Source organism: Nicotiana tabacum, chromosome 4 (genome assembly GCF_000715075.1).
Source record: "Nicotiana tabacum cultivar K326 chromosome 4, ASM71507v2, whole genome shotgun sequence".
Classification (NCBI taxonomy): Eukaryota; Viridiplantae; Streptophyta; class Magnoliopsida; order Solanales; family Solanaceae; genus Nicotiana; species Nicotiana tabacum.
Window position 1 is genome coordinate 10,216,591 of NC_134083.1, and position 72,089 is coordinate 10,288,679.

Below are 72,089 nucleotides of genomic sequence, written 5' to 3' on the forward strand. Positions count from 1 at the left end.
CGCTCGGCCATAGTAGGCTCGGTATATAATTTACCATCTGATCAGAGGTTGCCCAATAGGGGCCTGCCCATCGATTATAGCTCAATGGTAATGAAAATACTGTAATACTGTATATATAGGCTCTCTGCTCTCTTGACTAGAAGAAGACAATACTCAATTAAATATGAAGTCCCGATAAGGAGAATACTGTAATTTATGAGACTGGGATAATGTATATAAATTCGGGAGTATGAACTTCTCTTTATGACTCGTTATCAAACACACGTAATTACAAGATTATGCCAAAATGAAGGAAAGGCTTAGCCTTAACATACCTGGAGTAGGGAAAATCCATATGATATTCTTGAGAAGGATTGCACCGTACTCCCTTTGAATTGCAAAATCTCGTTGTTATTACGCAATGCAATTTCGTATGAATTTCTTTACAAATCTAAGAACTGTCGTAGCTATTGTAACATGAAGTCTCATATGAATTCCACAATTTCCTCACTTTCGTTCCTTGTTTTGCCTTTCTATATAATTCCCTTGCCAAAAATGAATTTGATATCCCTTCAAGATAAGTTAGAGATGACTAATATAACTCCACTTCTTACGTGTAAATGGCTTAAGAATGTTGTCCATATGCCTACTAATTAAATTGTCTAAGGCAAGAGCCACTTAAATCTTACTCCACTTGCTGCCACGTGGGGGGGGGGGGGTTGTCCCCACCTACAATTATTCACAAATCCTTAATTACATGGTTAATCTTCCATTAAACTAATAATTAACTAATTACCCACATAATTAAGAATTGTCTCAAATTACTTAAAATATTACTCATTTTTAATACACTTTATACATAATACTATAATGGTCATATGGTACCTTGTATGGTACTAGTCCATAAATACAGGGTATTATAGCTCGGACCGTATTTTATCCCAAATTGCCAAACTTTGACGAAACTTATTTTCTTCGATTCGCTTACCCTCTTACCTTCACAAATTTACTTATCCCTTATTTGAAATAGCATAATACTTGTAATCTCAAAATAATTTTCTTCCCGAACTTATGTCGATTAACTTGCTTCGAAACTTTAACGTATGAAAACGCGAGATGTAACATTCTTCCCCCCTTACCATAGTCTTTTTCGTACATTGGGAAAATTTTACCGGAGTCTCTTCCGTACATTAAATTAAAACCAACCTGTATGCAACCAGAAAACATACTATACATGCCATACATGGCCAATGTCTATAAATAGAAACACTTGGCTTTACACAACTGTCCATTATAAATTCTGAAAATCAACAATAAGAGCTTACCTGATGACCTACTGGCCTGAATAGAGCTGTGCTGAGGTATCCCACCTCGAGCCATATCTTCAGTTTGAAATAGGTGGGGGTATTTAGACTTCATTTCTTCCTCCGCTTCCCACGTCATCTCTTACACATTCTTTCTTCTCCATAAAACCTTCACGGAGGCTACCTCCTTATTCCAAAGCTTGCGGATTTGTCGGTCTAGGATGGAAACCAGAATTTCCTTGTATTACAAGTCCTCTGTAATCAGTACATCATCCGTGGGCACCACCCGGGTAGGATTGCCAATGCACTTCCGTAACATAGATACGTGAAAAACCGGATGGACAGACTCCAATTCTGACGGCAATTCTAACTCATAAGCTACTTGGCCCACTCTCCGAATGATCCTATAAGGCCCAATATACCGTGGGCTAAGCTTGCCTTTCTTGCTAAACCTCATCACGCCCTTCATAGGCAAGACTTTTAAGAATACCCAGTCATTAACCCCGAACACTAAGTCTCGTTGCCGCACATCAGAATATGACTTCTGACAACTCTGAGCTATCAACAGTCGCTCCCGGATAAACTTTACCTTTTCCATGGCCTGATGAACCAGGTCTGGCCCATGTTACCCAGATTCTCTAACATCAAACCACCCTATAGGAGATCTGCACTTGCGCCCATACAAAGCCTCGTACGGAGCCATCTAGATATTGGAGTGGTAACTGTTATTATATGCAAACTAGATAAGAGGTATATGTTCATCCCAACTTCTTTTAAAATCCAACACACATGCTCGTAACATATCCTCGAGCATCTGAATGGTGCGCTCGGCTTGTCCATCAATCTGTGGATGAAAAGTTGTGCTGAGATTCACCTGACTCCCTAGACCTTTCTGAAATAACCTCCAAAATGTGATGTAAACTGGGCCCCACGGTCAGATATAATAGATACTGGTACCCCGTGTAGCCGCATTATCTCCTTAATATATAACTTTGCATAGTCTTCTGCTGTATATGTAGATCTGACCGGCAGGAAATGAGCTGATTTCGTGAGCCTATCGACTATCACCCATATGGAATCGTACTTATAATGAGAATGAGGTAAACCCGTGATAAAGTCCATGTTTATCGCCTCCCATTTCCACGTCGGGATCTCTATAGTCTGCATTAGCCCTCCGGGATTCTGGTGCTCGACCTTCGCCTGCTGGCAACTAGGACACTGAGTGACAAACTCAGCAATGTTCTTCTTCATATCGTTCCACCAGTACACATCCTTAATGTCATGGTACATCTTCGTCGATCCAGGATGAATGAAGTACCACGAATAATGTGCCTCTGACATAATCCCGTCTCGTAGTCTTGCTACATCTGGAACACACAGACGACCCCTATATCTGAGAACTCCATCTCCCTTGATCTCTAACAACGGCTTCTTCTGCTGCGGAACTCGCTCTCTCAACTCGACCAACTCTGGATCCTCGTAATGCCTCTCCTTTACTTCAGCTATGAGAGATGATTTTGCAGTATTTTGGAGTAAAACTCCACCATCGCCAGAGTCTACTAACCGAACCCCCAAACAAGCCAATTGATGAATCTTTCTAGTTAATTTTCTTTTTTCGGCCTCTACATGTGCTAAGCTACCCATAGATCGGCGACTTAAGGCATCTGCTACCATATTAGCTTTGCCTGGATGGTAGAGAATATTAACATCGTAATCTTTCAATAACTCAAGCCATCACCTCTGTCGCAAATTCAATTCTTTCTGCTTGAAGATATATTACAGGCTTTTATGATCTGTAAATTCATCAACATGAACGCCATATAAATAATGCCGCCATATCTTAAGTGCATGGATAACTGCAGCTAATTCGAGGTCGTGGGTCGGATAATTCCGCTCGTGCTTCCTTAACTACCTTGAAGCATATGCAATTACTTTCCCATGTTGTATCAGGACACATCCTAACCCGACACCTGAGGCATCACAATACATGGCATAACCATCTGGACCCTATGGAAGTGCTAGAACTGGCGCTGAGGTCAACCTGTTCTCAAGATCTTGGAAACTCTGCTCGCAAGCCTTTGTCCACTGAAACTTAGTTGCTTTCTGTGTCAACTTTGTCAATGGTGCCAAAGGGAAGAAAAACTCTCTACGAACCTCCGGTAGTATCCTGCTAAGCCTAGAAAGCTACGAACCTCTGTCGAAGTAGTAGATTTAGGCCAGGATTTCACAGCCTCAATCTTCTGATTGTCTATATTTATACCTCCATCGGATACAATGTGCCTCAAGAATGCTACAGATTTCAACCAGAACTCACATTTAGAAAACTTAACATATAATTTACTATCACGGAGGGTTTGGAGCACCACTTGCAGGTGGTCTGCATGCTCATCCTCTAAACGTGAATAAACTAGAATATCATCAATAAATACTATCATGAACAGATATAAAAATGGACTGAATAGGCTATTCATCAAGTCCATAAATACGGCAGGTGCATTCGTCAACCCGAAGGACATGACAAGGAACTCGAAGTGGCCATATCGGGTCCTGAAGGCTGTCTTGGGAATACCTTTCTCCCGAACTCTGACCTGGTGGTACCCCGACATCAAATCTATCTTTGAAAAGCATCTAGCTCCCTGCAACTGATCAAACAAGTCATCTATCCTTGGAAGTGGATACTTATTCTTAATAGTTACCTTGTTCAGCTGCCTATAATCGATTCACATCCTCAGCGAGCCATCTTTCTTTCGTACGAACAGTACCGGTGCACCCCAAGGTGAGGTACTGGGCCTGATAAAATCTTTCTCCAGCAAATCTTTTAACTACTCCTTCAACTCCTTCAATTTGGCAGGTGCCATTCTATACGGAGGGATGGATATTGGTTGAGTTCTCGGAAACAAATCGATGCCAAAATCAATCTCTCGCTCTAGAGGAATACCTGGAAGCTCATTTGGAAATACATCTGCGTACTCTTTGACTACTGGAAGAGACTGAAGTGTAGGTATCTCAGCATTTGCATCTCTAACTCGCGCAATATGATAAATGCACCCTTTTGTGATCATTTTCCTTGCCTTCAGATAGGAAATAAATCTACCTCTGTGTGTCGCTGTATTACCTACCCATTCAAGGACTGGCTCACCCAAAAAATGAAATCTGGATGTCTTTGCTCAACAATCAACTGTGGCATAGCAAGCTGCCAACCAGTCCATGCCCATGATATCATCAAAATCCAACATCTCTAGCTCAACTAGGTCGGCTGAGGTCTGACGACTACAAACTGTCACCGTACAACCTCGGTAAACCCGCCTAGCAATAATCGATTCTCCGACCGGTGTAGATACCATAAGAGGATCCCTTAGTATTTCAGGCACTATACCAAACTTCCCCGCGACGAAGGGGGTAATACACGAAAAAGTAGATCATGGGTCTATTAAGGCATAAGCATCGTGAGAGCAAATGGTCAACATACCTGTCACAATGTCAGGTGAAGACTCCTGGTCCTGTCGACCTGCTAAAGCATAGCTACGATTCTGGTTACCACCTGAACTGGAACTTCTACCTCTGCCTCAACCTCTACCAGCCAAAGACTGAGACCCGCGCCCTGAAGGATGCACAAACATAGATGATCATGTTGCTGAATTCGTTAATTGTGCTATACCCCCAGAATCTCTATTTGGGCAATCTCGCATCATATGCCACGGACGTCCACATGTATAACAAGCATCGAAACCGGCTCGGCATTGGCCCAAGTGTCCTCTACCATAGATGTTACACCACGGAGGAAATGACCATGTCTGCCCTGAACCTCATTGTCGCTGTAAACCCGACTCTCGTGAGCTCTCACCCGGTCCTGACTGAGTATAACGGTCATACTTGTAACCCTGTAACTGAGGTGGCGGAGGCCTAGGTGGTCATTTGAAGTACTGGGGCCTATAACTACCTTGAGACTGCTCCTGAGACCTGGCAAATCTCATCCTCTTATGCTGCCCTGACTCAAGCCTCTCCGCACCCAGCTGCTGACGCCTACCCCTTTCTATATTCTTGGTGAATGCCTGAATCCGGAATATATCCATACTATCCTGCAGTGCAGCGGTGCCACATGTCTCCGTCAACTCTGGGTCCAACCCTGCTGTAAACCTATGGATCTTGTCCTGCATAGTAGCAACTATGGATGGTGCATATCGGGCCAATGAGTCAAAACGGAGACTATACTCTCGAACACTCATATTGCCCTGCTTGAGGGCTAGAAACTGATCGACTCGAGCCTGTCGGATCTCCCACGGTAAGTACTAGTCAAGGAAGGCATCCGAAAAATTCTCCCAAATAGCTGGAGGTGCATCACGTCCCCTAGACCTCTCCCATCCCTCATACCAAAGGATGGCTATATCTCGGAGTCGAAAAACTGCTAGCTCAACTGCCTCTTTCTCCGTGGCATGCATAACCCAAAAGATCCTGTGAAGCTGATATATAAAATTCTGCGGGTCCTCCCTTTGATCTGTCCCCGTGAACTCTTGGGGACTCAAAGTAATAAACTCTCAGACCCTTGAACTCCCAGACCCCTCAGAAGATCCTGCACTAGCGGGTGCCCTAGCATGTTGCTGGGTAGCTACCAACTGTGTCAACAAATGCACCACACTCCTCAAGTCCTGATCTGATGGAAGCGGAGGGAGAACTGGATGTGCGGTCTCCCTAGGAATCTCCTCAGGTGGTGGAGGAGCCGGTAATGGCTGGGTAGGGGTCTCTCCCTGAGCCTCCGATTGGGCCTCACCTATTGGGGGTACCCTGCTAGTCCCCTCACCTACTGTTGTATCTCTTCTCTGGCTAGCCATAGTCTTCCTAGTCACCGTCATCTGTGAATGCAAACGCCAACACGTAAGTTTAACTCAAATTTTCTATAACTCAGTTCTACAACACGATTTAGATTTGAAAGAAGGGTAATCAACTCCTAAATGCCGTGTAGTCCCCTGCTTATATAATGTGGTGCACCACACATCTATAAACAAGACCCTACTAGACACGGCTTGTAGACTCCCTAGGACATAACTGCTCTGATACCACTTTTGTCACGCCCCGAGCTTGGGGGGCGAGACCAGCACCTGGTGCCTCATCTATCCTTGCGTACCAACTTGCGACTAAGGGTCTCTGAACATATAATGTCATACTTTGGCCATGGGCCACATTGCAAGAAAATTTGCCAAGTAAAATATAAAACTGAATGGAAACCAACGCGGACTAAACATCAATATAAAGCTGGGCGGGCAAGGCCATCATAACTACTACAGCTGACAAACCAACAAAATATACATACAAGGCCTACAAGCCTAACATACTGAACTAACTGACAGGTTATGTCTACAAGCCTCTATTGATGGATATACTGTGATCGGAACAGGGCCCCGACCTACCCATAGCCTATATACATATATACACAAGATGTATACTAAACTTCTAGATCCGGCAACTCCGAAGGACGTGGAGCTTACCGATAAAGCTGAACTCGGGAAACACCTACTGAGGAGGTTTACCCGTCTGTCTGTCTGAACCTGCACGCATGAAATGCAGCGTCCCCAGAAAAAGGGACGTTAGTACGAAATAATGTACCGAGTATGCAAGGTGATAAAATAACTAAAAGCTGTAACTGAACTGATAATATAATAACTGAAAGTAACTGGGAGTCAAAGAAGATCTGGAGGTATACTTACCTGCTGATACTGACTCAACTCTCTCAATATAGTAAGTAAAATAAATGTTCGGCCTTACAAGTCTCAGTATATATATAACTGCTCTGCCGTAGTAGGCTCTCTCATAGGCGCTCGGCCAGACTAGGCTCTGTATCTCGACCAACTGAGCTCGCTCATAAGCGCTCGGCCATAGTAGGCTCGGTATATAACTTACCATCTGATCAGAGGTTTCCCAATAGGGGCCTTCCCATCGATTATAGCTAGATGGTAATGAAAATACTGTAATACTGTATATATAGGCTCTATGATCTCTTGACTGGAAGAAGACAATACTCAATTAAATATGAAGTCCCGATAAGGAGAATACTGTAATTTATGAGACTAGGATAATGTATATAAATTCGAGAGTATGAACTTCTCTTTATGCCTCGTTATCAAGCACATGTAATTACGAGATCATGCCAAAATGAAGGAAGGGCTTAGCCTTAACATACCTAGAGTAGGAAAAAATCCGTATGATATTCTGAGAAGGATTGCACCGTACTCCCTTAGAATTACAAAATCCCGTTGTTATTATGCAGTGCAATTTCGTATGAATTTCTTTACAAATCTAAGAACTGTCGTTGCTATTGTAACATGAAGTCTCATATGAATTCCACAATTTCCTCACTTACGTTCCTTGTTTTGCCTTTCTATATAATTCCCTTGCCAAAAATGAATTTGATATCCCTTCAAGATAAATTAGAGATGACTAATATAACTCCACTTCTTACGTGTAAATGGCTTAAGAATATTGTCCATGTGCCTACTAATTAAATTGTCTAAGGCAAGAGTCACTTAAATCTTACTCCACTTGTTGCCACGTGGGGAGGGGGGGGGGGGAATTGTCCCCACCTACAATTATTCACAAATCCTTAATTATATGGTTAATCTCCCATTAAACCAATAATTAATCAATTACTCACATAATTAAGAATTGTCTCAAATTACTTAAAATACTACTCATTTTTAATACACTTTATAGATCATACTATCATGGTCATATGGTACTAGTCCATAAATATGGGGTATTATAGCTCGTACCGTATTTTATCCCAAATTGCCAAACTTTGACGAAACTTATTTTCTTCGATTTTCTTACCCTCTCACCTTCACGAATTTACTTATCCCTTGTTTGAAATAGCATAATACTTGTAATCTCAAAATAATTTCCTTCCCAAACTTATGTCGATTAACTTACGACGAAACTTTAACGTATGAAAACGCGAGATATAACATACAATTAAAAAAAATAAAAATAAAAGAAAGCAGTAAAGCTGGGTTGCCTCCCAACAAGCGCTTGATTTAACGTCGCGGCACGACGCGAATCACTTTCTGCCTCCACTTTGAACTTCTGAATTGGATCCTAAGTTTTGATTCCGCTCTATGATCATGCTCCTGGGGTGGTGGAACGAATCTGACTGGCCCAATAAAATAATGTAGTATTCTCCACTTCTTGGCCTTTAGACGAGGTGTGTAATTTCGACTTTCTGGCAAGAAGAATTCTAGAATGTAGGCACCTTGTTCCTCATTCCTTGACTCCTCAAGTGGCTCGGATGACTCTACTTCTATATCATCATCCAAACACAATGTGAAAAAATATTTGGAGTATGGACCAATGCGCTCAACTGCATGAACATTGGGACTGTCTACACCCTCAACACTAATGACACTAGAGTCAACTAAATATGTATCATCAATGTCCTTGGTTAACTCTAGTGTCTCTTTTACAACATCGACATCCTCAAATTCTAGTTTGATTGATTGTTGGTGTTCTACTATGGACCCCTCTATTGGTACCTCAATTTCTGCATCTAATGCATGCTCCTTTTGGCTACTATCCACAATATCAGCTTGCTGAGAATTAAATGCTTCAACTAATTGACTCACTTGTGCCTCCAGGTTATGAATAGTTGCCTCTTGCCTTTGGATAGTATCACATAGCCTTTGTATTTGCAGTTGTTTCTCATTACTTTGTTCCATGAAACACTTTAACATATCTTTGATCTCATTCAGGCCGGCTTCCCTAGGTTCTTTGTTCCTATTAACTTCACCAAAAAAGTAGAACCATCATAGTAAGTGATTGGGGAGGATAAAAAATATAAACACAACCATGAAAGTAACCATCTTGACCACCACACATATCACACACATTCCAAACATAAGATTGAGTTGGTGCACATAACTCACTCTCGGAAATATTTTGATAATTTTGCCATGGGTGGTTTCCTCAACAATATACATAAGGATGATCAAAAGTAGAATTACCAACATCAAAACTCTCATAATTCCAAGATGCCATGTTTCTAAAATAAACAAGTAAAACAAAAATATAAAAAATCAAATACAAGAAAATAAAAATAAAAGTTCAAACTTGCAACCTAGCAATATGTACACCTACAACTACACCGCTAGTTCTCCAGCAACGACGCCAAAATTTGATCACGCACAACTATGCCTTATAAAAAGGACTAAGCAGTCATTGCAAATATAATCCGGTTTACAAGTTCGGAGTCGAATCCCACAGAAAACTAAGGCTTAGCTACAACAGTTCAATATTTCTAAGAAACACAAGTCCAAATAATTTCCTAATTATAGAGATTATAATATTTATTTCTAACTAATTAACTAACAACTATTATAAAGCAGTAAAATTATCAACTAACAAGGATGAAATTTTAAACAAGACTAAGGAGGTCTAGAGTTATGATTTCCCCAATTATTGGAATCCTTCCTACTATGCCTTCTATAATTTCGCCTAAGTTTTCTCTACCGATCATGAGCGCTCTGAGTGTCGTAACTCTCTCTCGAGTAATTACCATAATTTACTAAACATATTCTCCCGAATTTTGCTAGCTGGCATTAAGTACGACTCACTCGAATCGCACCAAGGTTTTGTTATCTCTAATCCCACATTTAAGCCCTCCGTATTGATCCCTCATATACGTTAGGAGTGATATTGTTCAACAACTACCTAAATATGCACTCTCTCCCGAGTAATACACACTAAATAGGCATAGTCGATTGAGAGCTCTTCAACCAACCACAATATAAACGTAGTTGAACAAATAGAGAAATCCAACGGCTCAATTATATAAAACCATAACAAGAATTTATCCTACAAAAGGTTCTATCAAAATTCTAGATAACAAATTAATTATTCATAATACTATGCATAACTACAATACTATAATTCATAACCAATAATGGAAATAGGAAGAAGGAAGTGAAAAACTCGTAGAAGAATTTTCCGCCTTGCTCCTAGTGTGTTCTTGCCTCCTTAGGTCGAATCTCCGGTCTAATGTCGGTCTCCCTCTCAAAAATTATGTTTAATAACTATTTATATGTGTATGGAAAAGGCTTAGACGAAATAACCAAATCCAAAATTAAGTAGAAGACAAAATAGATTTTAAAAATCCGGAACACGCGTCGTCTCGCGCCAGACCACGCCTAGCCTGCTCAAACGCACGCTCCAGCTCGCCGCGAGCTCTAACGCGAGCATTGAGTCTCGCGTCGCCTGGAAGGCTGACTTTGATTTGCTGCCTAACATTCCATTTCATCGTTGTCCTTCTTTTTCAACTTCTCAATTCTTTCACCTTTTTGTCCTCCTTGTTTCTTTTTCAATTGTTCCCTTTTTTTTTCTTTTTATTTGTTACACTTTAATCCATACATATCCACTAATCAATAATCATAACTCGATTTTTGTAGTGTATAAAATACACATAAAATCTCTACTTTGCTCAATTTTATTTTCGACGTATCTACACATAAAATAAACTCAATTGAGCACAAATATAATATAGTTTAGTATTAAAGCACCTAAATATAAAGTAAATAATATATTAAAATAAGGAATTATAGTCAAACATCACGGATCATGAATATAGTGGAGTCTAAACTATAAAATTATTTAACTTGTATGAGTTACTACCCTATATTTAGAAATGAGCAAATTAAGCCGCTATATATTACTAGTATGATAATATTTGGATGATGCACAAAATACTAATTTGGTCAAAGAACATTCGGAGAAAGACTATTAAGCGAGAGATAGAAATGTGAATTGTTTAACAATATTTAATTTTAAGTGATTCCCATTTTATGAGTTAACTTTTGGGATTAATTTATTCTTTTTAAACTCAAGAGAGAAGCTCTAAATTCGTAAATGAAAGTATCTAAATGCAAGTAAAGCAAGGAGTCATAGATTCAAAGTACAACAATAACAAACCCACGAGTCATAGATTCAAATGAAAGAATAAAAAAAAAGAGTTGCAAACAGGACAGGCAAATAGAATGAAAAAGGGAAAGTTACACATTTGTCCATTTAATAAAAAAAAAATTATATTCTCTAGTTAATATATATAATTATATTTGCCGGCTATTATCTTTAGGGTCGTTCAAAATCGAACCGAACCGAACCGATGACTTATTGGCTTATTGGTATCGGATTATCGGGGTAATGGATGGTGGACGAATTGAGATTTTATAATTAACGGCTTAACGGTTTGGGGCAGATTACTCAATTTTCTTATCGGGTAAACCGTTAAGAATTTTTATATTTATACTTTTACGGATATGTATATAAAGTACTATTGAAACCCTAAATAGCTAAATCCCTAATCTCTATTTTCTAATTCTCAATTGTCTGCAGCCACCAGAGGTAGAGAAGTCGTCAGTCTCGTCTCTCATTCTTAACTGAGAACTGAGAATTCGAAAAATCAAAATTTGAATGATTAATACGTGTATGTTTGTATGAGTAGTCTTGATGGTATTAAAAATTTTAATATTGATTTGAAACTGTTTAGTAATGATTGAATGATTGTTCAAAAATTTTCTATTTGGTTTAGCCGATAAGCCGCCCGATAATTGTTAATCTGATATCAGTCTGCCCGTTGTCTTTGGATGGCTAGCGGATTATTACATTTATAATCCGATAACCGTTAACGCGAACCGTTAAGCATAATTATCCGCCCGATAAGCACCCCTAATTATCTTAGGAGCCGTAGTTTTTGGAAAAAATTCAAAAATAGCCAGATTTACAAGTGGTAATTGAAAAATAGCCACAGTTTCAAAAGTAATCGAAATTTAACCAACATAATATACCGGAGTTCCAGTATAATATACCGGTCCAGCATAATATGCTGGAAGTTACACAAGTGCTCCAATCTCCAGTATATTATGTTGGAACTTTTCGCGTGTTGGAGTTCCAACATAATATGCTGGAAGTTCATACACAGGTGTACCAATCTCCAGTATATTATACTGGACCGGTCCGTGTTGCAGCAAATAGTGGCTATTTTTCTATGACTTTGCAAATACGGGCTATTTTTGAATTACCAGTCCGAAAACTGGCTAGCCCGTACTATTTAAAAGGCCGGATCACAGTTTGTTGGGCCCCCAACTAAAAAATCTTTACTCGACAGTCGACAGAAAACGGCCCAATTTGAAACTAGCCTACACCGGTCTCAGAGATAACCGGAGAACACGACACGAAGCACATAGAAACAACAATACACGTCAACAAATTTTTGTGTTTTTGTATTAAGGATTGACGGATTGGGTTATATTATGGAAAAAGAAGAAAGAAGGAAAAATATAATGGAGAAAGGTTCGGATGGTATAGCACATTTATCATCTGGTAATTACCTCCCATTTCATTCTCATCATAATTTGTTTTCATGAAAATGGATCCTGGAAATTTGCTTATCTTTTGTTGAATTATAATAAGATCATTTTTTTGTGTGTTTTTATATTTGAATAGATGTAATTTGGTGCAATTGTATCTCATGACATTGTTTATGACGGGGGTCTGTAATTTGCATGGTAATTAGAATTTAACTTTTTAAGATGAAGTGTAATTGTAAGAGTTAGGATCCTTCATGTCCTTTTTTTTGGTCTCAATCAAGAGCTTGTGCTTGATCAAAATATAAAACTAGTTTATCATATCAAAGTCACCACACTTTCTGTTTTGTTTATCATTTTTTTTTTAAATAAAAAAAAAATCTGTTCTCATTCTCTCTATTATGAGGCTCACAAAAATTCAAAATCAAAGATTTTCTATACCTTATTCTGACTAAGAAGCTTGCTGATTGTCCAGCTTAGGCAAAATAAGAGGTTGTAAGAGTTATCCTATTGCTCATTTTCGTGAACCTTACGTTGTTAACAGACATGGAACAAATGATCTTTCTAATTCTATAGTTGTAACGGCGTAGAGTTTTTCATTCCATTTTAATTGGAAGCTCGGTCTTTTATTTCAATTTCCAAATTGAAAAATAGTGGTCATTAAGTTCTATATATGTCTGTTTATTGGTGTGCTTAGCTACTTCAGTTTGAGCATCTTTAGCAAACAGTAGGTGATACTGCTTTATTCATTCGATTAGTAATATTTGGTTTTGTGTTAATTTAATCAGATCAGCTTCTCTTTAATGAGCTCCGTTTCGCTTCTTAAACCACTACCTCGCGTAAGAGTCACCTCCTCGATCTCCTACTTAAGTTCTTTCCATTAAGCGTGGGAATTCATTTCTTCGTCCTGTTAATACTCATGAATGGATGGATATAGAGTCTTCATTGGCTTTTATGGAGTACCTTTTGCTATAAAGGTTGGAGATACTATTTTGGTTCTTATATAATTTTTGGTTAGTCTATTTTAGAGCACCTTAGTTACAACCAGTGGCGGAGCCGGGATTTTCATTAAGGGAGGTCAAAATATAAAGAAATAAACTCACCAAGAAGTCAATGAGTGTCGATACATAGTATATATACATTTTTTTAAAAATTACCTAGGTAAACAGTATAATTTTCGGACAAAGGGGTGTCGGTTGATACCCCTTGAGTGCATGTGGCTCCGCCACTGGTTACAACTACTGAGAATTGTAGATGGAGAGATACTGAGGTAGAAAGGGTTTATCAGCGCATCCTACCAAAGCTTGGCCGAGCATCCTGTGTGTAATGTAGCAGGATTCTAATTCATTATTCTGCTGTATTTGTTTCTTCATGTCAGACGTGGTTCAAATGCAATTTTGCACTGCCTTATATCAGGGTACAACTTGTCCTCATTAAGTTCCTTGTTTTATTCTTGAAAAAATAAAGGATTGCTGGAAAATAGTGAACTGTTTATTATCAACTTCAATTAAATATCTTAGTGTTGCCAAATTATTGCTAGGAGAAGATCTTATAGTTACAAGAAGAGTAGGATGTATGTTGAATAAATGATAGTCTTATCTAGTGGAATTTGTTGGTTTTGCAGCTAGCTTAGAAGGTGTGCAGGATTATGAGATAGAACAACTTTCTCAACCAAATAGTTCTGATTTAGTTGCAGGAGTGGAATCTCAAGTGCAAAATTCTGATGGAGAAGTCGAAGCTAAAGGGGCTACAGCTTCACAGGCTAAGAATGAAGTAGAATCATTGTTAGTCAAGCCATCAGTAGCTAAAGCATCAGAAGATGCCGAGGTGCTTCCAAGAAAACGCAACGGTTTCCTTCATTTATTTTCTCTTAGAGATATCAATTCTTGCATTTTGATATCTGAGAATAAAAGAGTCATTTGTTCTGTCATGATTTCGTTTTTAGTTGTCCTGTCTTATGCCCATCTCCCACATAGTATAGCAAGGTCAAATAGCTTCATTGCCTCAAGGCCCCTTTATATACTGTTGCTAACTGATTTGACGATAGTAATTGCGCGAATTATTCGCAAGGAAGTAGTTCCTGATGAAGAAAGACGCGAAGACAGACAAAGAGTGAATGATTTCGGACACAATTGGGATGGAGCTCTAACGATATTGGAATACGGTTTGGTTCTCTATCAAACAATTCGTGCCATCTTCATAGACTGCAGTTTCTATTTGGTCATTGTCATATGTGGTCTGTCTCTCATATAATTGTCTTTCATATACTTTCCACAGAGCTAATTTTGCTAATTCTTTTTAAGGTAGTGAAGGAGGAGTTCAAGAGAATTTGCGTTTTACCATTTATTCACTAACTTTTTGCTTGTAAAATATGACATCAGACCTCATGTTGTTTGTAGTGGGATCTGTTTTCTTTTGCAAACTTGAGCACTTTCCAAAACTGTTCTTTCGTCTTTTTAACTTTTCTTTTGTAAAGACAAAATCAGTGTTTCAGCGTTTCAGGACATCCCCTGTATCATGAATAATCATCTAGCATACCAAAATATGCTCAACACAGCCTTTTTCTCTTTTTTACTTTGTAGATTCATATTTGAATAATTTATAGAGGTGACTGAAGTCTTTGTTGTTCTATTACGCATTTAATATTCAATCAAATAAGCATCTCACATTCGTGACTGTATCTGTATATGACGTATTTGAGGCAACATGTAGTGGCAGATTAAACTATGGGTTCGTGGATTGGGTAGTAATCACTGTTTTGAGGTCAAGCCTTATATTATATGAAAAAAAGACAAGTATATACGTAGTTGGATATACATCTTCTTAACTCAGAATGTACGTCTAAATTCTGCATAGTGTATCTACCTTTATATCTTGAGCTTGAAGCTTTGTTGCTATGAGCTTGAAGCTTTGTTGCTAGGTAGTATTCAGTGGCGGAACCACCTTATACGAAGGGGTGTCAAATGACATCCCTTCGCGGGAAAAATAAACTGTATAGTTAGGTAAAAAAAAATAAATTATATGTGTATATATACTATGTATTAACTCCCCTTAATTTCATGCAACGTCTTAATTCTACATTTGTTATTTGTTGTTAGGTGGTACTGTACAATAAATTGAAAGATGAGAGTTAGAAATTTCCAGGTCGGGGTATGCATGCCAGGGTTAGTTGAAAGTGTCAGATATGTATAAGAGGACAAGATTGTTGGTAAAAATTCCAGGTTTGATTAAATGAAAATGGGGGACCATTAGAAACCATTTGGACGATTCAAAGATGGTGGAAACCCAAGCTGACAACTGTATGATAAAAGGGGAAATGTTGAGCTTTTAATTAATGCGTGTAAAGTTGCTGGTAAAAATTACAATAAGAAGATCAAAGATTTAAATGCCTCGACTACAAAATAAATCGATGTAGTTAAATTCAGCGACTGGGAAGGATGAGAGGAGATGCCTAATTGTGAGTTATGCAGATATTATGTACCAAATTGTTGAAAATTGCATGAAGAAAGAACAACTGCAAGAGTTACTGAATGCAAAATTATTGCTCGATATGCTAAAACGTGATCAATTATATTCTTTATATCCTATTTTATACGAATACTATTATTATTTTTAAGTCAAGCAATTTTTAAAATATCCTGTCTTTTAAAGATTTGTAATTGTTAAATTTATTTATAATTGTTTTACATTGTTTGTTTTGTATTGTAAAAGAAATTAAAAGTTAATGTCCAAATGCACATTGATGATTAGTTACGCCAAACGTTAGATTGTTTGACCCTTGTACTCTAAAATCCCTCATCCTTTATTTTCGTCCATTTTCTGAGACAAAAAGGTTCCAGCTTAATTATTCTTTGTTAAGAAAATTGCAAAATTGGACAATATTTTTGTCGTCCACTACTCTTCTACGCATGAGATGTGACGTTTTATTGTCTTAGGACATCAAAGAGAACACATTTCAAGTCTTAAGAAAAAGAAGAAAAAAACAATTAAAGCCTTATCTTCAAAGTTCACGGGAGAGAGGGAGGATAGTGGACAAATAGACGCGAATTACTTAAATTGTGATACATGTTCCCTATGAGTCTATGACCTACATCTCTATCACATTAGGCTGAGAAACTTACTTGCTCTTGGTCTTTATGATGTATGTATTCTTACCTAATTTTATTACTTAACTATGATAATTCACATATGGTTTGGTAGAAATATTAGGAGGTTCAGACAATTTTTTCGGCACCCGAGTATTTAAGGGGTCATTTCGTACGCGCGCACGGACTAAATTACTTCGAGATTATTTATTCCATCCGGGAGGTGTTTAGCAAAGCCATATTCTGCGATACAAAGGGTTAGAATTCAGTAGAAATTAACGACCTTTCTGGTTAAGCAAAGATTGATTAGTCTTTTCCGAGGTTCAAATTATAGGATGCATGCATAATGAGATTCAGGATGTCAAACCTTATCAAGTTGTTACCTAGTACGTACGTTGACTGATGATTAAATATAACAAAATCTTTTCACAAGAAGCAACACTTGGCCATGCCCAAATAGTAAATAGCCCTACTCTTAAGGAAAACGTCAAGTTCACTGAACTTGGTTTTGTTGCCTGTTGGTCCGGTCCTTTCAGATAGTGAATAGTCCTTCTGATACTTTTACCTCTGTTATTGTTCTAATTACGCCTCAATCACAAACAGCCGGAATTAATTATTGTGTTACTATTTTGATCTATTCATATGTTAATATTTTGAAGTAAACTAGAAGTTGCCTCAAATTATAGATTCTTTAAGTATCGCAGTTAGTCTTATACTGACATACAAATCTCTAATCGGATTAAAAAGATTTTTGGCATACACACAAAGCTTATACGAGAGTAACAAATCTTTAATCTTAAGTAGTTATTGGTGTCACCTATGTGGATCTTTTTGCTTCTATCATTTTCTACTTTTAAACAAACCATGCATGTGTCTTCCTAAATTGAAAATTTGACGCTTGCATTATCAAACTCACTAAATTACACTAAACACGTATTAATTATTATACCTAAATCTCAAGTAAGTTGATCCTGATTATATAAATATACTCATTGACCATATCGCTACATTTAAGCTATGTTAGATTCAATTAGCTAGTACTATTAAAATAAGAGGGAAAATTATTAGCTAATGGTGACCATTATATATTCCAAATGGTTTAGTTTTCTTACTTTCGCAAGCCCTCACATGGCCACAAGCACTTCTTTGGGATGAATCTGCGGCTTGACCGGACCCGCCCTGCCTACCTTCTTTCTAGCTATGCTCTTACCTATAATTAGGGGCTTACATAGATCGGGTTGATTCCGATTTTTCAATTATCAAACTAAACCAATGGTGTCGGATTTTTAAATTTATAAACCAAACCAAACCAACAAAGTCGGGTTTTTCAATCTCGGTTTTTCTCAGATTTTTCGGGGGGTTTCGGGTTTTCGGATTTTTTTCCGATAAAGTCTTCATAGCATAAAATATATAACTTGTGCTCCAAATTTTTTTTAAGTCCTAGTAAAATACAACTATATAATGTGTTTTCCAAGAAACTAACACAATAATATGAGATAAGTCACATCATTGTACTAAAATATTCAATAACAAAGATAAAATAATAAAATTACATAAAACAAATATTGTTAATTAATAAGCCATAATGAAAATTAACCTAATCTGAAAATACTATATAAGTCATGCTAAAATAAGTATGGCTAATAAATACTAATATTAATTACATAACTAAGCAATAAAGAAAAAGATAAACTAAGTTATGCATTTTCATTATAAACCAATGTAAAACTAAAATAATTATCCAAAACTTTCGTCATTCCTAGTATTGAATTGAATTTCTTTTGTTAGCATTAATATTGATTTGAACTTTGTTTGAGTTACTACATTTATGAGTTATAAAATTTATTTACCATTCAAGAATGTTAAGTCTAAACTTGAAATAATACGTTAAAAAATAAAACTGTGAAAAAGTTTTAAAAATATTTATAAATTACATTACAATAAATATTATACGTATAAAATATTTTTAACAATTATATAAATGTACTATCGGGTTGGTTTGATTTCGGTTTGACTTTTTTTAGTTAAAACCAAACCAAACCAATTATGGTCCGGTTTTATTTTTCAATACCAAACCAAATCAAACCAAACCACATCGGGTTTATTTTTTTCGGTTTGACTCGGATTATTAATTTGATGCGGTATATCGGTTTTCTTTATGCAGCTCCTGCCTATATTCACACCTACTATTAAATTCCAAATTAACCATTTCGGCTGCCGAATTCATTCTCCTATTAGCCTATTAATTAAATTAAATTTGGCTCTACCCTATAAGATAATACTAAATATAGTGCCTTAAATTAATACAAATTTAACGGCCATGACTCGTGAATGAATAACATCATTATCACCTAATCTTGTTGACTACTTAATTTAGGCAATAATTCTTCTAACCAGTGGAAGTGGATTAGTATTGTTCCGTTTAGACTTCATAATAAGAAAATGAAAGGAAAAAAGAGAAAATTTCACGTTTGGTCTTTTAACTTTATTCACTATGACATTAAAGTCAACAATTATTTTTATCACAAAAAAATAATTAAACTTTATCCAGAATAACAGTAAAGTTATTAAGGTTATCCACTATAAAGACAAAAAATTTACTATTATAAAGCGCAAGATTTTATGATTTTACTGTTATAGGAAATAAAATTTGGTTATTTTAACAAGGAAAACCAATTTTATTAGCATTTATTGTTATACTGAATATATAAAATAACCATACGAGAAAATTTATCCGAAAAAGAGACTGAAGATTCCCATTGACGTTATGGGTCGGTACCTTCAATATCAATAGAGAGAAAAAGTCAAGATTAAGAGGATCCAATGCAAATATTCCTTTAAAAGCAGAGCATCGAGACAAAAAAAAAATCCTAAAAAGCAGATTTTATCTGTAAAGCATCTTCCTTTCCTTGTTAATGAAGGGAAGACTTAAAAACACAATGTAAACAAGTAAAACAGAGTCAACACATTTCTAAATATTTTTCACTAACACCGAATTAAGAAAAATTACATTACTATTACAATCGAATGGCAATAATGCCACACTTGACTCCTTTTTTTTTTTCTCCATCAAATTAAACCACTAATTCATTTTTGGGGAAAATCCTAGAAGGAACAGCAAAACGAGCAGAGAATGATCTAGAAAGTTCATCATCATCAGCAAAAATAGAACCCTGCTCATCAAAATTCTGTGAATAAGAATGCGGATCGTAAGTAAACCGCATTGAATTAGAGCAATCGAAAACTCGCTTTTTGTCTTTCCTGATCTTCTTCCATAGCAATCTCCAAATAGGCCCTCTGCTCGATCTGCTCACCGGAAACTTATAGGTGACGAACGGATCATAGTCTCTGCCCGAGTAGCTCCGCCGCCAGCAGATGTTACCGGCGTCGGAATCGCACCAAGCTCCGATATCCATAAGAGTAGACAAAATGGATTGTATGTTTTCTGAATGTGAATTTGAAGTTTTTTTTTTTTGACTTGTGAGTTGTGAGTGAGTGAGGATTTAAAGAGATTAAAATGTTAAATGGATGGTGGGGGAACAAAGTGGGCTATTTATATAGAGGAAAACGGTGTATCGTTACACTCCAATTGCATAGTCTTGTATAAAATGGTCCAGCTCAGAAATAGCACGTGACATGTTCAAGGGTAAACTAGTCATTTTAATACGTTGTACTATGGGCTGTGGCAAAGATTTTTACCTACATGTGCTACATTATAAACTTATTTACCCTCATTGTTTAGGTTTTAAGTTAATTACAAGTTGGTATACAATTTACTAATTATATACAAATTAGTATTAATGAGTATCTCATTATATTAGGAATTGAATAGGAAATTCCCTTTTCGCTCTCTCTGTCTCATTCTCTATCAGTATTCTTATATTAATATCTTCATGTGGATTAACTGAAGAAATGATACTATTGTTAAGTGAAAAAAAGAGAGAAGATTAGTACCTAGCAAAGTTCTTGCTTCAGATCCTATGAAAGCGAGAAAGTAAATAAGAAAAAAATTAGCTCTAATGAAGAGAACCATTTTAGTTATCATTCTTTTAGCTTTTTGGAATCAATAAACAAAATAGTATTAATTAGAAGCGAGTAGATTGAATTGAAAACTACGTTAATCCATTAAAAACTCCATTGACAGCCATTAAAAAGTTTCAAAGCTTTTAATTCAAAAATGAAATTTCATGAAATTATTTTTTGTTTGGATTGAGTGTTGTTGCAAATGTTTGGGAATATCCTTTGGAGTTTATATCTCAAATTTGAGATAATTTGGTGAAGATTCGAGGTGGTTTTGGTGGAAATTTCAGATTGAAACTCGAAAAAGAAAACATGAACAAATCGTATATATTTTATATGTCAAATGTAGAAACGGAATACAAAATATCTACAACTTACATAATTGTATATAAGTTGTATATAAATTGTATGTAAATTTTAGTTTGTGACCGAATTCTGTACAAAAAATGTGTATTTATGTTGTAGATAATTATAGATTTTGACCGAATTTGTATATATTTTATAAAAAACTTTTGTTACTTCCCGTAAATATAAAAACTTAGACAAAACCGGGTAAATAATTTTAAAATCTTATATATATAGGAAAAAGTCCCTTTTTTAATTGGGTTGTGATTAAGTGATGATTAGTTGTTTTTATTCTTCAGTTGTGGAGGTTTAATAGGTCTATAAACTATATTGTTATTAATCATACAGATATTATGCAATTAAATTGAGATGTTTGACTAGAACATTTGATGGGATCACATGGCCTTTAATTTAGACAACTCAGATTATGAACGTTGGATTCTATTAAAGTTGATATTTATGTTTATATTTTATAACACTAATAATAATCCCGTCTCACTTGCAGCGAGTGTGTATTACATGTGGAAAGAAAGAAACCAAAAGGTATTTCAAAGTAAGCAATCGGATTCAAAGCATATTATGAAATAAATTATCCAAGAGATATGTTGTAGAGGAACAATGCAGGCCAGATTAGCTAGGAAACTTGATCAGTTAAATTTCTATACTTAACTTTTGTGGATGTAGTAGTTAGCCATGGTATAGTTGTGAGATGATATGGTTGGCTTTTGTAGATCCTGATGTTGGGGCATCATGTCCAACAGTCAGTTTTTTTTTCCTTATGTACATATAGTTTCGATTGGTATTTTAAAAAAAAATTACCAAAAAATAAAATAAAAATAATAGCCACGTCTCAATTCCGAAAAATTTAGATTGATTATATGATTTCTCAAATTTCATGTTGGTCCATTTTATCTGATCTTGTTCATGCTAAACTAATAACAATAACTATTGCGTTTTAATTCCAAACAAGTTAGCAGTTTACTATTAATATGAGTTTACATTATTAATGTTGTTCCATTTAACTGGAGCAAATATTTGTGCTTGATGAGCCTAAATTATTGAGAGAAAGAGAAACTGGATCTTGCTTTCATCTTTTTTTTTTCTTCACATTCTCTTTGTACTTGATCTTATCTTTTCTCAGTTTCTGTTACGCCTAAAAAAGAAAAATGAAAATGAAAGGATGAATAGCGGGAAATTATTTACAAGGGAGTCAAGGACTGGTCTCTTTCTCTTTTGGCCGGGGCCTGGAGAAAGAGTGAGACAAAAAGAGGAGACATTTATCAAAATTAAATAGGCCAGCGGACGTGGTCCTTTGAGAGGGCAGAGGGTATCAAAGTAGACGTAACAATGACTGAACATGATCGAGATTGTTACATAAATAGTCGGTCAGATTCAATATTTATTTTTTTTAGTCGCTATAAATAGATTATATATTGATTATCTATATTAACATCCATAGACTATTTTTAGTTTAGGAGATTAGGTAAGCGGTTATTTGAGTTAATTCTTCAACATCATCTAAGTAGATGTAAGAATGGGCTAACAATGTGATTTTCTCTTGGGCTGGTGAGAGGTGGTCCCAAATAAATCTATTGGGCTTTCTCCAACTCTCTTCCTTTCTTTCTTTGTCCTCTGTGTATCGAATGCGAATTTGCGGTGCATAACTGTATGAGCTTGAATAGCTTTTATGTTTGAATTGACGCGAATCCAGATCAGTTGAATTATAGAAATTCATATTTGAGGCTATGAAATTGAATGAGAGATAAATAGCTTATATGTTGCTCTATCTCAAAAATATTGTATACTCATGAAATATTCACAAAGAGATTATCTCGAAAATTTCATAAATTCATGTGGACATTCTCTAATGCCTATCTAACTATTAACCAGTGGTTTACTAATTTTACGAATGCAATTATATTCACCCAAACCCCCAAATTGTCAATTCTTTTTTGTGTACATGTGTGTAGATTTTTCCTTTTAGTATCATAATACGTATTTTCTTTTTCTTCATTTATGTTATTTGATTACAGAAAATTAGACGGTATTTATGGAGGTAAGAATTATAAATAAGTAGTAGTCATAAAATTCTTTAATAACATCAGACGATAAAAGAATAATGAGCGTGGCAAAGTGAAAAGAATAAAACTAACATTCGCGTGGCTAGAAGTAAACTAAAGAAAAAGAGAGCTCAAACTCAATCCTAAAGCTAAAATAGAACAACAATAAGAAAACATTGCACCAACAATTATACAACCCAATAAAAAAGAATCTACAAATCTTTCAATTCCACATTTTAAATTTTCACTTATTTTCATGTTCTAGTAAGAGATTGTCCACCTTCAAGAAAGTTGTCGATAAGGGCGGATCCATCCCTTTGTTATCGGATTCATTTGAACCAAGTACGTTCGACGCGTAATACAAATTTATATACAAAAATTTATTAAATTATAACAAATATAATATATATGAAATTATATTGCTAAAAACTTTATAAGCTGAATTCATAAAGTTTAAATCCTGGATCTGCGGGAACGATGACCCTTCTCAAGCCTGAGGCCTAAGTTGGACTTTCTCTTTCTGCTACTTGCCACTCCGAAGTTTAGGATTTAGTTTCGAACCGATGGGATTTTTCAAATGGTAATGAAGCTTGCCATTCTGTTTATTTGGCCGAATCCGACTCTGGGCCTGCCCTTTTGCTAGCTTTTTCATTATGTCGCCGTCTCATCAATGAGCGTAGATTAATAGCCTCGCTGTCTACTAAATGAGCCTTCACTGCCCGCCCGTTTAGAATTCTCGTATATGAAGTTCGCACGAGAGCTTTGATGCAATTCAAATTGACAAGTGAGACGTCCATCGACCGGATAAGACCTCCATATCCAAATCGATCTGTCCAGCTGCCGCTCCCCATTATCAGCCACAGAAGGAGTTCCACACCGAGAAGAGGGATGTGTACCTCCCTTATCGATAATGCTTCTGGAACCTTTTTCTACAAACCCTCACGTATAATTGACAGAAACTTCCAAACTCAGATTTCAGGTACAATTTGGGCTAACGAACAGCACGTGTTAACAAATTTTAGCCTCAGCATTTCATTTTGGAACTTAGTATAAACAGAGAACAAACGAATATAAAACAAGTGGTTGGAATCTCCGGCAGCCGCGTCACCAAATCTTTCAGTCACAAACAACCCAAACCAAGCCAAGTGTACTCATGCAGATAAGTCTTGTTAACAGAAAAAGTCACTTTGATTCTTACAGCATTTTCTACAAAAAAAAAACAATACCGTATTTCCCACTTGCAAAAGCTAAAGAGAAAAAGCAAACCCCAGTCCTTATCCGTGATAAATATGAATCAATCAAAAGCTTCTTTTTACTAAAATAATAACATCTCCACTTTTCTTCTCCTCCTTTCCTTTCCTTCCATGCGATCGATACTCTCTAGTCTTTATATATATATAGTTTACGTTATAGTGGTGGTGAACTATTGTCAGTTAGGTTTTTTTCTTGAAATAGAAGATCATGTGTTACTCGGGGGTTCCTTATTGGGTTGGTAACCAATGCAAAAGAGAAGGTCGGGGAAGATATCGTCCTGTTGCGAGAGAACAAGTAACGTCAGTATCAACTGGAATAAGCATAGGAGCTGGAATGAAGAAGTTTCAGTTTCAGTGTGTTTGTTCCCCCACAAAACATCCAGGCTCGTTCAGGTGTAGGCACCATCATTCTGATTATAAATGGGTTCCTCCACTAGGAATTAAGCCTAACAATACTTCTGTTGCTAAGGCTCTATGACAATTCTGATCTTGTACAAGTTTGCATTAGCCTTTTAGTGTTTTTTTTTTTTTTTTACTTTATCAATAATACGTGGATGATCTTGTTCATACCATCTCTAAGATCATTTTAGTCTGTTTTTACTTTTTGTGGTTTGTGATGTTCAATGACTTGCCCTTCTTTTAAAACAACATGCTGATAATCCCTCTTTTTCCTTGGTGATTGAATTGCTATTATATTATACAATAAATTTATTCACAACGCGTCTGTTCGCGAAGGTAATTGTATTGCCCAGTTAAAAATCTTTTCCTGGGTTGAAGTTTATTAATTTAGCGTTGTCTATAACCTTATGTTTTGCATGAATATCTCAACGAACGAGGAAGCTCAAGGAATTGGGAAAAGGGATTCAAGGTAGGGACAATGTTTTCTCATTGTTTTGAACTGGCGAACTTTTCTGAAAAAGACGCACAGGATCAGACATACACACACAAACACACTCACCTGAGAGAGTGTGTGTCTGCACGTTGCTAATATTATGTCGTTATATCACCATAATTTTCCTAGAATAATGGTAAATACTACTATTACAGAAAAAACACGTCAGACGTATCAATGTTTTCCCCGCACAAAACACGACAGCCCTTCATAACTACATTAATGGGGAATCCAGTATCCAACTTACTAAATATTTCAGATATCCAAAACCCTTGAAACACATGAATTGAATGACCAAAGAACATTTACAAGGAGAGGGTCGAGCAGAGTCGGTTACTTCCCTCATTTCATCATTTCCATAATTATTCACAATTCCATCACGAACCGAGTCACTGTCAGGAAAAGACAACACTAGTTTACTTCTGAGAATATCCGGCGATAACGTATATGGTAAATGAGAAACAATTATTTTACATTTTGGCTTCATGTAACACTGTGAGCTTGTAAGCGATAGAGGAGATTGATTTTATAAGTTGGACAAAGTGTACTTGAGCAGAACCTTCTAGGAAATAGCTAACCATTTACAGCAATTCTCCTATTTTTGGTCGACATACCAAAAATCAAATATCACTAAGTAAAAAATTAAGCCTCAGAACAAAATATCATACCTCAGGGTAACAGTTCTGATGAGAAATCGTTTCGTTGCGTGTGTCCACAACAATTTCACACGACACTTTTCCCTGCAAGAACATAGAGGAAGCTGCACAATAAATCTTATTCGGATTTGCAGGTTGAGAACTAAACGAACATAATGACATTTCCTTTCGGCTGTCCAATTGCCCACCACATAACATTACAGCTAAGGAGCATGAGTTCGCTTTTTTGGAAACTTGGGTTCCAGGACAAAGCTTCATCCTTCCCATCCAAAAAAGAGATTTAAGAGAACATTTAGAGTCAGCAAGTTTAGGGGCTTCTGATTAACCAAGATGATGCTAATCTCTATTCAACTTATATGACCGTAAGGGTTAACGAATTTGGAGAAGGTTATCACTTTTGAATTCCATTAGGTACCTGTGCTAAAATTAGATCAGAAATTCTAAGAAATCTATTGGACATAGCCTTTCTACCTTCACAAGGTAGGGATAAGGTCTGCGTACACTTTATACTCCCCAAACCTCACATTTAGGGGTATTCTTGGACCATTTTTGAAAGTAGAGGGGTATATTTGACCCTTTGCCGTATTTAAAACAGATTCACCATTAAAGTTGTTGAATCAGATCCATAGAAGAACGATTTCTTAAAACCATTCTCTTGTACCTAGTTTTTTCCTGCTAGTATCAAGCTATTTTCTTAGTAAAAATCAAGTGGAAAACGGTGAAATGTGGGCTCACTAGAGTATCTCAAAACAACAACACTAGTAAACATTGCAAATGAGAAATCTAAACAAATGAAATATATCAAACCAGGAAATGATTCAGCAGTCCAATCCTGTAATGTCAACAACCAATTACTTTTTCAAATGTGGTTTGGTTGTCCAGTTCTAATATGCATGATTATTAGGATAAGAGATAAAGATACGAATTTTTTGGTATCTGTTGAGAAATGCGAAGGGGGTATCATGTTTTTCTGTTGTAAGAAAGTAGAAAAAAAGATAACATCATATCAAGAACAATAAAAGTGAGGCTCTTGAAACCTTTTTTCGGTATTTAAAACATGCAGAAACTTCTCGTTTAACAAAACTAGACAGCATTATGGAATAACCAAAAAACAAATGAGAAGCATTTTGCGACAAAGGGAGTAGTACTCTTCATACAACTAAAGTTTCGTGTTAAAGAATATATAAGCTAGAAGAAATTGTCAGCTCCACATGGCCTTTTGAAAAATTAGTCTAAATAATATTAGCAGAAAGATGCAAATTTTGAGTATTCTACAGGAAGAAGGGATCTTGTAGAAGACATAATAAGCATTGAGCAGATTGAGAAGGGAAGATTTACTATTATCATGAAATATCTCAAAAATCCTAGACAGCTGAAATCAAAAGAGCAATTACAAGCAAAGCTTTGCATTAATATAGTTCCTCAACGAAAACTATTTAGTACAGTTCAGGCATATCTACACATAATAAACTCTCAATCCTTTTAAGAGCAAATATGACAATTTCTCCTCTCTAAAGTTATTTCTAGATTCTTTCTGGTGAAATAGTTGTATTTTTCGTTTTCAATCATACTATCATTTAGCAAGCATGTTAATACAACAGCTAATAAACTGAGAGAAAAATGTTAGTAAGTAACTAAGTAAATGCAATAGCAACAGAGAGTTGGAGTAGCATACCTTTATGGGAATATCAAAGAGGAATAAACCAAGCTCACCACCAATCTGCGTTACAGTATCAAAAGTAATAGAACCTCTCGCCAAGTCCTCAATCAAAGGAATTATATCAGAGAAAATGCTAATATCATTGAGCTCCAGAGTGGCATTGATGTAAGAAGACGCCCTGGCCCTAATTTTACCATAATCGGAGGTGACGTATCCCAGCTGCTTACCCCTGTACCCTATAGCAACCGCTACGGAACGAAAATTGACTGAATAGAAGTCTTTATTACGAATCCTAACAGTGACGTCTAGGGTAACGTCGAGGGCGATTTTGGGGAACGTGTGGATTTTGAGGTGGCGGAGACGGAGCCGGGCAATGGAGACATCGGGATCAGAGGGCCAGAAAAAGAAGACTGCGGCGGCGAGGAGGATGAGCACGGCGGCGGAGTAAATGTACCGACGGCAAGCGACGCGTAGCAATTGGCGAGGGCTACGGTAGTAATGAGGTAGGACGATGATGTATTGGGGTTGTTGAGGGGGTTGGGGATAAGTGGGGAGGGGGTCGTACGGGGTAGGGGGTGGATCGGTGAATTTAGAGGAAGTCATTATAGCGTGAAGGTTTTAGCAATGAAACCGAATTGGGGCCGGAGATAAAATAAGGAGAAGAATTGAAGAAGACGGAGGAGGAAGGTGAGAGGCGGCCTGCGTCCGTCACCGTCAGAAATCCTGTGTTTCTGTCGGATTAAGACTCTTCTATTTTACTCATGTTCTTTTGGCGTGGTTTAATGATTGATGCCAAGGTTTTGCTGCAACAATTAATTTGCCTTTTAAAAAAAGAAAATCTTTTGACACGAAATTTAACAAAAAAGATAAGATATTTTATAATTTGTGTTCCTAAATAAGTCAAAAAAGAATTCGGCGTATTAGTATAATTATAAAAGCTTTTCAATAAGAATATAATTAAAAATTTAAGTTAAATTATTTTTAAATTTAGAAATAGATTATTTTCTTTGAAATAGACCCAAAAAAAAAAAAAATCGCGTGAACCGGAAGGAAGAGAGTAATTAAGAATGTATAATTACATTCATGCCACCACATAGTTTGGATTATACGTGTTGATAAAACTAACAATCGATTTTTGAGCTTTTACATTTTTTTTCCTTTTTATAACTCAGAACTTTCTCAACATCCCACTCCATTTGCATTCATTTGCAAGTTGCAACTCTATCAAATCAACCATGAACCATTCAAAAACCAAAATCAACCATGTCATAATATCATAGGAAAACTACTCGAAGTCTCAAATCACAAAATGTAATGCCAAAACTCAAAACGATCAATCGATCGAGTTATTATATTTCCCCACTTAAACATACATTTGCCCTCGAATCAATAACACCTGCGCGCATCTACACCAATTGTGGAGCATGAAGAGAAGTTTCCTCAATTTTGAACCTTTGCAATTATAAATCAAATTGTTCCAAATTCTCAAGCATTTATTTGGACTTCTAATTTCTATAACATAAAAATCCTTAACAAAATTTATAACAAGAGTATTCTAGGCAAACATCATTTATATACGAGAAACTGTTGCCGAAGTTGCTGTTGCTCTTTGACGTTCTACTTGGGACAGCAACCTCTACGGAGAGCACATAAGTCTGAACTTGCTGGCTTCTTGAGAAATTCTGCCAGAAACTCAATACTTCTTTGATCCATATACGAGCAACAGTACAAGTAATAAAACAAATCACACCTCTCATAGCTGTTACAAAGAAAATGCATACAGTACACTGTTTACACTACAAGCTGTATATATTCACCGATCATGAGTTGCCATTTCTATTACGATGCTTTGAGATAGACCTCAAGTCCCTGTACATATCCGCACAGGCAAGGGAAAATTCTGACATTGCCCCGAAAAGCTCAGGCAAGCGGCTTCTCAGGCTTGTCAAAGATTTATCTCTCACCTGAAGACATTGCCTCTGGTATGCTTCCTCCTCGTCTTCCAGCTTCTTCCTCAGTGCCTCCAACTGTAGCTGCCGATCAACCACAAGACTATCAACATGAGCTTGATCTGGATCCATTTCATCCGGGGGCGTTCTACGCTGCATATACTTGTGATACCAATCCTCATATTGCCTAGTCTTCTTGTTAAGCTCTCTCCGAGTATCCTCACACCTGTCCTTCAGCTTCATCTCCTCCTTTTGGTATTCAAAGATAGTATTTATAACAGCTGAAAAGTTATAAATAGCAGTTCTAGCCAACTCATCAGGAAGCTTGTCAAGATAATCATGCCAAGCATGTATAAGTGACAGAATTGGTGGGTTTTGTGGTCTTTGTGGCGACGAAACCTTTTCCTTCAGATTTGTGTCTATAGGAATGAGATTTAACTTTATCCAATTGTTTAGAGCTTTGATATACTGTTTTTGGTGGGTAACCAATTTGTCAAACTGTGAATGCCACTCTTGGACAACAACATACAACTGCAAAGTTCGTTCATGATGGTGCTCGGTTGTTTCTTTAGGGGATTGGGATATATCCAAAGACCTTAGCGCTTGCACAATCTTAGACTGACTTACATGATATCCTCTCATGGTCTCCCACATTATAGCCATCCTGCAATTGATAACAAAAGTTCAGGAAAATCCTAGGGATTAATATCTCCGAGTCAGCAAATTTGAGTGGCCAAGGTGGAGAAAAGAATAAATATGCAAACAGATTGGCTGCCTAGTTGTTCTTGGTATTAATCAAGTTACCTTCTTCATAAAAGAACAGCTGCAACAACTTGGAACTTTTTAATGTTTCATTCTTTTTGCCACAAACTATAAATGTTTGGGGACATAGGAAGGGAATGGAAGAATTCGTTCAAACAAACATTTCTTCCACAATTGAAGGATATCAGACGAGATACATAACTGACACCAAACAATCATTTAGTCACATATTTCAGGTGATACAGACCTTGTCTCAGAGAAACTAGGTTTTCCAAAAGATAAAATCAACTCAGATGAAAGCTAAAATTGTTTTTAATTAGAAAAAAAAGAGTTTAATGGAAGAAAAATCTGCTCTAGAAACAGCTGTCAAACAGGCAGTGTGTGAGTCCATCTAGAATAACAGATTGCAATATGGCTTAGCCTATGCACACATCTAAAAGACTTACCCATCAACCAGAGCAACCAATTTTGGATAAAGTTGCTCATCGCGTAACCGATTTATCTCTGAAACAGTAGAATCCATAGACTGCATGTCGACAATGTATCTTGTGTGGAGGTGACTTACTGTAGCTTTCACTCTCTCCAAGGCCTCTGTATTTGTACCACGTTTCTTGAGCTTATTCAATGAGGCAACCTTTCTCTGATATTCAAGTTTCATTTGTTCTCCTGCCTGTGGAGGATCATCAGAAATCCATGAGAAAGGGCATATCAGACAGGATAGTTCAAAACCCAAAATACAATTTATAATTCCTTTTACAAATTACAACTTCATAATATAATTTAAAATGAGCAAAAAGGCCAGATTTGTCCCTCTACTTTAGTAAATTATCCACGTTTGTCCCTAGTTCTACTATCCGTCCAAATATGTCCCTACCGTTAAGAAAGTAGACAAATTCGTCCCTAACGCTAACAGAATTCCAACGTGGCACCCGGGGCCCTTCTCCTTGATTTCCAACAAGGCAAATTTAAAAACTCAACTCATACCCATTCAAATAGCCCATTACCTGGGCAGACCCATTTTCCATCTTAAAACCTGTTTCTTCTTCCACCCCACCCAAAACCACCTCCAACTGCCATTACAATTCTAAAGCAAATGATTTTCCATCAGTGTGAAGCTTCCTCAACAACTTACAATGCCTAGCCAAATACACAACTCAGTATCCATGCATTCAGGAGCCTTCACCAAAAGCAAAATCTCCAAAGTGAGGTTCACGCACTTAAGAGAGATGAGGATAAAGCCTTCGTTATTTATTCTAACCGAATTTCTGTGACAACGGAGAGCGAGTTTGGTGATGGAATCGAAACAAGAGAAGATGGCAGGTAAAACCGAGATTACTTCAGCTTTTGCAGTGAGGGAGAGCCTTTTATGGTTTTTCCCTTCAACTGAAAGCCATCTCCGGCAAACGAGGGAGCATTTTCTATGGTGGCCGGAGGTTAAGTATTGGAAAATTATGGCTAAACATTTGTCGGGGAAAACGTCAAAGAGAAGATTGGTCCATTCAGACAGTAAAAAAGTTATTTTAAAAAATGACTTTGTATTGTGCCAATCGAATTTTTAACGTCATGAAAAATATATAGAGATTATGGTGGATATATGACGGAGGTGATAACTGATTCTAATGGAGCTCTTTCGTAATTAGATGGGAAATTGGGGCAGGTCTCTTTAATATTGAAGAGAAAGAGTGGCCTCTAGGCCTTTTTGGGGTTCTTAGAATACTTGGGTTAAAAAATCAAATCTTTTTTTGTTATTGATTTTCCATAGAAACAAGGGTTTTGGCTAATCAGGTCAGATAACATGAACGAGTCTTTTTTATTTGGGTTTTTAATTTGCCTAGTTGGCAATCAAAGAGAAGGGACCGGTGCCACGTTGGAATTTTGTTAGGGTTAGGGACGAATTTGTCTACTTTCTTAACGGTAGGGACGTATTTGGACGGATAGTAGAACTAGGGACAAACGTGGATAATTTACTAAAGTAGAGAGACAAATCTGACCTTTTTCCCTTTAAAATGCCACAAGTAAACCTGGACTGCTAACTTTTGAAAACCAATTACTACTTATAACCTAAGTTGCTCCGACACGGCAGTTTAGGTGCCGCGGTGCCGCACCCGTGTCGACACGACACTAGTATGGGTGTGGGTATGGGATCCGTACCGGATTTGGTCAAACAATTTTAGGTACTTTGACCACGACGAACAGAAAAATTCTAGACGAGATACAATTTGATTCCCGAAATCAGAATCAAAACTAGGGTAAATTTGAAAAAAATAGCATATCTTATCTAGGAAATCAATCTTTTACTTATCTACAACTTGAGAATAAAAAAGAAATCCACACTTTACAAGCTAGATGTAACTACTCCACAATTTCTCATAAATATTTTATATTTTTATTTTTTGAATTATTTTTCGCCAGATCCCCACATGTATCCGTACTAGGATCGGTACCCCCGAATCTTAGAATTTACGTCTCGAAGGATTCAACCTCTAGATCTGCACCCGTGTCGGACTCCCGCACCCGTGTCCGAGCAACTTAGCTTATAACCAAGGGTACAGGGCGTGAAACTCGGCATACTACATCACTTAAGACTTTAAAGCACCTTTAGTATGCCGAAAGTAAAGTTTCAAAACAGAAATGGCATCATGGCACACAAAGCAATACATCCTTGTTGACCAAGTTGCTCACATAAGGAAACACAAAGCACCAGAAGACATTATCCTAAAATAAAGGGGCTTCTACTAGGCTACTTGTCAGAAACCAAAAATGATTCAGGTTCTAGAACTCTCAAGTACAAAGATAAATACTGAGAAGTCAGAGTTTAACGAGAATTATGCTTTACAACATCGTCGTTGACACTCAAGGGCAGCAGATTTTGGAAGTAACTCTAATCTAAGTGCTTTACATCGGGTATCATTATCAGAGGCCAAAACATCATGCTGACCTGGTATTTTTTAACCTCAATATACAGCTAACAATACATTTGAGTGGAGCAGCTTCTTCGGGTTTTCTAGTAGGACACCTTAGTTTAGCAAGAACTCCATGCTACACAGATACTTCATTTGCCACTTATCAACACCCTGATATACCTCATATGTCCCAATATTGATGCGACGCATTATAAGAAGTTTTAGATTCCTTTAAACGTTGACCTATGTTCATTGAAGAGTCAGAGGCCCTTTATTAAATTATCATTTTGAGGTGCTTTATAAGTGTCTAGACTTCTAAATTAATTTTTGCAATTTCAAAACGTTTCTTCTTATCTTGATTAATTTACTCTATACTAGATGCTAACCAGTATGTATATTTAAACAAGCTTAGTTTAACTGCATATATGATATCATCATATCGTCAGTCATGTCCTATGTTTGCGCTCAAACTTCACAAAACATGAAACATTCAAAGTGCTCCTAAAATCCCATAGATGAAGCCATCAGGAGCTGGGAGAAAAAACCCAGGATCCTATGTTCCAGACATTGCACCCCCTCCCCCCAACCCAACCCCAAAAGAATATAAAAAGGGAGAGGAAAAAGAAAAAGCATAAAGGAAAAGAGGCAAAGAATAAAACAAGAATAAAAGAAGTAGATAGATGGAATATCTAAAGTAAAATCAGTAATGGCAAAAGAAGAACAAATAAATCAGAAGATTTGCCGCAATGGAAGTGGAAGGGCTACCCTTCCAACTAAATAGAAAAGAACATTCAGCAAAAGCAAATATACTTGGCTAAATAGAATATCAATTTTGAAATGATCACTCAACAAGATTTGATTATGAGGAGACCAAACAGGCGAAGGGAAAACGTGGAAGAAAGAGAATACACCTACAAGACAATATAATGCAACAGAAAGATAAGAGAACTACACAGAATTCATTCGTGATGATTAGACTCAAACCAAAAAAAAAAGTTAGATAAACACACCTTCACTTCATCGTACAGTTTTTTCTCCCATGCGAGCATCTTGTCTAACACTGTTGCATGAGTTTCGTGTTCTTCTGAATCAAAGTCATCCAACCCATCATCAGCATTTGGCAAGCCTCTGAAGGACCTATTCCATGTTATGACACGCATGACCCTTGCAGAATGATCAATGTGTCCTAAAGAGAAAATTACAGAGATTTAAACATTGGCATTAACATTTAACAGACAATTCAAACTCCAGGAATGAAAGTTTATTTAAAGAGTAACACATCCTGGAGTATATTTAGAAAGATGGCAGTTTTACGAGTAGCCATCATATAACACTGTCATTGAGCACGATCGATCAGTGTCAACTGTCTATTAACAACCATTGCACCATCGACTAAAAAGCAAAATCTAAAAATCTATTTTTAAAATCACAATTACAAAATCGGCCTATCCATTAACCATAACTTGATCAAGGTATGCAACTTAAGTAACATTTGAATAACAATAAAGATAATCCAGCAGAAAAATAATCCACAATTTAAACTGAATCTTTCTTATAGAAAACACATTATATACCTCTATTATCGGCAAAATTTGAGTGATAATGCAATCGATTTGCCTCAAGCATCTTAGATACTTCGTGAGCACTCTCGGATGCCTTAAGGAAACAATCATCCAGCTCAGAGAATATCTGCAGAAGGTTAAATTGACCTCCTTTCTTTTTACTCTCTCCTGGAACAACATTTTTCACTCTTTTCAAAACTTTAGCGGCAACTTGAGGTGGAGGAGGTGGCTCTGACGGAGTCTCAGCTGCCGTTTCTACCACCTCAGCCTCCTCTGGCATCTCGCTCTTCCTCACTCTTTCAGTTTCATTAGCGTTTTCAGCTCTCTTAGCCCTTTCGTCATACATCTTCCGCTCGAGTTCCTCTCTTTCAATCCTACTCTCGTCCACCTCAGCTAGTGTAGGGCCAGGTACGTTGTCCATTGAAGGGAAGAAAAAATCCCATGACATGGACGCCACCCCCTTGCTATCCGGCGGCGGTGGAGGAGGAGGCGCTCGATTATTCTGCGGCGGTGTCCGTGGTGGAGAAGGAGGCGTTTGCAATCCCCCAGTTCCACCACCGCCGCCGCCGCCGCCGCTACTTTTACTACTACGATGTCTTAAACTATGAGTGCTTTCAGTTTCCATATCATCCTCGTTTTCCTCCTCAATAATCATATCAGATCGCTTCGGCTCCGGTACGGGGATGGATATTTCGGGCATAGTGGCAGCACGCTGAAGAGGGGAAGGTGGGAAAGAAGGATTGGAAAACGGAGGGAGGGGAGGGGGAGGAGGCATGTCTAAGGGGGTGGAAGAGAGGGGAGGAGTAACACCGGATAGGGGGGAAGAGGAGGAAGCGGCGACGGCGGCCGTAGAAGGGAATTGAACTTCGCCGTGAGCGTAATCGCTAAGGGCAGCACCAGTGTTTTTGAGAGACATAGTGTAAGCGGAGTGGGCGGCGGCGAAAGCGTTACGGGAAGATACAGCTTCTTTCATGAAGTGCTTTCGCTCCTTGCATCGGGTCACAGTTTCTTCATTCTCGATCTTCGATTGTGTACACCCCATTGTTTCTTTCCTTTCCAATTCACAAGAAAAACTAACAGTCTAAAACTCTGTATATGTGCATAAATTTACAGAAGAGGAGATTTTACTTAGAAATTCATAGAGAGAATTGAGATCGGATCAGCTTTGAAGAATTGTGTAGAATTGAGAAGAGATGAGCAGGACTTGGAAATTCTGTACAGAGTGAGAGAGAGAATACTCTTTTGCTTTTTGTTTGTAAAGAAAAGGGGAATAAAGGAAACTACAAAAGGAAAAAGGAAAATTTCTGGTTTAACGGCACCGTCTACTTAATCTTCAACAACGACGTCCGCGTTGACGTATCAGTGAATCAGTGATCCCCTCTCTCCCTTCTGTAGCCCAAAAGAAAAAAGCAATACAACACGACATACGAAAAAGACTTACTTAGTGGTCGTTTGGTATGAGTTATATAACTAGATACATTGCTGGCATAAAATTTTAATATCATCTTAATATTTTTTGTTTGGTTAGTAAACTTGGTATAAGTTATCTCAAAATTAAAATTAGTATGGGATAACTTATATGGATGGGATAATTAGTGCTGAGATAATTTATATATTTTTTTAAAAAAATTATATAATTATTATTTTTAATACAATATACCAAATAGTGAATAAAAATAATACCAAAAAAATTAATCTGAGTATAACTTATCACACCATAACTTTGTTTAAGTATGTTTTATTTAAACACTTTAACAACTTTTACTATCTCATTTAGACACAATACGCTGACATAGTGAAGTAAGTATCTTTCACATTTTTCAAGCACAAAATAATCTGAAAAACAAACCTTTTATACTTCTTGCCGGAAAATGAATATTTTTGACAAAAACAATTTTCGGAGAAAATTTCTTTTAAATTTTTAGATCTTCCAAAAACCCTTCAGATTTGAAAGCTTTGCGATGAGACCAAATGGGTCGCAGTTGAATTTTGTCGGCACCAATTTATTCCGGCGATGCAATGTCGAGTATGTGCTTAACTTGTTTGGTGCACTGGATAAACAAACTAACACCCAGAAATTTGTTCCTATTGCAGCAAATTAACAAGAAATTTTTTGAATGTTCAAAGGTTGTTTTTGATTAATTGGTCATTAAGAAGAAGGTATTTTTGGTTCCTCTTATGTTGTGAGGGGCGGGGTTTCGCGTGAAGATTCGACGCCGAGACGTTATCGTCTTCTCTTTGCCCCATTTTACACAGATTTGAGCCTCAAGGATTTTCAGTAAAGGATGGTCGCCCCTCTGTGTCATGTCCATGATTTCTTCATTATTAAAGCCAACAATGCTTTGAGAAAAGAAGAACAATAAAAGAAAAATATTGAACCATATCAGCAGCACTCCTTTATCTCTGTAAAAAGGGGCTATTATGCTCTTTTCTTTTTCTGCTTCTGCTTCTGTTGTTACAATAACTGATTTGCACAAATAGCTGATTTTCTTCGCCAGAAATATTTTCTCCAGCCATTTTGGCTCCAAAACTCTCCGTAGTTTTAACCTAGAAAGGAAGAATGAAGAAAATGAAGAAAAAACTAAGTTTCTGGAGGAGAAGAAAGAGCTGGAAAAGCGATGGCCGGAAATTAATTTTTCCGTCGAGGAGGAACTGTTGTGGAAGATGACTCGTTTTAATTTTTTTTAATTTGATTAGGTTAAATCCACGTGTCCTCGTCTTATTCGTTATTGCGGTATGTGACACATGGTTAAAGTATTCCAATGGAACATACAATAACAGGGGAGGAGGGTAGTGTGTACGCAAACCTTATTGCTAGTATAATCTCACTGACCTTACTGCTACCATGAGGTAGAGGCTGTTTCCAATAGACTTTCGGCATTCTTTCTTCCAAGAACTCTTTCCTTGCTCTTGGGGTGACTCGAACTCACAAACTCTTGGTTGTAAGTGGAGATTGTTTACCATTAGAGCAACCTCTCTTGTCCTATGCATTTAAAATGGAATATAATTAAAATAAAATGTCTAAGTAAAAAGTATGGACAACTTTAAGAATCTGTCAATGCATTTGACCTATTATAAAAATATTAAACTTAAAGAAAAAGAGGCTTTTCCTGACTACTAAAAAGGTTCTCAGAGCTCATGTTTTTGACATTTTTCTTTTAAATAAACGAGATTTTTGTTTAGATTATTGGTCATAGAACCTAGAACTCGCTAAAATGGCTGTTGAATAATATAATGGAACTTTCAGCTCCAGTTGTTCAACAAACGTTGGAGCAACACTTTATCATTCGACAACATGCATTGGTACACGTTTTCTTCCTTGGCCTCTGTATCGGGTAAAATTGATAAGTGACAGCCGGGCGAACGACGAAGTGACACGCGGAACTAAAGACAGGTGGGATGTGAGTTACCAAACAGCTGGCCCCAGGTCTGAGCATGCAATTGGTGCTGAGCGAATCCCGAAGACAGAGTAGCCGGTAACAAAGATTCCAAGTATTGCCATCGGATAGCATTCAAAGAGCAACTGTTACAGAAAATATCTGTATTTATAACCAACTGTTATGCAACTATCAATGACGATTTTATTCTCATTCAAGAGGAGCTTGATTTGGTAATCTTATCTCCCTAAATAGAGCTATAAATAGGAGGATTAACTAGGAAGAACTATAAATTCAACTGTACCGTTTTAGGGGTAAACAACTTCCCTAAGGTCAACCTGATGCACGGTCCGGGGCAAGACCATACTCCAAAGGGTAGACAGCCTATCTTGACTCAAACATCAGTGATTATCAGTGAATGATTTCACAGCTCGAACCCGTAATCTATAAATCACACGGAGACAGTTTTACCGTTGCTCCAATGCTCTCTTTTGGCTTTACTCTTTCCTTTATTAATTTATTTTTAAGTTGGAGAGGGAAGCTTTCGGTACAAGTTTGGGTAGGAATGATTAATGAATCATGGTGCACTTGGTAAAAGCAGATATTCCAGTGTTCGCATCCAGTTGTTTTATTTAGGCCTTTTATTTGGTATAGTTGAATACTTGGAATTAACTTCCCTTAAGCTAGAGACTAATGACAACACCACAAAAAGGGAAAAAGATGACTGGAAAACCTTTTCCCTAGCTTTTGCACAGCTAAAGGTATAAAGTGGGTTCTCAAATGGAAACAGCACCATTCAAAGATTCTAATATTGCATGTGACGCGTCTTCGGATGCCTAAATCTGTAATACTTTGCGCGAAAAGTCAGAACCATATTTCTGTAACCTCTACTATTCTATGAGTTATTTATCACTGCAAATTGCTTGTTTGCTGCCTTTTTTCCACATGAACAAACCATTAGCACGTCTACGAATCTGTTTTGCAAAAGTGACAGTTGATGCTTACAGAGCATGAAGATGAATTTGAAGTTCATAGCAATGCAATCACAAGGCCTATTTAGTACTGATTTTTACTCCTAAAAACGAATCATAAGGTAAGTCGCTGAAGACAAATGTTACCAATAAGTGTGTTTCTGAAATTCAGAAGAGTGCTCTATGATTTAACTTAATTTTCCAAATTTCAATGTCATTCCCTCTGTTGTAATCCCTCACATAACATGGAATGCATCTCAAATCAATCTGCTCGCCAACAAAGAAGGGCTCGGATGCACTATAAAGCTGCTTACATCCTGCATCATCTGCTCCATAGTAGCATATCTTAAATATATAGTGGTGACGAAGTGCCAAATAAGAAGTAAAAAGAAGTTTTTATCTATTTGCAGCTTCCTGCTTACCTTCTCCAGTGATCAGGTGACTGCGGAAGTGTGAATATCCATTTGCAACAACATCAAGATCATCAAGCGTGAAGTTGTAACGTTTTTCCAAAGCCAAGTATAGCACCTGAAGTAAAGGGTAATTACCAGAACCAATCAATCACTATGCTTTTATCATTTTTAACTCTTAAAGGTGCCAACAACATAATACTTTAAAGCTTTTGGAGACCCAATATGAAAACCAAAAAGTGTGGGAATTTCTTAGGTAAGTGACAACCTGGAAGTAACAATAAGCAACATAAGACCTAACATGCAGAACCTAAATGGCAAGAAACAAGATTTCGCCTCAATTACCGCTACTAAGGATACTTTACACTTCTCTTTATGCACATTCAACACCTTACAGCGTTTCAAATTCTAGGACAAATATGAACTGGCTCATTTCTGTTTGATTTCACATAATGACCTGCTAGCCAATTCTACATACCATGCTATCAAGATAACTTCATGAATTGATGTCCAGCTTCTTCGTAGGTTTTCATCATCTTTTGAAGCAACAAGTTGAACCTTCATTTACAATACACTTCTCTATTGATTTAATTCCAATTTTCTGTCAAAGATCTGCTTAATCTTGGTTATAATCTTAGGGCGTGAAAAGAAGAAGAGAACATATAAAAATCTGTCGTGATGCTTGTACGTTGTAGCATGAAGCCCGATGGATAAATCGAGGTAAGTGCAGGTTGACCCGATACCGCTGTCACCCAAAAAAAATAAAAAAAAAATAGAGTACTCCAGCTTCATTCAAGGTACCTTCTCTGGGTTGTCTAACATTAATTTCTTTAAGATGCTGAAGAATGCATCAGTCAGGTCATTGCTGTAAATGACATCAGCAGCTAAAAGCAAAGAAGCTTTCTTGAGTTCTTCAATTTCTGATCGAGTCCAGCTGTACCTGGACAAATATGGCTAACCTGCTTTAGTACTTACATTCAAATGTTTATCATCATTCCAATCACCAAAAAAAGTCAGCAAAAGGTGGTGAAAGAGCTTTTTTGAGATGCAATACTAGCTTTCCCTTACAGTATAGACCAATCAATTACCTTCCTTTAGATGGTGAAGTTTTCGCTTCTTGAGGAGGCCATGAATCTTTCCAATCAAGTTCCCGTACGTGAACAGAAGCCTTCCCATGGAATATTTCATCATTAAGATTCACATTTTTCTCACAGTTCTCAAGTACTTCGTCACCACGGTCTGACACATACAACTTAGGGCTAAAAGAGATAATTTGACAAAAGCATGCCAACCTTAGTGCTCTAACTCAAGGATAGACAGTTCAAAGCAACAGCCACGGAAAGACAACAATAAACTGATGGTGACTAGTTTAAACTCCAAACTATGTTAAATGAAGCATTGATAACAGTAAGCAGCTGACCTAGCACAAAGATCCTACACTAACCAAATAATATTTCTAGGCATTGAGCTCTGACCACCCAAATATACCGCAGGGAAGTGCCAATTGCTAGACACGAAGTGCAGTCTCACTTAACTACTTGCAGAAAAGTGTGTAATACTTAGCAGCCTCCTAAACAGCATTAAGATCTACTTTTCACAGTTGTCAAGTACTTCATCACCATGGTCGGCCACACTTGATATTTAGCTCAATGATAGACAATTAGACATAAATTACAGCAACAGCCGCAGAGAGAAGGATGACAAAAGCATAACATCGATGGTGACTATTGCAAACTTTAAAATATGAGAAATGAAGCATTGGTAATAAGAAGCAGTGAAAAGATTAGAACTTATGCATTTCAATCTTGTATACCTGTTATGAAGACAGTTTTAGCAACACGGGCAAGCAAAATACCAACTAACCCTGATAAAAACATTGAAAGAATATCTGTCATACAGCAGATACTAATGCTTGAAACTTGAATAAATCTAGATACTTGAGCTCAGTCTGCAAATTATTCAGTTACAAGCAAAAGAAAACATTAAGACTCTGTGCATGGTTGAAATCTACAATTTCAGTTATTCAGTGGTAGGGATGGAAGCGGGGCAGGTTTCACACAAATACCAATGACTCTAAAACCAAAAGGATACCTGAGCAGAATCAAATGTTTACTGACCCAATAGGATACCGTTTATTGATCCTGATAGGGCTTGCTAGGTACCTGATAGGCTCTGGGACCTGGATCCTGCAACTGAACCCACATAGGTATCCCTTTTTTTTTTTATCAAGACCCACATAGGTATTTCTTATCGTATAATAAATAAAAATATGGATGTGTTGTTGATAGTTGTTTAGTAAATATGGAGTACCTACAATATGATTAGGTGTCCATTAATTAATAAATGTAAATAAGGCTAACAATTGAAATGGGTTCACATGGAGAACAATGGATACTAAAATACATATTTCCCACCTCAACAAGAAAATTTAAATTTCTTCTTTCTCCTTGAATTTTTGAAAAAACAATATTGATAATGAATTTTTTTCTTTCTCATTTTAATTTTTAAATTACTTTTATGGTTTAAGGTGAACTTTATCAGGCAAGTACTCGATCTTGGCATCACCATTCAGTCAATGAGGAAGTTTGCAATGGCTAGAGGTACCAATGCTGATGCTACAAACAGAACAGAAGAAGTTAAAGCTGATGAAACTTACCTGTACCAGCCCCAAGCTCCAATGCAACAACTTCATCAAAATCAGATGATATAGACATCACATGCAACACAAGATCAGCAAGTACTAGTTCTGCTCTCCAAACCTGATTAGGAAAAAAATAACTAATTGAATAGCGCCTAAAAACACTCAAAACTTCAGATAGCCTAATGAGGACAATAGTGATTACTGACATTTAGGAACACATATTTACACTATAGGAAAAGAGATGTGCTCATACAGTTTTCAGTAATTTCCGTCATACAAATTGAGGAGAAAAGGCATCAACAGGAAATGTCATAAGCTCTTTAAATAGGGGGAGAGAAGCTGAATGGAGGAATTATAGATGAAGTAAAGAAAAGATATAAGGCCCAACGAATGCTGAAATTTTTGGATTACCTGCAAACCAACTCTAGGAATCGATGAAGTGATATTGTGTTGGATGGTCAAAACAAGATGATGGCTAGGTAATTCTGCAAGTAAAAGGAAAATGACACATTACATCTACGGCTATTTAATTTGAAATGGTTGGTGGAGGGAGCGATGAGGAGCTTGGGTTCATAACCAGGGACACCATATAACTATTCAAGCCAAGTAGATGTGCATCTTTCTTAAAAGCATTCATCTGAAGGTTAATTTAGGAAAACCAATATTCCCTATTTTACTATAAAACCACAAAGAGAAAATACACTTCTTATCTAGGTAATCTTTGTGCTTTCTCTGAACTTTTTCTCCTGAATTAACTGAAAAAGGTTGGCTAGAGGTGATCAAGAGAAGAAAGTGTGTGTTGTGGTATTAGAGTTACAACAACAACAACAACAACAACAACAACGACGATCCAGTAAAATCCCACAAGTGGAATCTGGGGAGGGTAGTGTGTACGCAGACCTTACCTCTACCCCGAGGGAGTAGAGAGGTTGTTTCCGATAGACCCTCCGCTCAAGAAGACGAAAAGAGACAATATATCAGTACCGTCAACAAAAATCATAGAAATAATACATCATAAAAACCAGTAAATAGATGGAAAGCAAAAACAATAACCAGTAAATAAGGTCCGGCACTATGAAAACGTAAGAGTAGTGTGAACACAACATTGACAACTAGCAGTCTAAGACAAAATCCTATCAGACTAGCCTCACACTGGTACGAGTTAGAAATATGCCCAACTACCTCCTAACTTACAACCTTAATGCTCGACCTCCACAACTTCCTATCAAGGCCATATCCTCGGAGAGCTAAAGTCTCGCCATATCCCGCCCGATCACCTCTCCCCAATACTTCTTAGGCCGCCCTCTACCTTTCCTCGTACCTACCAACGCCAACTGCTCGCACCTCCTTACCGGAGCATCTGGGCTCATCTTTTGTACGTGCATGAACCATCTGAGCCTCACTTCCCGCATCTTGTCATCCATGGGAGCCACGCCCACCTTCTCCCGAATATCTTCATTCATAATCTTATCCATCCTAGTGTACCCGTACATCCACCTCAACATCCTCATTTCTGCTACTTTCATCTTCTGGATGTGTTAGTTCTTAACTGGCCAACACTCAGCCCATACAACATGGTCGGTCTAACCACCGCTCTATAAAACTTACCTTTGAGTAGCGGTGGCACTTTCTTGTCACACAGGACTCAAGATGCTAACTTCCATTTCATCCACCCTACCCCTATACGGTGTGTGACATCCCGTCGATCTCCCCACCCCCTCGATAACCGACCCAAGGTATTTGAAACTGCCTCTCTTGGGAACGACCTGCGATTAGAGCTAGTTGGTGATATTTTGAAGTAAGGGTGGAATACACGAAGGCAGTGTAATGACGCTCAATTAAGTTGGAAAAGTAACATTAACACATCAAACTCTATCCAAATTGTACATTTTGAGATTGAGCAAAGAGGTCATTCTTTTTTAGATGTACTAAATTAAAGAGTAGGTATGTGATGGATGGAGTATTTTTTTCATGAAATTCCAATGGATTTCTGGTCTTGTTCACTCTTCTCTGAAGAGGGGAAAATTGAAAGCTTAGAGTGGAACACTTGAGATGAACTCCAGACACTTCTATTATGATCAAGATAGATCCAGGTTCAGAAACTCAATGATTTTCAAACAGATTGCAGAAATCAAAGCCAGAGATAATTTACTCACAGGCTGAACCAGCCTAAGTTCACATTAAACACAAATTTTCATGTTTTTGTATACTTCCATTGGTATACCATCTCTAGCTAGTAACACTATTAGATCTCAAAAGCAAACGAACGATCATCAAAGTGTATGCACCGAGATGAAACGCTCATAAACCAATACATTTTGACATTGAAAAAAATAGTACTTCGTAAATAGATGAAAGGACTGCCAAACAATTAAGATGAAATGAAACCCAATGACTTAAAAAAGTACAAAAGCAAATGAAAGTGCTGTAAACAAGGATTCAGTATGTTATAGCGTATGGTGGACAAATATACACACACAAAGGATAATTCTTGATGAAAGCCTTAATTTTGAGATGCAGATAACTTACTTTTGCGTCGTGTTAGAATAAGATCACCATCTTCATCCAAGTCAAACTTGGTAGATGTTGAAATTGATATATTATCAACTGCATCAGTATGTTGTCTCAGTGCGGAATTATCTGCAAAGTTGAAAAGAACACTAAATCTTTGATTAATGTTTTCATGAGGAATCAAGATCCTACTTCATCCTGTCATGTGTCACACCGAGAAGTCCAAATATGTACACACACTACAGCAAGCTTCTGTAATCACTTCAGACATTTTAGGCTATTCTAACAACAAACAAATAGTGCTTCAGTTCCTATAAGAGGCCAGCATACGAGTTAATATCATCACTTGTTACTGTACTAATTGTTAAGATCAGAAAATCCACTCAGTTCAATAGTATCTCTAATTTGCAGCAGACATACAACAACCGTGATATATTATATCAAATATTTATATAAAAAAGGTTACCAGTTATTATATTATCGTAAAAAACAAGTAGAAATAAATCAATTTCATAATTCTCCAAGAACATATGAAATTTGATATGAAGAAGAAAAAGAGGAAATTTAAATTACCGTAGTGAGGTGGTAACGAGATGGTAAAATGGGAGACATGGGGACCGGAGTGATAAGGAGGGCAGCCGAGGTGAACTTCGCTCATCACTTGGTCCTCCTCCCTAAAGCTGACAACCGGTGACGAGGACGGTGACGGTGGCGGTGGAAACGACGATGTACGCGGCTGCTGCCCACCGTCTTCGCGCTCCATTGAATCAATAGTGTAGCTGCAAAGTTGATGTATAAGCCGCAGCCACTCTTTGTAGCTCCGTTAGTTCTCTCCGGCAACGCTGTTCCTTTTAAGTTAAACTAAAACCCAAATGTGAGAAAAAGGGTTCAAATTTGTATTCGGAATAAAATATTTACACAACTAGATCATTTAAAAAAGTAATAGTAGCAACTGTCTCAATTATATTCATGGATAATCTAGAATAACTAGTAAGAAAATTACATAATGAGTGTTATAAATATATTATATTATGGATTTTCATTTAGTACTCCGTTGTAAATAAGCTTTCTGAAGAAACTTATCCATATGGGACTCCGCCATAAATATATTTATCTATTTAGTACTTTATTGGAAATAAGTCTTCTGAAGAAGCTTATCCTTTCGGTACTCCGTTATGGATAAATATTAACTCTGGTAGAAGATTATCTATATTTGGTACAGTAACAGCTTACACAACAGCTTAGAGTAGCAGCTTACACATCAGCTTACAAGCAGCTTACAGTAGCAGCTTACACAACATCTTCTTTTCTTCTATAAATAGAGGAGAATTCAGTTTATTATGTACATAAGTTTGAAGTTTGAATAACATATCAGTTTTTCTCTATATTTGTCTTTACTTAGTCTTTATTTTATAACACGTTATCAGCACGGTCTCTAATTTCATCATCACTACCTGACTGTGAGGAAACATACTGCCCTTGTACGTGGTCAAACCGAGTTCATTCAGAGCATTTTGAGGAAAATTACATCCTTGGAGTGGTGAACAACACGTTGGTTTTGTTAATTTCCAACTCTATGAAGAGATGAAATCCTTGTGATATCATTTCTTAAAGATAAGGCTTATTAATTTATAATTTAAATTTGATTTCCTTCATGAGCTTGAAAAATTATGCTTATTATCTATTATCTATGTCCATCACGTGCTAATTCTAAGCATTTAGTGATGCAGTACTTGCAGGTATATTGTGATTTGAAATACAAATTTGAAGGCAAAGAAGACAATGAACATTGAATCAACTTGCTATATTACGTGCTCTGTATACGTATTAGCATATAACAACTATTTTTCTTGTATACTTGTTTTCATCATGTTGTCATCTCCGTAAAAGATTACAAAGTAAATAACAATGTCAGATCCATCTAAACTCCAGCAAAGTTTATGAGAAATATATAATTACCAACAGTGGTAATATTTCCTAAGTCTCGTTATGACTTAACTTCATGGTTCACTTGAACTCGAGCAGAGTACGGCCACCAGAAGCGGCTATGTTTCATATATCTCATTGTAACTAAATTTTGTTAACCACCAGGAGTGTTATGTGCCTATGACCACCAGAAGTGATAATTTAGGCTTGTTATGGTTACAATGAAGATAAGTTAGAGAAAATTCTCTATATTATATTCATACCTCGATTTGTTTCTGAAGTAGCAAATATCTTAAAAGAGGTTCGAAGCATCACAATTTGATGTGATTATGCACGTTCGGATAATTATGTTCTATCTCCTGAAGGAAGAGAACTTTTGATAATATTAATCCATTTCCTGAAGTGAATGTGACAATATTAAATATGAACGCGCTCTTGATGTAAATATATTACGATTCACCTCCGAAAGAGGTAATAAGATTGAGAGAATATATTCTCAATATTTCATATTTCAAATTTCTCCTGAAGTAGTAAATAATTAAAATTTCCTCCTAAAGCAGGAAAATACTATGTAGTGGAAAAAAAATATTAATATTCTTAATTTTCGTCATTTATAAATTTAGAATTGTCTTTATATTGTTCATTTGATTATGATTTTCTCTCATGACACCAGAAGTGTCTGAACAATATTTGGTAGTACAAAATTTATCAAAAGCTCCTGAAGATCTAATTGTTTGTCTAGAAGACACATGACACCGGTAGTGTCGGATAAATATTAGATTGTGGATAATAAATGAAGGCTCTCGAAGAACTTATATACAAATATGTCATTCATATTATATGAATATGGTCAAAATATATGTTATAGTAAACCTGAATTTTGCTAATAAATTGCTATCATATTGAGACTACAAATGACTAGAAGATTGAAAATTTTCATATTTTCACAATCATAGAGGGTAAAATAATATGTATGTGAGAAGTGTCCCGTCTTATTCTTTAATTTGTACTATATCATGTATCACAGTAAACCAGAAGTTTACTAATGCAAAAGCAGTCACAGTAAACCAGGAGTTTTACTGAGGCAAAAGTAGCTACTGTAAACCAGAAATTTACTGATACAAAAGTAGCCACAGTAAATCAGAAGTTTAATGATGCAAAAGTTTATGCCATAGTAAACCAGAAGTTTACTTAGAGATAACACATGCCATGATAAACTTGAAGTTTTCATTTGCCATTTTTAAATGAGCTATTTGAGAATTCAGATAAGCATATACTGAAGAACTATAAAATTATTCAAGAATTCTCTTGTGTTGCTTGTTCTCATAATAAATTGATTATACCAGCTAAAGTTGGGACTAAAATCCCTAAATTCTGGAATATATAAAAGGTGAATATGGACCAATTGACCTATCATGTGAACCACTTATAGATACATATATGAGATGGTTACACGTGCATTTATTGTCAACCCGCAGTTTGGCATTTGAAATTGCTTTTCTTAATTAAGAGCATAATTTTCAGATTATGAAATCAAGATAGCTCATCTTTATGATGCTGGTTTATATCCTAGCTAGTTTAGCATTGAATACTTCATATTAATGGCTAAACTATTAATTATGAGAACAAAGCTTCATGTGTTGGTCTAAGATTTTCTAAAATACATACAGCAGCACTTGTATGCATCATACCAACAAAATATGATAAGTCCTCCCCTCACAATTGGTTTAGGATTAGAAACCAATATTTTTACCATCTAATAACTTTTGATGTGTGGTATATAATTAATTTCTCTACCACAATGCACAAAGATAGGTTTCCCAAAGAAGATTGGGGATATGTGTTAGTTTTTCATTTGGGGGATAGAATAAACAGCTGGAAAATATGCTATATGAATCGAGTTACCATTAATATGATCATCACTTAGAAGATAATTCAAGTCAAATGCCAGAAGCATTTGTTGATCCAAAATTAAATATCATATTTCAACTGCAAATGCTCATATTAAAATTAAAGTCAATGAAGGATAAAGTTTATTGCATGCATGAAGCGTAGTAAATCGATCGGTTCCAAAGGTAACAATCCTTGAAAAATGATAGGAGCAAATGATCATAATGAGGAGGAAATGACCTCTAGAAGAGCCCATGACATAACATTCCATGAAACTCCAGAAGAAGTTCAGGTACCTGAAAATAAAGAAAGTGATGAGATCTCAACAAGTTATGTCGCTTAGGAACCGATACAAAATAATTTTCGACGATATATTTGATACAATATAGTTCATAATATTATAAAAGATTGTGAGGATCGGACATGTAGTCCAGACACTTGAAGATGTCATGCCATCTAAATGCAAGTCATAACCTATATGACTCATTTGATTAAGTCTATATAAAGATCCCTGGAGGATTTAAAATGCCTGAAACATATAGTTCAAAGTATCGTGAAATGTACTCAATCAGATTACAAAGATATTTGTACGGTTTAAATCAATCTGGGCGCATGTGATATAATCGCCTCAGTGCATATTTGCTGAAAGAAGGTTACATAAATGATGTTATTTGTCCATGTATTTTTATAAAGAAAATGACATCAAATTTTTTTATACTTGTTATTTATGTTGATGACATAAATCTTGTTGGAACTCCAGAAGAGCTCCAAAAGGCAATTGAATATCTTAAGAAAGAATTTGAGATGAAAGATCTTGGAAAAATAAAATTTTGTCTTGGTCTGCAAATTGAATATTTAGCAGACGAGATCTTTATCCATCAATATGCCTATATAGAATGGGTCTTTAAACGCTTTTACATGGACAAAGCGCACCTATTAAGTACACCAATGGGTGTTCGATCACTTGAAGTGAATAAGGATCCGTTCTGACCTCCAGAAGAGGATGAGGAACTCATTGGTCCTAAAATACTCTATCTCAGTGCAATTGGTGCACTTATGTATCTTGCGAATGCTAACAAAGGTGGTGCAGATTGTATTGGTTATGGAGATGCAAGTTATTTATCCGATCCCCATAAAGCTCGATCTCAAATCGGGTATGTGTTTACATGTGGAGGTACTGCCATATCATGGCGCTTCATAAAGCAATCTATTGCTGCTACATCTTCAAATCATGCTGAGATAATAACTATTCATGAAGCAAGTAGAGAATGTGTATGGTTGAGATCAGTGATTCATTTTATTCGAGAAAAATATAGGTTGGAATGTGATAAAAAAACCCACAATATTATACGAACACAATGTTATATGCATAGCCCAATTAAATGGATGATTTATAAAAGGAGATAGAACGAAGCACATTTCACCAAAATTATTCTACACACATGATCTTCAGAAAAATGGTGACATCGATGTGCAATAAATCCGTTCAAGTGACAATCCAACAGATTTGTTTACTTTGCCAACTTCAACTTTTGAGAAGATGGTATACAAGATTGGAATGCAGAGACTCAAATATTTGGAACAAGGTTTTCATCAGGGGGAGTGAAATACGCATTGTACTCTTTTTTCCTTACTAAGGTTTTTCCCATGGGGTTTTTCATATAAGGTTTTTGTCACGACCCGAATTTCCCACCTTCGGACCGTGATGGCGCCTAACATTTCGCTTGCTAGGCAAGCCAACGTTAAAATAATATTATCCATTTTAAAACAATTTTTAAATTTATTAATAATATAGAAACAAATGCGGAAATAAGGTCTGAAATATAGTGAATAATCCATAAAAATAACGGCGTCTAAATACCATCCCAAAATTGGTGTCACAAGTACAAGAGCTTCTAGAATAATAAAAATAAAGGTCTGAATAAAATAAAGCTGTCTGGGAATAAACACACAGTTAAGGTACAGTAGACGGGGACTTCAGAACTGCGAACGTCGTGCAGTTATACCTCAAGTCTCCTCTGAGTAGCTGAAATCCGAACAAATTTATGGTGCGTCGCTGGGACCAACTCCGAAATCTGCACAAGAAGTGCAGAGTATAGTATCAGTACAACCGACCCCATGTACTGGTAAGTGCTGAGCCTAACCTCGACGAAGTAGTGACGAGGCTAAGGCGGTTCACTTACATTACCCTGTACGCAATATTAGTAACAACATCAATAATAGAAATAAACCAGGTAACTCATTTATAATGGTTGAAACCAACTCAGCAGTTATAACCAATTATCATTTCCCTAAATTCTGTTGCAGTGTGCAACCCGCTCTCACAATATATTCACATTCAATTCTGTTGCAGCGTGCAACCCGCTCTCCCAATATTTTCCTTTTAATCAAGTATGTCATATATTTATTTCAATCAAGTGTATATATATAGACTTTTAAACAAGTCAGTTGCGGCGTGCAACCCGATCCTCCAATATATTCATTTACCAATTCTTATAGAATAAATTGCCCCAATAAATGCAACAATTAATATAAAATTTTAAAACAACAAGCATTCAATAGTTATGATTTAATTATGAAACAAGCAATGACAATTAGCAATTTATTATGAAAATCGGGGAGAAAATAGACAGTTTAATATTTAACATGCTAAATGTCAAGTAGCAATTAATACACATAAATCAAATAGCATGTAACAATTATTGCAGGAATTTAAGAATTAATATTTGTCAAGGAATAGGAAAGAAATAATTATTATAATAATTAATTCGTGCCTTAGAACAATTTATGATTTTCAAATAATTATGCAAATAATTAATTTGACGACGTATAGACACTCGTCACCTCGCCTATACGTCGTTCACATGCATTTCACATAACAAATAATTTAAGGGTTCTATTCCCTCAAGTCAAGGTTAAACACGACACTTACCTCGCTATGCAAATTCCAATAAATTACTCGACCACAACTTTTCCTTTTAAATTTATCTCCAAAAGCTTCAAATCTATTCACAAATAATTCGATATACTCAATACAAATCGTAGGAATTAATTCCATATGAATTTACTAATTTTCCGGATAAAAATCCGAAATTCACTTTAAAAATTGACAGTGGGGCCCACATCTCAAATCTCGGAAAAACTTACGAAATCCGAACACCCATTCCGAGACGAGTCCAACCATACAAAAATTATCAAATTCCGACATCGGATTGACCTTCGAATCTTCGTTTTACATTTTTGGAAGGTTTTGTAAAAATCTGATTTTTCTTCCATAAATTCATGGATTCATGATGTAAATGAGTATGGAATCATGAAATATAATCAATATAGGATAAGGAACACTTACCCTAATTTTTTCCCGTGAAAATCGCCCAACAATCGCCTAAATCGAGCTCCCCAAACTCAAAAATAAGTAAAATGGCTAAACTCCCCGTTTTATGGGGTTTCTGGCGTTTTCGAGCGCCACAGGTAGCGTGGGGCGCTTCCTGTGGCGCACTTCCAGAACACCAATAATTCTCAGCGCCAGGGCTAGCGCCCCACGCTACCCTGGGCGCTGGCGGCTACGAAAAATCTTTCCCGACACGAAAATGGGTATAACTCTCTCATACGATGTCCGAATTCGATGATTCTTTTTGCTATGGTTCCAAAATTTCAATACGAATATAATGCTTCCATCAAAACTGAATTTGGAATTCATTTTCTTAATGGGATACCACTTATTCTTGAAGAAACGACGTCGAACGTTCTTGAAATGCCAAAATTAAATTCCGTTGACCACTCGAAATCCACCAAAGGTCCTCGCGATCTCAACCAAATATACCAACAAGTCCTAAAATATCATACGGACTTACTTGAGGTCTCATATCACGTCAAACGACGCTAAAATTACAATTCACACCTTGATTCGGACTTTTGAGTTTCAAAACTTTTCAATTTACAAATAGTGTGCCAAAATATGTTAAATGAATCCGGATTGACTTTAAATTTGGCACACAATTCATAAATGACATAACGGAGCTATTTCAATTTCCAGAATCGGATTCCGACCCCGATATCAAAAAGTCAACCCTGTGGCCAAACTTGAAAATTTTTAGCCTTTATATTACTAGTTTCCGTTAAATGGTCATAACTTGAGATATGGACCTCCAAATTAAATTTCGGGCATACGCCCAAGTCCCAAATCATGATACGGAGCTACCGGAACTGTCAAAACACTGATTCAAGTCCATTTGCTCAAAATATTGACCAAAGTCAACTCAATTGAATTTTAAGGCTCTATTTCACATTTTAATCCATTTTTCACATAAAAACTTTTCAGAAAATTTTACGGACTGTGCACACAAGTCGAGGAAGGATAAATGGTGGTTTTCGAGATCTTAGAACACAGAATTACTTATTAAATTTAAAGATGACATTTTGGGTCATCACAGTTTTTAATGAGGCAGCTAGAATTGCGTATTACTAAATATGTGTACTCTTTTTCCTTCACTGGGATTTTTCTCACTGGGTTTTTCCTAATAAGGTTTTAACGAGGCACAATATTTTTTAATGAACATCCAAGGGGGAGTGTTATAAATATATTATATTATGGATGTTCATTTAGTACTCCGTTGTAAATAAGCTTCCTGAAGAAGCTTATCCATATGGGACTCTGCCGTAAATATATTTATCTATTTAGTACTCTATTGGAAATAAGCCTCATGAAGAAGCTTATCCTTTCGGTACTCCGTTATGGATAAATATTAACTCTGGCAGAAGATTATCTATATTTGGTACAGTAGCAGCTTACACAACAGCTTACAAGCAGCAGCTTACAAGCAGCTTGCAGTAGCAGCTTACACAGCAGCTTGCAGTAGCAGCTTACACAACAACTTCCTTTCTTCTATAAATAGAGGAGAGTTCAGTTCATTATGTACATAAGTTTGAAGTTTGAATAATATATCAGTTTCTCTCTATACTTGTCTTTACATTACACTTTTTATTTTATAACAATAATTAAATTATATAGATGGTGTAAAACAAATAATTATATTGCAGTAGATATAAATAACTCTGCAATTTAAAATTAAATTATCCCTAACGAGAAAATTATGCAAATTATTGATAGCTTATGATTTACATGAAATAGGGCGATTAAGGGTGCGTTTGGTATGAAGGAAAACATTTTCCAGAAAATATTTTTCAATTTTTCCATGTTTGGTTGGCTTAAATGTTTTGGAAAACATTCATGAACTCATTTTCCTCCAATTGGAGAAAAATGTTTTCCCTGTCAAAAGAAGGAAAAATATTTTCTAAAATTCTTTTTCAATATTCTCCACCTTATCCCTCATCCCCACCAACCCCCACCCACCTTATCCATCCCACCCTCAAACCACCCCTACCCCATCCACCCCCAACCACCCCAACCCCTACTTTCCTTTCATGTTGTAAATAGAGTTTTTTTTTTTATTTCAACAAAATGAGTATATTCTTTGTACGATGTAGAAAAAGTATTTTCTTTCATTTCAACAAAATGAGTATTTTTTTTCATGATGTCGAAAAAGTATTTTCTTTTATTTCAACAAAATGGGTACTTTCTTTTCATGATGTGGAAAAGTATTTTCTTTCGTTTTAACAAAACGAGTACTTTTTTTTAATGATGTAGAAGAAGTATTTTCTTTCATTTCAACAAACTAAGTATTTTCTTTTCCTAACGTAGAAAAAAATACTTTCTTTCATTTTAACAAAACGAGTAATTTTTTACATGATGTAGAAATAACATTTTCTTTCATTTCAACAAACTATGTATTTTCTTTTCCTGATGTAGAAAAAATATTTTTTTTTATTTTAACAAAACGAGTACTTTTTTTTCATGATGTAAAAAAGGTATTTTCTTTCATTTCAACAAAACGAATACTTTCTTTTCATGATGTACAATAGTATTTTCTTTCATTCAACAATATGAGTAATTTCTTTTCATGTTGTAGAAATGATACTTTCTTTTTCAACAAAAAAAGTATTTTCTATTTAGTTATCGAGCTCAACGTTGTTCTTATGTGAAAAAATAAAGTAGCACATTAGTTCCTTTGGGTTTGTGTGAATTTTGAAAAGAATAATTAAATTTTTGAAAAAAATAGAGTTACAGAGGGGGGAGGGGAAGGAGTATAGAAAACATGAGGATTTTGGGAAAGGTGTGTTGAAAAGAGTAGCATAACTCTAACCAAGCACTAGAAAATATTTTTCGGAAAAAGTTTTTCACTCACTAACCAAACAAGGGAAAATAAGTGAGAAAATCACTCATTTTCCATGGAAAACATTTTCCTTCATACCAAACACACCCTAAGTGTCTCATTTTAAAATACAAGGGGTACATTTGTAATTTACTCGTATTAAAGAGGTGTTAATATGATTTATATTTGTAAATTTCAATAAGAAATTGTTTTTTTTTTAAATCAGAAAACTTTTTAAATAAATTTTCAGTTGAAAGTGCCATCCAAAGCAAATTTCCAAGAACATTGGCAAAATTTCAAAAGACATTTATAATTATCCACACATTTTGTTTTGAGCAAACTTTTCCTAGAAAACATTTCTCAAAAAAAAAACATTTTCAAATCTTTAAAGCCACCAAGTTCTTCTCTGCAGTCTGCACTTGTTATTAGGGATTGAGTCATTGTTTTCCTTATTGCGCATAACTTTAATCTTCCATATCTCCCCTTAATGCAGAAGTTAGTTTGTGCAGTTTGCAAGTTAAACTCCAATAACAGTTGTTCAAGATGCAGCATAAAAGCAAAAGCTTGAGAGTAGGTAAAACCAAGCTCCACATAATTAAAACAATGGGATTTGAATAATCAATAAGACTTCAATATATGGGATTTGAATAATCGATAAGACTTCAATATAAGGACAATACACACGTAAACTTTATCCAGCTAGTGTATTTACAATAGAATGTGATGAACTATTTCTATACTGCTTACAGATAACAATCCTAACATGTAAACAAAGAATATGATAACCAATGCAGTAACTAGTAATATGATGGACTACATATTGAAGGGATATAGGTTCATCTAACTAAACTTTTTATTCTTTTGATTTCTCTCTGAGAGATGCTAGTCGAGCCACAAAGTCATCGTAATCAGGTAGCTTAGGATGGACATGTCTATTTGGACCCAACATATCAGGTTGAAATGAATTTGCTCGATTGTGCCCTTGGCTTAGCTCCCTTGGACTTGTTTGTTCCAGTTCAACTGGAAGGGATGCTGCTCTATTCCCCATACGTCTACGCCTCGACACTTCATTAGTACTGTCAACTCCAGCTTGATTAGTAGGTGTCTTAACTGATTCTGGTTTCTTGATGTCCTTTTGGAACCTTTTCCTGCTGAAGTGCATCAATAGCCTATCCATCAGTTTTTCCTCTTCATCTCCATTTTCCTTATCATCACCAGTTGTGACTTTTGTGCCACGTCTCGTCCTAGCTGATCTTGGTTTGTCCTTGGATTTTTCAGCTGTATCACCCTTGCAATTTTCTTCTTCATTGGCCACTTCTCCAGTCGAACTAGGAGCAGAGGAATCCGAACTGTTTTTTGTTAAGCTCAGTCTTGATTTGATATAAGGAGGGATAATTGACCTATAATTGAATGGCTTCTTGTCATCAGGTTCTTCTTCAGGAACAATCTCAATCTCTGGTTTATTTTGTTTCCTTTCAATGCCTGTGCTATCCTCTTCAATATCTTTTACTGGAGGTGAATCGTCTAATTTTCTGCTAAGACTATTTCTTTCACTTCTGTAACTCTCCCTTCTCATAGGCAACTTATCTTCTTCATCAGGGACCACCTTTCTGCAATAAGATGAATTTTGCTCCAATTTATCCTTGGAAGTGGTAAGTTGCCTCGCCTTCTCGCGATTAAATCTAACAGTTTCATAATCTCTCTTCTGAGCTGATTCATCCATCTTATTGTGCAGATTGTGCTTCTGATCATTCTGACTCTTGGTCCAGTCCTGCGAAAGAATCAGACAATACAAATAGTGTGCTTATTAGGCAGGGAAAATATATGTAAAATGTGCATAGGCCAGACACAGAGAAAACAGAATGGTACACTTCTTACTACTGGAAACTCCAGACAGAAAGGATAACAGAATCTTAAAAAATAACAACTACTATCAATTCGTTACACGCCAAGTTTACTTTTAAACAGAAATTCAAGTTGGCTTAAATGCAACAAAAGAGGAGATTATGAAGTCCTATCGAAGGCTTACTTGTTCTGATACAAGTGGATTATATAGCTTCTGCTCTAAAGCCTTTGAATTCCATTCAATACCAGATTCTGATGCTATATCTTTCATCAACTGAAGCTTCATCTCCTTTGTAGCTACTGACTTCAAGTTTTGAACAAACTGTCAAGAAAGAAAATTTGTTATGTTTTTTTAGAGCTAGAGGGAAAAAAGTAAAGCTGCATTTGTAAGTTTAAGCACAAATATTATGACAGTGAAAAGATGAGTGAGTACCTCTTTACTGACATAACATTCAACGGAATTTTCATATCTCTCAGTAAATACACTTCTTAGTTGGCGTAATTCTGGCACGTCCGATAATCTTGCTGCTGCAAATATCAAAGATGATACAGCTTCTCTGCATTCCTCAGGACATTCCCTATGACCAAATTACCCAGAAATTGAGGAAACTACTCGCAATGTTTTATGGCGCCTCACGATTATACATATAGTATAAATAAAAAAGAAAAATACCTCTGTTTATACATGGTTACAAGATTATTTGAGATGTGATCACAATATTGCTCCAAGAGATCATAACAGCGGGAGCGATTGAGCTCAACCAGAAGGCCTTCAGCCTGTTGCAATCAACCGAAACTCCAAATTAGAATAAATTGAGCTATGCACAGTTTAGGGAAGAGGGAGAAATATAACAATTACTAGCCTTTTAAATTTTTAGACTCACGATTACATGAAATAAGTTAGAATAAATTGAGCTCTGTCAACTTTGAGGCTTCACTCATACTAGTAATTATGAAAAGTCAATCTTTTTATCCCAATAAGTTTAACATAGTAGTATAGATTCCTATGGGAGTTCTCATTGCATGCCGTATCTTTCAAAAGTTTCAAAATCTAAAATCTCCATTGACTCTTGAAATCAAGTTAATTATGTTCCGAATGCATAATTTTATGGACAGAGACCTTTACATTTGATGAGATATCAAAATCTAACTGCCTCATCAGGAAACCTTGAAATTGGCCAGGAAAATCGATTACACCAAAAGAATGAAAGCGAAAATGTTAATATTGGAACACTTTATAATCCATTTGATTATAACATACCCGCAAATAAATCTCAAACAAAAAAGACTAACAAAAAGGAACCGCAGATTTGGGATGATTTCTCATTGAAACAAGACGAAACTTTTTGAATCCCAGAAATTCAAAAAAAAAAAAAAAAAAAAAAAAGGTAAGGAAAGAAAATTACCCTGCTGTAGGCGTTGACATCCAATCCAGTTTTAAGGAGATCCGCTACGTCACTCTTCAAATATTTCAGCATTGCATTCCTCTTCCTCTTTACCATATCGATTCGAGTCTTTGTCAGCTTGATATTGGCCTTGCTGTACCAGGAAAAAACCCAAAAGAACATGAGCAGAACAAATAGGCTAATAACAAAAGAATTAAAAAAAAACCATCACAGAAAATTTTCAAAACAAAAAAGAAGGAAAGAAAAACAGAGAGCCTTGTAGAATTATCGTTATTACCATCTGGCATAGAACTTGCTTTTCAGCCATGCGTCTAACATCTTGAATTTCTTGAAGTTAAAAACCAGGGATCACCAATTTAAACAACCAGCAGAGAGTTGATATTGAAAATGCGGTTGAAGTCAAGACAAGAATCAACTTCGAATTTTGACAAGAAAAAGTAAAGAAAAGAAGCAGCTGCTTTGTTTTGATAAAGGGGAAAAGAACCTTTATAATGGAGACAATAACTGAAGCGAACCTTTCTGGTTGAGTCTAACAGAAGCTAACGCTTATCCAAAATCTAAAAGTTGGAATTGAAATCAATTTAGCTGTTAGCTTTAATACAAAGCGAACGAGAAACACATGAAGTTGATGGCTGGAATGTACACAAAAGAATGCCTCTATTTATGGGGGAGGAGAAATAAGAGAGTTAGTAGCTGGCTCCTGAGAATATCTGGGTGCCACGTAGGACTCCCACTCACAGTAATTTTTGGGTCTGATAACTGTAAAAGCTGTAGTTTTACTGTCTCCCCGGTCCCCATATGTTTTAGGACGGGTAAACTAACGATTTTGACGCAAAAATAAGGGTAAATTGAGATGTGGGGAAACGTTGAGGCCATAACATGCGCTTATCGATTACGAAGTTGGCGGGTCTATTATGGAATAATGGGAGTGAAAACCGCGAGAGACATTGTCGAGGATCCAGCTCTTTATTTCTCACCTTTTTTTTAAAATAAATAAAACACTTTTCTGAGGTTTTTTATTTGCAATAACAGTTTGATTATTGAATAATTCTCGCGGTTTAGCTAGTGCATTTTCAAAATTTGAGGTTTAGTTTTTTGTCTATCTCATGATTTGAACCTGTGTAGGTTTGTCACGACCCAATTTCCCCACTGTGTGACGTCGTGATGGCACTTAGTCTCTACAACTAGGTAAGCCTAACATTTTTCGGAATAATGAAATAAAAATATAAATTTAATCAACTATTCAAAAATACACAACAAATCCCAAAACCCAGAACATCGTGAATCACAAACTACAGAAGGAAAAAAATTCAGTGTCTCTATACATCAGAGTCTAACAAGGTAAAATACAGAAGATAATGGACATGAGAAAGAGTAGAAGGGAACTCCGAGGTCTGCAGACGCGGCATATATACCTTGAAATTTCCAAAGCTGTCCCGGCTCACTGATAGTGCGGCTGATAAGGTGCACCTGGATCTACACACGAAAAACATATGCAGAGAGTAGCATGAGTACATCACAATCGGTACCCAGTAAGTGCCAAGCCTAACCTCGGTCGAGTAGTGACGAGGTCGGGTCAGGGCCCTACTGATAAATATATAATAAAATAATATACAGTGTAATACCGCAATAAAATTAAGGCTGAAATTTAACAACAATGAAATTATAGAAGGTAATAGCTCAGTAAACAGAAACACAATAGGGGATCTCCCGAGATACCGTCTCGTAGTCCCAAACGTAAATCTGCAGGGGGATCTCCCGGAATACCGTTCTGTAGTCCCAAAGTAAATGTGCAGGGGGATCTCTCGGAATACCGTTCCGTAGTCCCAAAGTAAATATGCAGTACAAGGGGATCTCCCGGAATACCGTTCTGTAGTCCCAAAGTAAATATGCAGTACATGGGGATCTCCCGGAATACCGTTCTGTAGTCCCAAAGTAAATATGCAGCGCGAATGATAGAAATACAACTACATCACGAAATTCTTATAATTTAGACTAAGTACCAGTAAGGGAAGAAGCAGGAAATTCACTAAGCATGATGCACATAATTCACATAAACAATTAAGACACGTAGACATATTGTATTAGACTAAACATGATAGCTACACATATTGGAATAACTCAATTAAGAATGAAAATAGATTAGTACTCATTAAAATGGTATAACTCAAAATAACAGGAAAATATGTTGCTGCTCGGTAAGAAAATCGGGTTTTACCACAACTAGCCAGTGTACGTACTCGTCACCTCACGTACACGGTGCTCACATAACACAATAATTCCAAATCTTAAGGGAATTTCTCCCACACAAAGTTAGGCAAGCCACTTACCTTGAACCAAGCTCAATCAATCGGTCACAATGCCTTTCCCACGAATATCCGGCTCTGAATGGCCCAAATCTAGCCAAAAGAAATTACATATCATAAATACAACAATAATAGACTCATCTAATTAACGAAATCAATATTTTAACAAAAAATCCGAAATTAACTCAAAAATCGCCTGTGGGGGCCCACGTCTTGAAATCGGGTAAAAGTCATAAAATACGAACACCCTTCCGCTCACGAGTCTAACCATATAAAATTTACTCAAATCCGACCACAAATTCACTTCAAAACACGAAATCTTTGTTGAAGAAGTTCTTCCAAATTTTTCCTAATTTCAACCCCAAAATCCGAAATTAAAGAGAAAATTAATGATAGATTATTGGGATATAACCATAAATGAGTTAAGAATCGTTACCCAATCGATATCTCTAAAAATTCCTCAAAATCTCGTCCAAATCCGAACTCCCTATCTCAAGTTTTTGTTAAAATGGCAAAACCCCCATTTTTTGGAAACTTTAACACTGCCCAGCGATTCCTTAATCGTGATCGCAGAAATAGTCTCGCGATTGCGAAGAACAACTTTGCTGCCCCAGAAATTACTCTATGCGATCGCGTAAAACACCACGCGAACGCGATGCTTTGGCTCCCCTACTCACGCGCTCGCGAACATCCGCACGCGTTCGCGATGAGCAAAGCGTGTGGTCCAACTTTGGTACACTTAACCCTGCGCGATCGCGACCTTGTCTCTGCGTTCGCGAACCACCACCTCACATCACTACGTGTTCGCATGCCCATGTCCGCGAACACGAAGAACAATTCCATCCTCTGCCCAGCTAAGCCTACGCGATCGTAGATCACCCCACGTGATCGCGTATAAGGAAACCAGAACTTAGACACCAGAAAACTTCAGCAACCTCCTAAGTCCAAAAATCGATCTGTTAGGCGTCTGAAACTCACCCGAGGCCCTAGAGACCTCAGCCAAACATACCAACCAATCTTAAAACACTATACGAACTTAGTCGAACTCTCAAATAACATCAAACAACGCTAAAATCACGAATCACCCTCCAATTCAAACTTAAAGAACTTGAAACTTCAAAATTGTACAACCGATGCCGAAACCTATCAAATCACGTCTGATTGACCTCAAATTTTGCGCACAAGTCATAATCAACATTACGGACCTACTTCAACTTCCAGAATCAGAAAAAGACCCCGATATCAAAAATTCCACTACCGGCCCAAAACTCCAAAAATTTGACTTTCGCCATTTCAAGCCTAAATGAGCTACGGATCTCCAAAACACAATCCGGACACGCCCCTAAACCCAAAATCACCTAACGGAGCTAACAGAACCAATGGAATTCCATTCTGGAGTCATCTTCACACAATTCTGACTACAATCTAAACCCTAAGACTTAAGCTCTCATTTAGGGACTAAGTGTCCCAAAACACTCCGAAACTCATAACCAATCATCTCGGCAAGTCACAATAGCAAAAATAGATATGGGGAAAGTAGTTAAGAGGGGTTCGGGGCTCTAACTCTCAAAACGACCGGCGGGTCGTTACATCCTCTCCCTCTTCAAATAATTGTTCGTCCTCGAACGAGCATAGAGACATACCTGAAGTGGTGAAAAGATGAGGATAACGGCTGCGCATATCCTGCTCGGTCTCCCAAGTCGCCTTCTCGACCGACTGTCCCCTCCAATGAACCTTCACGGAAGCAATGTTCTTTGATATTATCTTTCTGACCTGCCTGTCTAAAATAGCCATTGGCTCCTCAACATAAGATAGATCCTTGTCCAATTGAACTAAGCTGAAATCCAACACATGGGACGGATCGCCGTGATACTTCCGGAGCATAGAAATATGGAATACTGGATGAACTCCTGCTAGACTGGGAGGCAGGGCGAGCTCATAAGTAACCTCCCCAACTCGACGCAACACCTCAAATGGACTAATGAACCTTGGTCCCAGCTTGCCCTTCTTTCCAAACCTCATAACGCCCTTCATAGGCGAAACCCAGAGCAAGACTCGCTCTCCAACCATGAATGCCACATCGCAAACTTTCCGGTCTGCATAAATCTTCTGTATGGACTGGGCTGTGCGAAGTCTATCCTGAACCACCCTCACCTTTTTCAAGGCATCCTGAACCAAGTCCGTACCCAATAATCTGGCCTCGCCGGGCTCGAACCAACCCACTGGGGACCGACACCGCCTACGGTATAAAGCCTCATACGGTGCCATCTGAAAGTTAGACTGATAACTGTTGTTTTAAGCAAACTCCACAAGTTGCAAGAACTGGTCCCAATCATCCCTAAAATCTATCACACACGCACAGAGCATATCCTTTAATATCTGAATAGTGCGCTCGGACTGCCCGTCCGTGTGAGGGTGAAATGATGTGCTCAACTCAACCCTAGTACCTAACTCATGTTGTACAGCTCTCCAGAACCGTGATGTAAACTGCGTATCCCGATCAGAGATAATATATACTGGTACGCCATGAAGCTTGACGATCTCACAGATGTAGATTCGAGCTAGCTGCTCGAAAGAATAGGTAGTCATCACATGAATGAAATGAGCTACCTTGGTCAGCCTATCCACAATCACCCAAACTGAATCAAACTTCCATTGAGTTCGTGGGAAACTAACAACGAAGTCCATAGTGATCCACTCCCATTTCCACTCCGAAATCTCTATCTTCTGAAGTAACCCACCCGGTCGTTGATGCTCATACTTCACCTGCTGGCAATTTAGACATTTAGCCACATACTCTACTATGTCTCTCTTCATCCTCCTCCACCAATAATACTGCCTCAGGTCCTGATACATTTTTGCAGCACCCGGATGAATGGAGTACCGCGAGCTGTGAGTCTCCTGAAGAATCAACTCACGCAAACCATCTACATTGGGAACACATAGCCTGCCCTGCATCCTCAATGCACCATCATCTCCAATAGTGACCTCCTTAGCATCACCGTGCTGGACCGTGTCCTTAAGGACAAGCAAATGGGGGTCATCATACTGACGCTCCCTGATACGATCATAAAGAGAAGACCGAGAGACCACACAAGCCAATACTCGACTCGGCTCAGAAATATCCTATCTCACAAACTGGCTGGCTAATGCCTGAACATCCAACGCCAATGGCCTCTCTGTTGCTGGTAGATATGCTAAACTCCCCAAACTCTCTGCCCGGCGACTCAAAGCATCGGCCACCACGTTGGCCTTCTCAGGGTGGTACAAAATAGTGATATCATAATCCTTAAGCAGCTCCAACCACCTCCGCTGATGTAAGTTAAGATCTTTCTGCTTAAACAGATGCTGCAAACTCCGATAATCGTTGTAAATCTCACAAGGAGAACCGTACAAATAATGTCGCCATATCTTCAAGGCATGAACAATAGCTGCTAACTCAAGGTCGTGGACATGATAGTTCTTTTTGTGCATCTTCAGCTGTCTGGACGCATAGGCAATCACCCTATCGTCCTGCATCAACACCATGCCGAGACCAATCCGCGATGCATCACAATAGACAGTGTAGGACCCCAAACCTGTAGGCAATAATAATACTGGGGTTGTAGTCAAAGCTGTCTTGAGCTTCTGAAAGCTCTCCTCACACTCCTCGGTCTACCTGAATGGAGCACCCTTCTGGGTCAGCCTGGTCATAGGTGCTGTAATGGATGAAAATCCCTCTACAAAGTGACGGTAATACCCCGCCAAACCAAGAAAACTTCAGATCTCTGTAGCTGAGGATGGCCTGGGCCAACTCTGCACTGCTTCAATCTTCTTCGGATCCACCTGGATCCCCTCACTCGATATATATGACTCAAGAATGCCACTAAGTCTAGCCAAAACTCACACTTTAAAAATTTTGCATATAACTTCTTTTCTCTCAAGGTCCAAAGTGTAGTCCTCAGGTGCTACTCATGATCCTCCCGACTCCGAAAGTATACCAGAATGTCGTCAATAAACACAATGACGAATGAGTCAAGATAAGGTCGGAATACATTGTGCATCAAGTGCATAAAAGCTGCTGGGGCATTGGTCAACCCAAAAGACATAACAAGAAACTCATAGTGACCATATCTGGTCCTAAAAGTAGTCTTCGGGATATCCAGCTCCCGAACCTTCAACTGATGATAACCTGAACGTAAGTCAATCTTGGAAAACACTTTGGCACCCTGTAACTGATCAAATAAGTCATCAATACGAGGCAATAGGTACATATTCTTCACTGTGACTTTGTTCAATTGGCGGTAATCAATACACATCCGCATAGAACCATCCTTATTCTTCACAAATAAGACAGGAGTACCCCAAGGTGACACACTGGGCCGAATGAAGCCTTTATCAAGCAATTCTTGTAACTGCTCTTTCAACTCCTTCAATTCAGGAGGAGCCATACAATATAGAGGAATAGAGATAGGCTGAGTGCCCGACAACAAATCAATGCCAAAATCAATATCTCTGTCGGGTGGCATGCCCGGAAGATCAGCTGGAAACACATCTAGAAAGTCCTTGACTACTGGAACTAACTCAATTGTAGGGGTATCAATATTGACATCTCTCACATAAGCTAGATACGCGTCACACCCCTTCCCAACCATTCGTTGAGCTTTAAGAAAAGAAATAACTCTGCTGGGAGTATACTCTAAGGTGCCTCTCCACTTTAATCGCGGTAAACCTAGCATAGCCAACGTCACAGTTTTAGCGTTATAATCAAGAATAGCATAATGGGGCGACAACCAATCCATGCCCAAAATAATATCAAAGTCCACCATGCTGAGCAATAATAAATCGGCTCTGGTCTCAAAACCACTAAGAGCAATCAAACACGACTAATACACGCGGTCCACAACAAGAGAATCTCCCACATGAGTAGATACATAAATAGGGGAACTCAAAGAATCTTGAGATACGCCCAAATACGGGGCAAAATAAGAGGACACATAAGAATATGTAGAGCCCGGGTCAAATAATACTGAGGCATCTCTATGACAAACTGGAACAATACCTGTAATGAAAGAATCAGAAGCAATTGCCTCTGTACGAGCAGGAAGTGCATAATATCTTGCCTGGCCTCCCCCTCTAGGGTGACCTCTACCTCCCCGACCTCCACCTCGAGTTGGTTGAGCAGGTGGGGTGGCAGCTGGTGCTGTAATCATAGTGTAACGACCCGACCGGTCGTTTCTAGAGTTATAGCCCCGTTTTTCCATTTCTACTTTTTTTTGTTATTCAACTATATTATATTATATCGGGTTAGTTGGTTCGGGACCGGAGTGGTTTTAGAGTGAATTGAGACACTTAGTCTCTTAAGTAGAAACATAAGTTGGAAAAGTCAACCGAATGTTGACCTATATGTAAACGATCTCGGATTTGAATTATGATAGTTCCGTTAGCTCCGTTAGGTAATTTTGGACTTAGGAGTGCATCCGAAATGTGATTTGGAGGTCTGTGGTAGAATTAGGCATAAATTAGTGAAATTGGAAATTTGGCGATTTCGGTCGGCAGTGAAAATTTTGATATCGGGGTCAGAATGGAATTCCGAAAGTTGGAGTAGGTTTGTAGTGTCATTTGTGATGTGTGTGCAAAATTTGAGGTCATTCGGACGCGGTTTGATTAGTTTCTGCATCGGTTGCCGAATTTGAAAATTTAGAAGTTCTTAGGCTTGAATCCGAGGGTAATTTGATGATTTGATGTTGTTTTGAGAGATTCAAAGGTTTGACTAAGTTGGTATGTTGATATATGACTTATTGGTATTTTTGGTTGAGGTCCCGAGGGCCTCGGGGTGATTCCGGGTGGTTAACGGATTTGTCGAAGTTGGAAAATGCAGCTGAAGCTGCTGCTACTACTATTTTTGCACCTGCAGAAGAAAGAGTTGCAGGTGCGAGGCCGCTGGTGCACGTGGGAAGTTCGCAGGTGCGGGAAATGCTGGGCTAGGTAGGATGCGCAGGTGCGAGTCGGAGATCGCATCTGCGAGCCCACATGTGCGAAACCTAGGGCGCAGATGCGGAAATGGGGATGTTGGGCAGGCTTCGCAGAAGCGGAGAAAACGCGCAGGTGCGCCTTCGCAGGCGCGAGGTTTTGGGACGTAGATGTGGAAGCTGGGCTCCTAAGTGAGTTCCGCACCTGCGATGGATTTTTCCCCAGGTGCGGTGGCACAGAAGCGTGAAATTTTCCGCAGATGCGAAAAACCTGGGCAGAAACCATAAATAGAACCCTTCGCGAATTTGGTTCATTTTCACCATTTTTCAAGTCAGTTTTTGGAGCTTTTGGAGTAATTTTTGAAGGGTGATTCAAGGTCTATCAGTGAGGTAAGTTTCTTGAGCCCTAATACTCGTATATATGGTGATTATTCCGTTGTTTAATCATATAAATAGTGAAAATGAAGGGTTAGGGCTTGGAATATTTGGAGAGTAATTTAAGAATTTGAAGGACCAAACGATGTCGGATTTTGATGAATTTGGTATGGTTAGATTAGTGGGTGAATGAACTTTCTAGTTTTGTGAATTTTGTCGGATTTTGAGACGTGGGCCCGGGGGGGCGGGTTTGAGCCAATTTCAGGTTTGGTCTAATTTTATAGCTTTTCTTGTGGAATTCATTCCATTAGCGCGTATTGATGGTATTGTACTGATTGTGAATAGATTTGGAGCATTTGGAGGCCGAGTCCAGAGGCAAGAGCATTGCGGGGTAGAGATTTGACCGGTTTGAGGTAAGTAACGATTGTAAATCTAGTCTTGAGGGTACGAAATCCCATATTTTGCATCATTTTACTATTTTTAGTGACGCACATGCTAGGTGACGGGCGTGTGGGCGTGCACTGTTGAAACTATATGATACTTATATGTTTTAGAAAGAGTTTCTATAAATTGGACTGCCATGTTTGGGCCTTGTGCCATTGTTGTTTGGACCCTTAAGGGCCTTTTCTTACTATCCTCTCACTGTTTTCGATTGAAAATCTAAACTCAGTCATGTTTATACTTGTTTACCGCATAACTCAGTTTTATAACTCCATTTTGATGCATATAAATATTTTGGGCCGAATGCCCTATTTTACTGAAATGCCCGAGTGGCTTGAGAGGTTTATGACTGAGTGAGGCCGATGACCTGATTTGTGAGGGTATTTATGGGATCGGGCTGCACGTCGCAGCATGTTACACATTTATGGGATCGGACTGCACGTCGCATCATATTTGATATCGGCTGAGGGCCTGAGTGATTTATGCCGTGATTTGGCTTGATATAGCGCTTGAGCTGAAGGAGCCCCTCCGGAGTCTGTACACACCCCCAGTGAGCGTAGATACCTACTGAGTGCGAGTGCTGAGTGCCGAGTGCCGAGTGCTGAGTGACTGGGAGGCAAGAGTGATTGTGAGGTATGCCCGAGTGGCACGAGTGACTGTGAGGTTTGCCCGAGGGGCTGTATATAAGCGATGTTTTGCCCGATGGGCTGTTATGATTTCATCATTTATGCTCACCTTTGCTTTTTTTCTCTGTTTGAAAACTATTGAAAACTATCTTTAAATGATTTTACTGGAACTGGGTTTACACGAGATGTTTTGATTCAAATCCTGATTTTTAAAGCATGTGATATTTTACTGAGATTTCCTGATATGAACGTTATATGCTTTATTACTTGTCACTACTGCTCAGTCTTTATTTATTGTTGTTACTTACTGAGTTGGCGTACTCACGTTACTCCCTGCACCTTGTGTGTAGATCCAGGTGTAGCTGGACACGGTAGCGGTTATTGATTGTTCTGATTGCAGATTTTTTCGGGGATAGCAAGGTAGCTGCCTCGCGATCGCAGCCCTGCTCTTCTCCTTTTTATCTTCCTTTAGTTGTATTTAGCTATTTTTCAAACTGAGTTAGTCTTGATATTGTTAGACAAATTGTAGTAGATGCTCATGATTAGTGACACCCCGATGTCGGGTTTTTCCTTCCGCACTTTTATTTTGATTGGAACTCCTTTACGAAGGTTTTTATGTTAAATAACATTAAAATTTTCTTTGAAATAAAAATATCGATTATTTTGGAAATGAGTCGGGTTGCCTAGTTCCACGATAGGCGCCATCAAAACAGGAGTTAGTTTGGGTCGTGACACATAGCCTGAGGACCCGGTGGAGCACTTTGTGGCTGAAAAGTCAGTAGAGGTGTACCCCTCCTAATCCTGGGGCAATTCCTCACCATGTGGCGAGTGTCGCCACACTCAAAACAAGCTCTGGGAGGGCGTGGCTACTGTGACTGTCTCGGGCCAGGTCTGCTGGACTGGCCGCTAGGAACACCCTGTACAGGAGGCACACTAGATATTGGCAGTGCATAATAAGGCTCCTGGCATCTAGAAGGAGCTGGAACACCGTTGGAGTCCAGAAGAGCTGAATGAACGGGGCGGCTCATATAACCCCTACCATGGCGAGCTGTTGGGGCACGAGATCCCGAATAATAACCAGCCTCTCGAGACCTCTTGGCCTCCCTCTTCTCTCTATCCCGGGTAAACATGCCCTCGAACCTCCTGGCAATACCCACAACCTGTTGATAAGAAATATCCATCTCCAATTCCCTGGCTATACTACTCCGGATGCTGGGATGGAGACCCTCAATAAATCGTCGAACCCTCTCTCGAACTGTGGCAACTAAGGCTGGTGCATTTCGGGCCAAATCACTTAAGCGAACTGCATACTCCAACACAGTCATAGCACCCTGACGCAGCTGCTCAAATTCTGCACGCCAAGCATCCCTGAGGCTCTGAGGAACATACTTATGCAAGAACATCTCTAAAAACTGAGTCCAAGTGAGTGAGGCTGCCTCGTCCGGACTACTCAGCTCATAGGCACGCCACCACTGATATGCTGCTCCCCTCAGCTGGAAAGCGGTGAAAGAAACCCATTCGTCTCCACAATGCCCATAGTGCGAAGAATACGATGACACTCCTCAAGAAAACCCATAGCATCATCTGAAGCTAGTCCGCTGAAAGTAGGTGGGCGGTACTTCTTGTACCTCTCAATTCTGAGCTACTCTGCCTCAGAAACAACTACCCTGGTCTCATGCTGAACTGGAGCCACTGGGGGTATAGGAATATACTCTGGGGCCTGATCAACCTGGACCCTCTACTCAGGAGTACGGGTTACGGGAGTCTGTGCCCCTCCCCCGGCCTGAGATGTAGAGGGAGATATCAGAAATAGTCCAGCCTGAGCCAGAGTGCTGAACATGCTCATGAACTGAGCTAAAGTCTCCTGGAGAGCTGGAGTAGCAATAGGGATCTCCAGTGCTGGCCCTCAAGCTGGAGCTGCTGGGGGCTCCTCTGACGCAGCTCTCGCAGGTGCTCGGGCTGCAACGCGTGGTCGTCCTCTACCCCGACCCCGGCCTCTGATGGCTCTGACAGGGGGCTCGGGTGCCTGATCGTCGGTCCTCCAGGTACGGGTCCTCACCATCTGTGAGAAAGAATAGAATATAATTTTAGAATTTTTGATGTCAATAACTCGCACGCCAAGGAGATAAAAGAAATATGATTGTTCTTAACAGTTACATAGCCTCCCGAAGATAAGTACGGACGTCTCCGCACCGATCCACGAGACTCTAATAAACCAATTTGTGAATCACGACACCTATGAACTTAGAGCTTTGATACCAACTTGTCACGACCCAATTTCCCTTCCGTGTGACGTCGTGACGATACCTAGTCTCTACAACTAGGTAAGCCTAACATTTTTCGGAATAATTAAATAAAAATATAAATTTAACCAACTATTCAAAAATACACAACAAATCCCAAAACCCGGAACATCGTGAATCACAAACTACAGAAGGAAAAAAACAATCTAGTGTCTCTATACATCAGAGTCTAACAAGGTAAAATACAGAAGACAATGGACATGAGAAAGAGTAGAAGGGGACTCCGAGGTCTGCGGACGCGGCAGATATACCTTGAAGTCTCCAAAGTTATCTCGGCTCACTGATAGTGCGGCTGATAAGGTGCACCTGGATATGCACACACAAAACATGTGCAGAGAGTAGCATGAGTACACCACAATCGGTACAATTACATATCATAAATACAACAATAATAGATTCATCTAATTAACGAAATCAACATTTTAACGAAAATTCCGAAATTAACTCAAAAATTACCCGTGGAGCCCACGTCTCGAAATCGGGTAAAAGTCACAAAATACGAACACCCTTTCGCTCACGAGTCTAACCATATAAAATTTACTCAAATCCGATCACAAATCCTCTTCAAAACTTGAAATCTTTGTTGAAGAAGTTCTTTCAAATTTTTCCCAATTTCAAACCCAAAATCCGAAATTAAAGAGAAAATTAGTGAGATATAACCATAAAGGAGTTAAGAATCATTACCCAATCGATATCTCTGAAAATCCCTCAAAATCTCATCCAAATCTAAGCTCCCTATCTCAAGTTTTTGGTAAAATGGCAAAACCCCCATTTTTTTGGAAACTTTAACATTGCCCAGCGATTCCTTAATCGCGATCGCGGAAATAGCCTCACGATCACGAAGAACAACTTTGCTGCCCCAGAAATTACTCTACGCGATCGCGTAAAACACCACGCGAACGCGATGCTCTGGCTCCCCTACTCACCCGATCGCGAACATCCGCACGCGTTCGCGATGAGCAAAGCGCGTGGTCCAGTTTTGGTACACTTAACCATGCGCGATCGCGACCTTGTCTCTGCGTTCGCGAACCACCACCTCACATCACTACGCGTTCACATTCCCATGTCCGCGAACGCGAAGAATAATTCCATCCTCTGCCCAGCTAAGCCTACGCGATCGTGGATCACCCCACACGATCGTGTATAAGGAAACCAGAACTCAGACACCAGAAAACTTCAGCAACCTCCTAAGTCCAAAAATCGATCTGTTAGGCGTCCGAAACTCATTCGAGGCCCCCGGGACCTCGACCAAACATACCAACCAATCCTAAAATACCATACGAACTTAGTCGAGCTTTCAAATTACATCAAACAAAGCTAAAATCACGAATCACCCTCCAGTTCAAACTTAAAGGACTTGAAACTTCAAAATTCTACAACCGATGCCGAAACCTATCAAATCACGTCCGATTGACCTCAAATTTTGCGCACAAGTCATAATCAATATTACGGACCTACTCCAACTTTTGGAATCGAAAAACGACCCCGATATCAAAAAATACACTACCGACCCAAAACTCCAAAAATTCGACTTTCACCATTTCAAGCCTAAATGAGCTACGGACCTCCAAAACACAATCCGGACACGCCCCTAAATCCAAAATCGCATAACGGAGCTAACGGAACCGAAAATTCTATTTCGGAGTCGTCTTTACACAGTTATGACTACAGTCCAAATCCTAAGACTTAAGCTCTCATTTAGGGACTAAGTGTCCTAAAACACTCCGAAACTCAAAATCAATCATCCCGACAAGTCACAATAGCAGAAATAGATATGTGGAAAGCAGTTAATAGGGGTTCGAAGTTCTAACTCTCAAAACGACCGAATGGGTCGTTACAATGTTGCTATCCTACTATTATACTAGAATCGTTGTGTTCTTACTAATAGACCAAAGTCCCAGAGCCAATTAATATCATTGAAGGTGTAAGTAAAAATAATAATTTATATCGTATTGTTACTTTAAATATAGTGTTAGTTTTGATTGTTACTAAAATTTTATTCTATCGTATTGTTGTCGTTACGTAACGGAAATTGTCACTTTATATAACGATCGATTTGGTGTAATCGCGTCGTTACCTTATTTTTTTCCCTCTTATTTTGCCCCTCCTTCTTATTAAATAACTAT

The 72,089-nt window shown here is 37.7% G+C and overlaps 5 protein-coding genes across 5 annotated transcripts; 1 reads left to right on the top strand and 4 right to left on the bottom strand.

The window, feature by feature from the left end:
• Nucleotides 1-12,527: 12,527 nt before the first annotated feature.
• On the top strand, nucleotides 12,528-15,295 carry LOC107805889 (uncharacterized). Its single transcript, XM_016629986.2, has 2 exons — nucleotides 12,528-12,641; nucleotides 14,250-15,295. Exons 1-2 carry the CDS (start codon nucleotides 12,572-12,574, stop codon nucleotides 14,876-14,878), a joined length of 699 nt encoding a protein of 232 aa, XP_016485472.1. The 5' UTR covers nucleotides 12,528-12,571; the 3' UTR covers nucleotides 14,879-15,295.
• A 9,962-nt stretch (nucleotides 15,296-25,257) lies between these two features.
• Nucleotides 25,258-28,336, bottom strand: LOC107805891 (uncharacterized). The gene is made up of 3 exons (XM_016629989.2): nucleotides 27,612-28,336; nucleotides 25,949-26,020; nucleotides 25,258-25,672 (listed from the first exon to the last, which is right to left on the bottom strand). The coding sequence occupies exons 1-3, from the start codon at nucleotides 28,197-28,199 to the stop codon at nucleotides 25,670-25,672; spliced, it is 663 nt and encodes a 220-aa protein (XP_016485475.1). The 5' UTR covers nucleotides 28,200-28,336; the 3' UTR covers nucleotides 25,258-25,669.
• A 704-nt stretch (nucleotides 28,337-29,040) lies between these two features.
• On the bottom strand, nucleotides 29,041-36,211 carry LOC107805890 (protein ALTERED PHOSPHATE STARVATION RESPONSE 1-like). The gene is made up of 4 exons (XM_016629987.2): nucleotides 34,785-36,211; nucleotides 34,221-34,396; nucleotides 30,754-30,977; nucleotides 29,041-30,209 (listed from the first exon to the last, which is right to left on the bottom strand). The coding sequence occupies exons 1-4, from the start codon at nucleotides 35,812-35,814 to the stop codon at nucleotides 29,417-29,419; spliced, it is 2,223 nt and encodes a 740-aa protein (XP_016485473.2). The 5' UTR covers nucleotides 35,815-36,211; the 3' UTR covers nucleotides 29,041-29,416.
• A 2,944-nt stretch (nucleotides 36,212-39,155) lies between these two features.
• LOC107805892 (uncharacterized) lies at nucleotides 39,156-45,577 on the bottom strand. The gene is made up of 9 exons (XM_016629990.2): nucleotides 45,256-45,577; nucleotides 44,701-44,811; nucleotides 42,583-42,656; nucleotides 42,187-42,289; nucleotides 41,344-41,394; nucleotides 40,619-40,769; nucleotides 40,332-40,470; nucleotides 39,543-39,648; nucleotides 39,156-39,446 (listed from the first exon to the last, which is right to left on the bottom strand). The coding sequence occupies exons 1-9, from the start codon at nucleotides 45,443-45,445 to the stop codon at nucleotides 39,289-39,291; spliced, it is 1,083 nt and encodes a 360-aa protein (XP_016485476.2). The 5' UTR covers nucleotides 45,446-45,577; the 3' UTR covers nucleotides 39,156-39,288.
• Nucleotides 45,578-55,319: 9,742 nt separating this feature from the next.
• LOC107769833 (uncharacterized) lies at nucleotides 55,320-58,509 on the bottom strand. The gene is made up of 6 exons (XM_016589092.2): nucleotides 58,239-58,509; nucleotides 57,962-58,094; nucleotides 57,229-57,332; nucleotides 56,989-57,133; nucleotides 56,740-56,877; nucleotides 55,320-56,481 (listed from the first exon to the last, which is right to left on the bottom strand). Exons 1-6 carry the CDS (start codon nucleotides 58,277-58,279, stop codon nucleotides 55,564-55,566), a joined length of 1,479 nt encoding a protein of 492 aa, XP_016444578.1. The 5' UTR covers nucleotides 58,280-58,509; the 3' UTR covers nucleotides 55,320-55,563.
• Between the last annotated feature and the right edge of the window lie 13,580 nt (nucleotides 58,510-72,089).

Excerpts from the sequence above, each read along its gene's own strand:
- LOC107805891 (XM_016629989.2), bottom strand. The coding sequence starts at position 28,199 with ATGACTTCCTCTAAATTCACCGATCCACCCCCTACCCCGTACGACCCC. Across the intron at positions 26,021-27,611 it reads TCTTTGATATTCCCATAAAG|GGAAAAGTGTCGTGTGAAAT; the intron begins GTATGCTACTCC and ends ATGTTCTTGCAG.
- LOC107805889 (XM_016629986.2), top strand. The coding sequence starts at position 12,572 with ATGGAAAAAGAAGAAAGAAGGAAAAATATAATGGAGAAAGGTTCGGAT. Across the intron at positions 12,642-14,249 it reads TATAGCACATTTATCATCTG|CTAGCTTAGAAGGTGTGCAG; the intron begins GTAATTACCTCC and ends TTGGTTTTGCAG.
- LOC107805890 (XM_016629987.2), bottom strand. The coding sequence starts at position 35,814 with ATGGGGTGTACACAATCGAAGATCGAGAATGAAGAAACTGTGACCCGA. Across the intron at positions 34,397-34,784 it reads AAATTTTGCCGATAATAGAG|GACACATTGATCATTCTGCA; the intron begins GTATATAATGTG and ends TTTTCTCTTTAG. Across the intron at positions 30,210-30,753 it reads TTGGTTGCTCTGGTTGATGG|GATGGCTATAATGTGGGAGA; the intron begins GTAAGTCTTTTA and ends TATCAATTGCAG.
- LOC107805892 (XM_016629990.2), bottom strand. The coding sequence starts at position 45,445 with ATGGAGCGCGAAGACGGTGGGCAGCAGCCGCGTACATCGTCGTTTCCA. Across the intron at positions 41,395-42,186 it reads GGAGCTTGGGGCTGGTACAG|GGTTAGTTGGTATTTTGCTT; the intron begins GTAAGTTTCATC and ends TGTTTTTATCAG. Across the intron at positions 40,471-40,618 it reads ACTTCACCATCTAAAGGAAG|GTACAGCTGGACTCGATCAG; the intron begins GTAATTGATTGG and ends ATATTTGTCCAG.
- LOC107769833 (XM_016589092.2), bottom strand. The coding sequence starts at position 58,279 with ATGTTAGACGCATGGCTGAAAAGCAAGTTCTATGCCAGATG. Across the intron at positions 57,134-57,228 it reads GTAACCATGTATAAACAGAG|GGAATGTCCTGAGGAATGCA; the intron begins GTATTTTTCTTT and ends ATTTGGTCATAG. Across the intron at positions 56,482-56,739 it reads ATCCACTTGTATCAGAACAA|GACTGGACCAAGAGTCAGAA; the intron begins GTAAGCCTTCGA and ends ATTCTTTCGCAG.